This window comes from Eleutherodactylus coqui, chromosome 1 (assembly GCF_035609145.1).
Source record: "Eleutherodactylus coqui strain aEleCoq1 chromosome 1, aEleCoq1.hap1, whole genome shotgun sequence".
NCBI classification, from domain to species: Eukaryota; Metazoa; Chordata; class Amphibia; order Anura; family Eleutherodactylidae; genus Eleutherodactylus; species Eleutherodactylus coqui.
Genome location: NC_089837.1, coordinates 486,148,793 through 486,220,881, shown reverse-complemented (window position 1 = coordinate 486,220,881; position 72,089 = coordinate 486,148,793). Strand labels below are relative to the sequence as shown.

The window sequence follows — 72,089 nt, the reverse complement described above, 5'->3', positions numbered from 1 at the left end:
CCCCCTACAACTACTGGGTGTCAAAGCTGGACACGTGGCCTGAACTAGCGCTGTATGCCCTGGAGGTGCTTGCTTGTCCTGCGGCTAGCGTCTTGTCGGAGAGGGTGTTTAGTGCGGCTGGGGGAATCATCACAGATAAGTGTAGCCGCTTGTCAACCGACAGTGCCGACAGGCTAACACTCATCAAGATGAACAAAGGCTAGATTTCCCCAGACTTCTGTTCTCCACCAGCGGACAGCAGCGATACGTAAGCAATACGTAGGCTGCACCCGCGGATGGAAGCTACGTTCTCTCTCACCATCCAAAACGGGGACATTTCTGCTTCATCAATCTGTGTCTAATATTCCTCCTCCTCCTGCTCCTCCTCCTGAAACCTCACGTAATCACGCTGAACGGGCAATTTTTCTTAGGGCCACAAGGCTCACTCAAATAATTTTTCTGAACAATTTTTATAAGTTTCAATGCGCTTAAAAGCATTGGAACTTTAACTTGAACCAATTTTTCGTTACACTGGGCTGCCTCCAGGCCTAGTTACCACTTAAGCCACATTAACCAAAGCGATTAATGGGTTTCACCTGCCCTCTTGGCTGGCCATGGCCAATTTTTGGGATGTACATTAGTACTGTTGATACAGCAATTTTTGTGGGCCCTCGCCTACAGTGTAATCAAATTAATTTTTAGCCCACCTGCATTCCAGCTGACATTACCTCAGCTGTGTTGGGCAATGCAATGGGATATTTTTGTGTACCGCCGGTGGGTTCCAGGGAGCCACCCATGCTGTAGGTGCACACAGAGTTTTTAACACATCTGTACACTTGTAAAGAACCCCAGTCTGACTGGGGCATGCAGTGTGGGCCGAAGCCCACCTGTATTACGCACGACATTACTACCTCAGCTGTGTTGGGCAATGCAATGGGATATTTCTATGTACCGCCGGTGGCTTCCTGGCACCCACCCAGGCAGTGGGTCCACAGGGAGTTTAACCTACATGTGTCCACTTCTAAAGAACCCCAGTCTGACTGGGGCATGCAGTGTGGGCCGAAGCCCACCTGCATTAAGCACGACATTACTACCTCAGCTGTGTTGGGCAATGCAATGGGATATTTCTGTGTATCGCCGGTGGGTTCCAGGGAGCCACCCATGCTGTCGGTCCACAGGGACTTCACAATAGGGAGTTGTACCTGCCTGTGTCTATGAATTAAAAAGCCCGGTCTAACTGGGGCATGCAGACACCTTGACAGAATGAATAGTGTGTGGCACATAGGTTCCCCATTGCTATGCCTACGTGTGCAGCTCCTGATGGCGGTGGCACAGGATTCTATTTCTCATTGCTTCTGTACAGCATTGTGGGCTATCGACCCGCCACTTTTAAAGAGGGTCGCTGCCTAGCCGTGCCAACCCTCTGCAGTGTGTGCTTGCGGTTCCTCCTCATGGCAGACGCACTTATAAATAGACATGAGCGTGGTGTGGCATGAGGGCAGCTGAAGGCTGCGCAGGGACACTTTGGTGTGCGCTGTGGGGGGGAGGGGGGGCGGTTGGTCAGCATGTAACCCAGGAGAAGTGGCAGCGGAGTGTCATCCAGGCAGTGATTGTGCTTTGTTGTAGCTAGTGTGGTGCTTAGCAAAGGTATGCCATGCTAATGAGGGCTTTTCAGAAGTAAAAGTTGTTGGGAGGGGGGGGGCCCACTCTTGCCGGTATTGTGGCTTAATAGTGGGACCTGTGAACTTGAGATGCAGCCCAACATGTAGCCCCTCGCCTGCCCTATCCGTTTCTGTGTCATTCCCAACACTTTCTTGAATTGCCCAGATTTTCACACATGAAAACCTTAGCGAGCATCGGCGAAATACAAAAATGCTCTGGTCGCCCATTGACTTCAATGGGGTTCGTTGTTCGAAACGAACCCTCGAGCATCGCGGGAAGTTCGTTCCGAATAACGAGCACCCGAACATTTTGGTGTTCGCTCATCTCTAGACATCAACCAAAGACAAATTCAAAAGGTTTTCCCAAATATCGCGCGGAATTACAGAAATCATCAGTGGCTCAGTGCACGTGCTATATTAGCAGCTACCAACGATGATGTCAATGCCAGCAATTTCAGCATTCAAAACGGAATACCAGGCGAAGAGACAACATATAAGTCTATCCATACTGTGATGAATCAAGACGAAGCTGTCAATTACCCAACGGAATTCTTGAATTCACTCGATTTTCCAGGTATGCCACCGCACATTTTAATATTGAAATATGGCGTGCCTATCATTCTTCTCCGCAATATCAATCCACCACGACTTTGCAACGGTACAAGATTTTCAGTGAAAAAGATGAACAAGGTCATCAAAGCTACAATTTAGGATGGGAAATTCAAAAGGGAAGAAATACTGTTGCCACGTATTCCAATGATCCCAACAGATATGCTATTTGAATTCAAACGTTTACAGTTTCCGATGCGACTCGCTTTTGCAATTGACCATCAACAAAGCACAAGGACAATCGCTGCAAGTGTGTGGCTAGATTTAGAGAACCCATGCTTCTCACATGGACATCTGTATGTGGCCAGCTCACGCCTCGGAAAACCTGATTTATTCCTGTATGCACCAGACGGAAAAACAGAAAATACTGTGAATCCACAAGCACTCGAATACATAAATAGAATTAAGGCACTTTGAAATGTTTTCCATATGAAAATGAGTAAGTTTCAATAAAAATGACACAATGTAAATTCAATGTTATCAGAACGAGTTTCCTTGAATTTCCTTTCTTCTGAGATCGCAGCAACGCGCGACGCATAAGCTAGTCATTTTATAAAATTCATAACGGCAAGGTAGACACAGCCTTTTGTGTTATGGCATAGAAAAAGTTAGGAAAAATAGAAGTCTGTGGAGATGCATAACATTTAGGAGAGAAGCATTTTGGATTTTCCAACTGAATACCAGATACAGTATCCATATGGTTTAGATTACAATTCAGATCCGTTTTACATTAGTAATATATTCAATAATTATAAATATTAAATTATAACAATGTATTTTTTCACTTTTTGCATTTATACTTTAATTTTTTCTTGCATTTTTACATTTACATATTTATTCTGTTGCATTCTATACTCTGGTCATATGTATTTTTTTTACATCATTAAAAATATGTCATGTAGGTTTTGCATTGTTTTGATGTCTTTCTTCATAAGGCGGCTGTGTCTGTACAAATTTCTAACCCTTGCACAACAGGTGATTTGATCATCACTTGATTACACTCACTTGTGTGAAGTCCATTCATTCTTTCTCGGTAAGCAACAGAACATGAGTACTTCTCTGATGTTAATCAATTTAACAATGTGTTTGTTATATATGTTGTGCACATGTACCACCTTTCAGCTGTTGACAAAGGCCAGTTGACCGAAAAGCGTTCTGCGTTCATGTGTACCATGTCTGTGAGCTTTATGCTCTTAACTAATAAAAACAACTTAGTGGTAGAAGCTTTCCACCCACTGTTTCTTCTCACTTTGGTGGTAATATGACCTTCCAATTTCTAGCAATTAAATTAGACGCTACTGCAGCAGCCAAGCAGGGCCGGCCAATGTGGGGAAGACCCTGAGGGAGAACACAACATGGATGTCACGGGTTGCTCTGTGATCTCACTTAACGATGGCGGCAGAGTATCTGGCTTAGCCATGTGCGCAGTGGCGATAAGGGTTATAACAGGCAACAATTACTAACCGTGTTGGTTACATGACACCAGGACCTCTTCTCAGGAATTTCAAGGATTAAAGGGGTTGTTCCGCGCCGAAACGGGTTTTTTTTTTTTTTCAACCCCCCCCCGGGTCGGCGCGAGACAACCCCGATGCAGGGAGGTAAAGAAAGCTTACCGGAGCGCTTACCTTAATCCCCGCGCTCCGGTGACTTCAATACTTACCGCTGAAGATGGCCGCCGGGATCCTCTGTCTCCGTGGACCGCAGCTCTTCTGTGCGGTCCATTGCCGATTCCAGCCTCCTGATTGGCTGGAATCGGCACGTGACGGGGCGGAGCTACACGGAGCCGGCATCCTGCACGAAAGGCTCCATAGAAGAAAGCAGAAGACCCGGACTGCGCAAGCGCGGCTAATTTGGCCATCGGAGGGCGAAAATTAGTCGGCACCATGGAGACGAGGACGCCAGCAACGGAGCAGGTAAGTAAAAAACTTTTTATAACTTCTGTATGGCTCATAATTAATGCACAATGTATATTACAAAGTGCATTATTATGGCCATACAGAAGTGTATAGACCCACTTGCTGCCGCGGGACAACCCCTTTAATAGCAAAATAATTGACACGAGCCCTGGCAGCCTTGATCAGTAAACTGAAAGTGCACAGTTCACTCAGCTTTAGTAATATTTCAGGAGCACAGTAATACACAGTCTTACAGTAATGGCAGAGATATCACTTTGTATAACAATGTTACTCCACAGTTCAATTTCAGTTTTACACAAGTTATTTCAATGCTCTCTCTCTCGTGATTTGTATTAGGAAGGTTACTCGGAGGAATTCCCATAGTCGAAGTTATCTGTTGGGGCTAATCTCCAGAAAGGTATTTTGTAGTATAAGAAGCAAATTTCCAAAATGGACCTTTGTCTACTTGTCCTTTTCTGTATTTTTTTTTTTTTTATTACTGTAGTTTTATTTGAGATTTTTAAATTTTACAGCAGTGTAATAAACATTTAACTGAAAGGCATTACAGTCACATTAATATGTAACAAGCGCAATTTGTAGAGATATGGATTGGGGGGGAGAGAAGAGAAAACACATCTGGTAAGCAACTTTTGAATTAGTCCTCTTATTATATTCTGGCCCAATCTTGAAACTGGACTGTTAATTAAAAGTAACAGAATACGAACGGCCTGGTCAAGGCCTAACCTGGCTTTAGGGGGAAATAGGGAGGAATTAGGAAAGATAGGTGAGGGGGGAGAGGGGTGATTTCTGAGACAGGTGGAGTTTTTCACATGGGGTGGATGCTGCCGGTGACAGTCTTGGACTATAGAATAAGGTAGTCATTTATCATTATTCTCCTCTTTTACAGGGAGATTAGGAATCTTATTTTGTGAGGGGTAGGAGTAATCTAGCAATGGGGACCATATTTTTAAGAATTTCTCATGCTTATCTGCTTTTCATTTATTTGCCAGTCCATCCTGCATTTGACCTCAGTGAAGTCCAGGGAAGCTTTGCGCCACGAATGGGCGATAACTTGCTTCGTGGCCAGAAAAAAAGAGACTATCTTCCTAGAGTCAGGGGGGATATTATTTAGGTCCTTTTCCCAGCGCATTACGTACGGTAATTGTGTACGAAAGGCGGAATGTATCAGGACTAAGTAAATCTGCGAAATGAGGCCTCTTGCGTGCGGGTTTTTATAACAGTGTCCCTCAAATGGAGTTAAGGTCAGTGGAGAGCTCGTGTTCTTAAGGAGAGAGGATGTAAAATGTTTTAGCTGCAGGTATCGGAAGATTCCTGAGGGTGGCAAGTTAAATCTTTCCCGTAGGACAGGAAAGGGAGTGGGTCCGCCTATTGAGAGTAAATGGTATAGTTTAACGAGGCCTGATTTCGTCTAATTCACAAACAACTTGGGCAATTCCATTCCTGGCAGAAACATAGGGTTACGCAAAAATGGCGTAAGAGGTAAGTGAGAAGATAGCAGCTTCCCTGAGTACTTTATAGAGTCCCAGATATGGAGGGAGTGGTTAACGATGGGATTACTGATTGGAGGCCTATGTTTGGGTGGTATCCATAAAATGGAGTCGGTCATAAAAGGGTGTATTATAGTTGCTTCCAAAAACACCCAAAGAGGGGTGTTAGAGGAGGAGTGCAAGAGAGCTAGCTGAGCCACCTGGGTCACCTGGTAATATTTTAAATAATTAGAAACTCCTAGACCTCCCCTTCGTCTGTTTATGTAAGGTGCGAAATTGTTGGGACTGATCCATTCCACACAAATCGGAGGGACATCTGCTGAAGAGTCTTCAGCAAATATCCGGGTACCCGGATGGGGAGTGCCCCTTTTCTGTATTTCTAGTGGGGTTTGTGCAACTCACTGTTAAGTAGATGAGGCCCTGATTTATCTCCGGCCCACTGCTTGTGATCGGGGAGCTAGTAAATGCTTGCTTACCGCAAAGAGCAACATTGAATCCTGACCAGACTGAAGAGTGTCTCCTCACACCTCCTACTCTGACACCAACAACTCCTAGTCATCTCCTCACACGCACCAACTCCTCCCTCATCCTGTCTCACGCAGCTCACTTTTTCTAGGTTTTTTGCTCCCCTCTACTAATCAGGAATATGAAGTGGCAGCAGACAATCAGAACACACGCTGCGGGGCAGAAAAGCCTGTCTGTAAGGAAAAGGAAGAGAGGGGTCTTTCTGATGTACAATACCTTCTATGTCTCCTAGGAGCACACAGCAAGGTGCTACAAAACAAATGAATGTGTGGCTACCCTTGAGGACCTTAAGGCCACTACACTACCATTAAGATATGACCCAACAGTTTCTTAAGGCCAACCTGATCACCCTCCAGATTTAGTAGTAAAGCAGTTTCAGGTCTTTTGGCAACCTGGGTGTTCGCTGAAGTGTTTATTGTATTAAATACTTCTTCCCAGAAAGGTTTCCCAAAAATTGTGGAGTAACATTCCTAGGTGGCAACACTCCCTCCAGCAGTGATCGTCATCACGTAAACCTCTTTTTCAGAATTGCTGGAGTGGGGTACCAGCGTGTAACAATTTGTGTACGTTTCCAGAATTGCGGCTCCTTTTATTGCACACGTTGCTAATTTGAGGGTAAATGCCTAATTTTCTATGGGAAATATTTTTTCCAATTCAGTAAGTGGATTCTTTTGCTAACCTCATAGCTCCCTGTCAAACAGTTGTACACATTTCTAGTTATTGAAATATGTGGTGTATTGCCTTTCTGCAAAACTTGTAGGACTGTTTTAAAGAATTTTACTTTACACATATTAGCCAACTTCAGGAAAGAGCAAACCTGAAAATAGTGAAGTCTCTCACCCTCCTGGAGTCTGAATTGTGCCTGTAAGATTTGAAAATATTTAAGTTTACCACCAAGAAGTCATTTGTGTAATTAATCCCGCTGTTTTCCCAAGGACTTGTGGATAGGCCATTAAAAAAAGGCTCCAATATCTCCAAAAGGTAGATTTGGTTTGCACCATTGGGATGAGGCCGATTGACTCATAAGGAATGTACACCAGGCTTTCAGAGAGGTGCGTATAGTCGGGGGTAAATTTAAGTTTGTAATTTTTAACGTCTGACTATCCTGGTACTGGATCAGAAAAGTGGCCCACAACAACACTCCCAAAAGGTCTTGGGCATAGTTTTGCTCTTTCAATACCTTTCCAGCCTGATGTGGTCTCTAACCATATTTTAGCTTGATTGATAATTGCTTTATAGTATGCTTCAAGTTTGGGGATTCCTGGCCCTCCTTTGCCCTTCTTAATGCCAAAATATTCACTGTTCTGGGTTTTTTGTCCAGCCAATACAAATTTGGCTTTGGAATTTGTTTAAGACCCTTTTGGGAAGAATTACTTGTAGTAAACACATAGGATCCTAGGTAGTATCATTTTGTACGCCTCTATCCCACTTAGGCAGGATAAACCCTTGTCATATGAGAGTTAATATATTGCTGAATGGTTTCCAAGAGGGGGTTAAAATTCTTTTCGATCAATAGTTTTAAAGATCAGTTATTCCTAGATATGGGATACAATCTTTTTGCCATTCAAAATGGAATTCTTTTTGTATTGCTGTGAAGTCTGAGGGAATCTTGGCACCCAAAATTTGGGATTTATTTGTAATTTATAGTAGGATACTGCTCCATAGTCTTTAATAGCTTGGTGGGCCTTATAAAGAGATACTAAGGGTTTTGTTATGGCGAGTATATCATCTTCGGCAAATAGTCTTAATGTGTGATTACGTAGACCTACGTTAATCCCCTTCACCTCTGGGTCACTAAGTAAAGCTTTAGCCAGTGGCTCTATACTCTTATGAATATCAGCGGTGCCTTACTCCATTGGTTATTTCCAAAGGTCTTGGCAGGTTCCCATCTACTAGTATCCTTGCGGACGGGTTGGAGTAATGGAGTATAAATTTTAATCAAGTTAATAGAGTTTTCACCTAGGCCAAAATTTCTCTGTCGCAAAAGTGTATCCCTGGTGGACACTGCCAAAGGCGTTCTCAGCATCCGTTAGTAAAGTAGTTGGGGTCTGGGAATGCTTCACACAGTGTAGAAAATCGATAATCCTTTGGGTACCATCTGAGGCCTGTCTACCTTTGATGAAACCTACCTGGTCTGAGTGAATTATGTTGGGTAACTTATCTAAAAGACACTTAGCTAATATTTTTGCAAAAATTTTTGCATCTGCATTGAGCAAAAAAATTGGGCATAAGTTTTCTGGCACATGGAGTTCTTTACCTGGCCTTGGCAAAAGTGATTATTGTGGCTTGGAGGAATTCCTTTGGAAAGTAGCCTGTACAGGAAGCTGAATTATATGCCTTTATTAAATGTGGGTAGATTTGGGTAACAATTTAAAATAGTCATTGACGAATCCATCTGGTTCATGAGCTTTGAAACATTTCCGTTTGGTAATTGCTTCAGCTACTTCTGACAAGGTTATTGGGGCCCCTAATTTGTTGTCATCCTCTTTAGATATTTTTGGAAGGGAGATTTTTTGGAGGAAGTCTGAAATGTTTTTATTATCGGGTTGGAAAACGTTTGGGTCTCCATTCAAGTTGTATAATTTGTCGTAGTAAAGTCTGAAGGGATTTTTGTTCTAGCCTTTTTTTTCTTTACTTGGTTTGCTAGGCATTTAGATGGCTTGCCTATTGAGGTATACATAGTGGCCCTAAGGTTTGTGAGCTCTCTATCAGTCATGTAGTAGGGAGTTTCGCAATTCTTCTCCAAATTTAAAGAGTTGATTGTGGTTTGCATCTGAAGGGGGTGTCCTCAATTTCAGTTCTGCTTCTTTGCTACCTTTTATAAGGTAGTCTATGTTAGTGCAAAAATCAATATTTGCTATACAATATGTTTTTTGGGGTCTAACTTAAGCTGAGCTCAGGAGATTAACTCTCACCACAACAATTAGCGTGATCAAAGTAATTATTCATTGATTGACAGAGCTTTTATTGTGGCACATGCTTTGATTACAATAATTGAAATCTATAATTTATTACCATTGGTAGATGAGACAAACAATATTAATATACAAAACTAGCTGATATACCCGGCTTCGCCTGAGTTATTTTTGGTACTGGTGTTTATCTGGTGTTCACACGGAAAATCTTATGAAGTCGTGGTTACTTTAGAGATACCGAGGAAAAAAAATATGTTCACCATTTTGCACGGTTCTTTGCGTTACCCAGGAAACACCACGTGGAGGTAACCATGCAACGTTTTTTTTTTATATAAAATGACATCAGGAAGTGAGAGAATTAGATTACGTACATAAAATTTGGACGCGAATTCTTTTGCGCTTAGAATTGAATAATCAAGTTGGGACCCATTAGCTTTTACTATTTATGACAGAATCGATGCTCGTGCCAAATTTCAAGTTTCTATGACACCGGGAAGTGAGAGAATTAGATTACGTATGTAAACTTTGGACGCTAATTCTTTTGCGCTTAGAATTGAATAATCGAGTTGGCATCCCTAAGCTTTTCCTATTTATGATATAATCAATGCCTGTGCCAAATTTAAAGTTTCTATGACATCAGGAAGTGAATTAGATTCCGTACATAAAATTTGGATGTTAATTCTTTTGCGCTTTGAATTGAATAATCGAGTTAGGACCCATTAACTTTTTCTATATATGACAATCAATGCTTGTGCCAAATTTCAAATTTCTATGACATTGGGAAGTGAGAGAATTAGATTCCATACATAAAATTTGGACGCTAATTCTTTTGCGCTTAGAATTGAATAATCAAGTTGGGACCCATTAACTTTTCCTATTTATGACATAATCAATGCTCGTGCCAAATTTCAAGTTTCCATGACATTGGGAAGTTGGAGAATTAGTGGCGAGTCAGTCAGTGAGGGCTTTCGTCTTTTTTTTATATATATTTATATATTATATATAATATAGATAGAGGAATTTAACATCAAATTGCTGAAGGAAAAAACGCAGATGTAGTAGAATCCTACATGATTAACTTCTCTGAACACAAGTTGTTTAGAGAGAGACAGGAGAACAAGGCGCAATGACCCGAGACATTCAATCTAGGGCCTTGGAATGTTTGAATCAAGGTCCCTTCTTATTATTCAATACATTTTAGCAAATTTTGTTCAAGGAAAAATACAAAGCAGACACAGACTACATCATACAAAATGGAAGGAGCATACTTTAAGATATACAAGGGAAGAAAGCGTCACATTCATTTCACCTAACATCTATTTCTAATGCTTTTCCTTTTTTGTACCGTGAGCCTAGCATAATTAAAATCCCTTATATACACTTTATGTGATAACAAAATAGTGATTGGATAAGTTTCCCTTCCGTATTCTCCTTATATACACTTTATGTGATAACAAAATAGTGATTGGACTAGTCCCTTCCGTATTCTTCCACTTGATGTAATCTTCTAGCTCCCCCATAATTATTTTGTTATACTTGAGGATTTTTAATAAAAATGTATTCATTTTCCAATTACAAGAGGGTGATGCAGCCATGCCTTGCACTAAATATGCAGTGCAAAATGCATGGTCATACCATGTTGCACTACCAATTCTGTAGGCGTACACATTGCGAAGCAATGACCTGCTTACATACTCAAATGCATTAATTGCATAAATCCATTCTCGTAAAGGTTTTGTGACATGCTCAGTAAAAGGCAAATTCCTTACATCTAAATGTATTAACATTTAATCGTGTGTGAAAAATGCACACTGCAGTGATGCAATGCGAGAGGTTTTTCAACTAAAACGCCTCACACGCACCAGAAAATATTGGAGTGTTATCACGCTCGCTCATGTGTATGTAGCCTGAGTTTATTTTAAATGCATCATATTATTCTTTAACTGGATGAAATAACCTTTGACCTTGTTTTAGTACTTCAGAGAAACCGAGGATTAAAATACGATTACACAGAGGAGCGTTAGATTCTCCTCAGGCTGCATGAACCGATCCATGTCCCTCTGCAGAATGTGCCATCCCTCGCATTTTTCTCCCTTTACCCTTAGACATAACACCCCCTTTCATTCAAATTTACTCCCAGACTGGAAGTTGCAGCCCCTTCTTAGCCTTAAAGGCATTCTCCACCCCTGCAGTTCATGGCCGCTTCCTTATGTACTTTACAGTCTTTCAGTATATACACACAGAGGTCAGTTAGATTCTCCTCAGTATACAGAAAGGAGGTGAGGTAGATTCTTCTCAGTATATACAGATAGGAGGTGAGGTAGATTCTCCTTAGTATATACACAAAGAGGGTGAGGTAGATTCTCATTAGTATACAAATAATTTCCCTAGGCTTTACGGCTTCTGAGAAAAGAACGGTCATATCGCAGATTTTCCGTTTTTCACACTACGAATTGAATATTGAAGTTGCAATCCCTTTATTAGGAGGTAAAGAATGAAAATGGCAAATGTCATGTTTGTGCGGTTCAGATGTGTTATTAGTTACATTACATAGGGGGTCACTTATTTTCACACTTAGAATTGAATAATCAAGTTGCTTATTACCTTTTACTTTTCCTATGTAAGACCTAAAGAATGCTTGTGTCAAATTTTACGCTTGCATGACACCGGGAAGTTACATACAAAAGGGGGGGTTCACTTTTGCACTTAAAATTGAATTAACGAGTTGTCACCCCTTTACTTTTCCTATTTAGGACATTAAAAAAATGGTTGTGCCAAGTTTTAAGTTTGTACGAAAACGGGAAGTTAGAGAATTAGAATAGGTACATTACATAGGGGTGGCACTTACTTTTGCCCTTAGCATTCATTAAATTATCGAGTTGTGACTCCTTTTTTTTAATTTTTTTTATTTAGGACCTAAAGAATGGTTGTGCGACACCAGGAAATCAGAATTAGTGGCAACTCAGTGTTTTTACCATTTAAATATATAGATCCCTAACCTGACAAAGCATTTGGTACAAATACAAAATGCGTTGCATGGTTACAACAAAGAAAGCTGCTTCTTCAAACTTTGTTAGCTGGAGAAAACCTTATTATATATTTGACCCAAACCACCTGCTGAATCACACATCCGTCAAATAAAAAGATTGACCAATAGCATACATATATTACACTAGTTTTTTCAACGTTCCTACACATGAAAAGCTTACATTCTTTATTACAAATAACCTAAATTATCAGACGATATTGAATATGTAAATGCTTCCATAACCCAAGGACAAAGAAGCAGAAGGCCCTATTTTGCACTTTAAAAACAGGCAATCTCCCAGGTCAAGAACTGGATACACTGGGGAATTCTTTTAAACCCTTAAACATTTGAGGGATTATGGCACCTTTCACGCATTTATTCAGTAACTGGGGTGTTAGGCCCCTTCCAGACAGATTTTAATCTACCAGTCTCACAACTTTTTACATGTGTTTTAAACATGCTCTCGAATTACAGAGGGGTCACAACTGACTTTTCTATCGGGAATTCCCTGTACCAGATTATATTACTTAATATCTGAAATAGGGAGCTTGCCCATACTTCGTCTCCAATGAGGATAGAGTTTTCACCTCCTTTAAAGGAGGTGTCCTCAAACTGCAAAGACTTATATACAGAGCCTATTATTCTAAACTAGGCTCAATAGATTTCACTATAATCACTTATGCCCCCAAGTGTCACTTGGCACAAAGTATCTTCTTCTCTCTTCTATGGTCCTACCTAATGATGCAAAGTTTCTTGTAACCGTGTATTAAATTCCTAAAAGAAGAAATGAGCTCCCCAGTTGGCCTGTGCTTTAAGGCTTTTCTCTTTCGCCCTGATCTGGGAATTTGTGTCTCTCAATATCCCCATACATCTCTAGTGGAGTTTTACTATGCCAGAAAAGTGATTGCCTGCCATAAGATAGGCTTCCACTCCATCTACCCCTTTGTTCTCAGAATGTTAACGTCTTGTGAATAATATGCTGATGCACAAGAAAGTGATATCAGCATAGAAACTGACCTCTGAAATTTACTAGAATCTTAGATCAGCCAATTTATCCCCAATCATGTTGATTGATGCTGAAAATGTACTTTAATAAGGTGAGTTGGGATAACTAGGTAGAATGATGGACCAGATTCGCTCTAGCAAATCCTTGAAAAAACTTATTTGACCGTGCTTACAGCTCTGAACACCTATATTTTTTCACTGCTCTTTGCCTTGCAAAAACAAACATCCAGAGTATAGAGGCAGGATAGAGGGGCAGAAGTAACGTTCTCTATTTGTTTTATAATGTTCCTATTTTTCTTGCCCAGCTATTCTGGAATTAACCCTTTATTTTGCTTAAATATATTTAATTTGGTTTTTAACATGAAAATAGTGTACAATAAAAAAACAAAACCTTTATCTCTTCTCTCCTCCTCTTACCCCAACGTCCCTTAAAATTCTTCACGAAGTGGAAGCCCCTATTGAATTGTTATAACAATCATCGTCTTGTATTCAAAAAGGGGTCAAAAAGTGAGCCTTGAAATTACAGGCCAGTAATTCTCACTTCTATTGTGGGTAAAATGTTTGAAGGGTTTCTAAGAGATGCTGTTCTAGAATACCTCTAGGAAAATAGCTGTATAACTCCGTATCAGCACAGGTTTATGAGAGATCGCTCCTGGCAAACCAATCTGATCAGCTTCTACGATGAGGTAAAGTTCCAGACTGGACCGTGTAGAGAGTCATCGATCTTGTGTATCTGGGCTTTTCCAAAGCGTTTAAAATACTGTGCTGCATAAAAGGTTGGCATATGAAATGAGAATGCTTGGTCTGGGTGAGAATGTGTGTAAGTGGGTAAGTAACTGGTCAGTGATAGGAAGCAGAGGGTGGTTATAAATGGTACACTCTCTCATTGGGTCACCATTACTGGTGGGGTACCACAGGGGTCGGTTTGGGGCCCTATTCTTTATAATATTTTTATTAATAACCTGGTAGAAGGATTGTGCCGTAAAATATCAATATTTGCAGATGATGCAAAATTATGTACAAACAGTTGCAAAAGGATCTGAACAAGTTGGGGATTTGGGCAGAAAAGTGGCAAATGAGGTTTAGCACTGATAATGTAAGGTTCTGCACATTGTCAGGGGAAATACATGTCCCAATTACACACTAAATGAGCAAGCACAGGGTATCACTGACATGGAAAAGGACTTGGCGGTTTTAGTTAACTGTACGCTTAACTGGAGCAACCAGTGTCAGGCAGCTGCTGCGAAGGCAAGTAAGATCATGTGCTGCATCAAAAGAGATCTAGGGGCTCATAACGAGAACATTGTTCTTCCTCTTTACACGTCCACTGGTCAGACAACACATAGAATATTGTGGACAGTTTTGGGCAGGACATATCAGAGCTCGAGCGGGTACAAAGGCGGGCAACTAAGGTAATAAATGGAATGGGCGGACTACAATACCCAGAGAGGTTATCAAAATTGTGATTTAGTTTAGAAAAAAAGGAGGCCGAGGGGCGACATAATAACTATGTATAAATATATCAGGGGACAGTACAGGGATCTCTCCCATGATCTTTATACCCAAGACTTTGACTAACAAGGGGGCGCCCTCTACGTTTAGAGGAAAGACGGTTTCTACACGGACATAGAAGGGGGTTATTTACTGTAAGAGCAGTAAGACTATGGAGCTCCCTTGCCTAAGGAGGTGGTGATGGCAAATTTTATAAAAGTTCAAGAGGGGCATGGACAGCTTTCTTGAGCGATACAATATAATGTTATAATCACTAACAGCTTTATAAGGGTCCGTGTTCCGAGGATCATTCGGATTCCCAGATTGGAGTCAGAAAAAAAATTTTTTCCCCTAAACGAGGAAAATTGGCTTCTGCATCATTGTTTTTTGTTTTGTTTAATTCTGGATCAACATTGGGAGGTAATAGGCTGAACTGGATTGACATGTCTTTTCTCAGCCTTACATACTGCCATATGTTACTAGGTCTTTTAACCTTTTTTTTTTTTTTTTTAAATGCTTGCAGTCCTTTGGTCAGCACTAATTTTAAAGTAAATATCACTATGTGAGCTTTCACATTTATCTACAAACCCAAAATTGAGCAATTAAAGGTAATCTTGATACCATCAGTGTTGCATCCCCAAACTCCTGGCATCATGGCACCAAAGATATGAGTGCTGATGGCTACTCCGCGATTGGACACAGCAGGCACGTGCTTCCGTCCAGCCACCTACCCAGAAGTCAAGGCAGTGTGAGCTCTGCTTCGGGGGTCAGAGTAGAGGCGATTATCACCTATTTTTATAAGGGGCCCAGTTGCTGGGAAAGTTTTTATGGTCATGAGAAAACCCCTTTAAAAGGCGCAAACAGCCTATGGTTCTAAGGGGTTAAAAAAAAAACTATCTGGAAGTAAAAAATAGTGTAAAGAAATAACTATAGCACTTTCATAATAAATGAGCAAACTACGACGCACACAAGGCTAAAAGCTCTCTTCATACTAGCCTTACTCTTTTCCAGCCAGGAATTCTACTATTTTTGAAGGATGTGAACCCTGAAAGACTTCAATAATAGGACAATTGTCTCACTCAAAATAAAAATCCACACAATTGATTGGTCATAGATGGTTAACATTTTTGAGCAAGGCCCTCAGTCCTACTGTTCACACCGCTTATCAGTTACTGTATGCCATTTTATTTGTGTAGTTGTACCCTCTGATTTTCCAAGCACTGTAGAATATGACTGATATCAGTCCCAGCTCTAGGAATGGAAATCAGACTTGTGCAAACAGCCTTATTACAGAAACCGTCGACATTTCCAGACACCATTTCTGACCCCTAAATTCAATGGATCTTGGAGTTTACTATGTCTTCATCTACCTATTGTCACTGCATTACTTCAGAACAGTTGTAGATTCAAGAAGTCACTCGACTGTTAAGATTTTCAATCGTGAAAGATTTTTCTTCCCTCAAGACGAGAAAGATTGGCTTCTACCTCATGAACTTTTTTTTTTGCCTTCCTCTGGCTCAACATTGCAGGATAATAGGCTGAACTGGATGGATGTGTTTATCAGCCTTCCCATACTATGCTACTGTATCTATAGAACTTTAATTCAACTTTGGTACAATTGTAGCAGCATGCCCCTTTTACATCAAATCACATCCTCTGCATCCTGTGCTAGTGACCTCTAGTGATAGTGACCCCCCCCCCCCAATAGTAATAGCGACCCCCATAGTCGCCACAGTATTAATAGCGACCCCAATAGTGGCCACAGTATTAATAGCGACCCCAATAGTGGCCACAGTAGTTATAGAGATCCTACCATTGTGACTGCAATAGTGACTTCCCCATAGTGGCTGAAGCAGCAATAGTGACTCCCCCATAGTAATAATAATGCCCCCAGTCTTAACTGCAACTCCAGTAATAGTTGAGCTGGCAGTGATGCCCACAGTGGCATTTGCAGTTTATAACAACCCCCCCTTAGTAGACCCAGCCTAATAATGTCCACCCGACCAGCATTTTACTTGCCAAGGGGGCAGCAGCACTAGTGCAGTAATCAATGCTACAAGTGATTGAAATGCTTGTGGGGAGGCAGGATATGGCAGCTGCCCCCTGGCACGGTTGGGCCACATGCTGTTTTGCCTATTGCATGTATTGAACTTCAGGTAATCTTGCAGGTTTGCATTTCAGCATTTTCTGACGCTGCCCCGAGGCATAAATAGTGTGAAGCCCTATAGTTGTGGTTACAATGGCGGCCTGTGTGCTTTTAGGCACTGCACACTTCTACTGAAGTACTCCATTGTGTTACTAGTCTTGTTCAGTGAAGGCTTGTTGTGGCGCTTCACCCTATAGGCGCTTCCCTAATTCACTGAGCCCTGAATTCTGACGAAGTTCTGCAGTACTAAGCCTCTTTAGGCCTGAACGCCATTATTTCACCTCAGAACCCTGGCGCTCACTAACAACCCACCACCCTCTGTAACCAAAAGCCCGCGAACGCCGCGTGACTGACATATTTATAGATCACTATCCCCGCCCCAAAACCCCTCCTGACCAATGGCGCGACGAGTTATCGTGATTGACAGCGCTAAGCTTTCCGTGTTGACGTAGCAGGAAGTCACGTGCCCAATCTACGTCGCAGCTTCTGGAGATCTCGCGGGACGTGACGTCAGCAGTGGGAAGATCTCGCGGGATCCTGCGGGAGGACAAGTTCAGGGAACATGGCGACGTCTCATCTGTTAAAGGTAAGCAGCCCTCCCCCTCGGCTCCGCTTTACCGCTTCCTCGTGAATGCGGTGTGGACGTGGCTGTGGAAGCTGTGGTGCTAGGCTGCGGCGCTAGGCTGCGGCGGGGTAAAGCTGCCCCTCGTCTCTGCGCTGTCATGTCCATCTCCGGTGCTGTCACTGACAGGGACACCGGCCTGAGCCGTGCACACAAGTCCCTGGAGCTGTACCGGGGTCTGGCCGTTGCTGACATGTCAGTGATCAGTGGAAGGAGGCCGGGTCCGGCTTGTCACTGGTCATAGCAATGGCTGCCGGCTTATAGGTGACCATAGAGACGCACAGGGGGGGTTACAGAGGATCGGATCCCCCATACCTCACATTTAATGACACTTGGATGGAGAAATGTGGTAACCATGGCAACAGAAACTCAAAAACATCAAAAATGTTTCCCCATCAGAGGGGATGAGTGCCATAGCAACCAATCACAGCGCAGCTTTCACTGCTGGGACATGGAAGCTTTGCTGTGATTGGTTGCTAGGGGCAACAAGGATGTCTTATGGTAGGTAGTTTTTGCCAAATGAAAACTTTTGAGTTTCTGTTTCCATTACTATCAAATTTCTGTATCTGCGGGTCGTGAGTTACGGGGGATCACAGCGGGGAGATGGTCTGTAATAACCCGCTACGTGGGCCCTGTATGTTTAGGGGGAATGTTTAGGTGACATTTAAAGGGCTAGTCCATAGTTTCGCTAACAGGAAATCGGTTGAACGCATAAAAAATAAATAAAATTACAATTTATTTATTTATTTATTTTTTTTTTTTCTGTAGTTCTTCTCTACCCGTCCCGTGATATACGGCCGCAGTCATGTTCCCATAGCGATGTGATATCTCATAGCAACCAACCCTTAGACAATATGGTCACATGACCTCTGCTATATGGATATCGCTGCAGCGTACAGCGGTTGGATGATGCGGTCTGACGTCACATGTTCTTTTAGCTTAAGGCCACTTGCACACATGCGGGAGCCCATAGTGGAATCCGACCCTGTGCCTGGCCTGAGGCCGCGCGTTTATGTGTTTTGTCTTCATAATCTGTACGGTGGATGGTCCGCACGACTCGCCGTCGGACATGCGCAGTACAGATCTTTTTTTAAACTCCTGCTTTTTCCACATCATCTCTAGGAAGGGCCGTGGGTCGGACGGCTTCCGTTGACTTCAATGGAAGCGGTGTGTGCGGAATCCGTGAAAAAGTAGAGCATGCTGACATGCGGATGCTCTATTGGTTTAAATATGTGCGGAATGCAGTGTATCGGCCACGAGGGAGGCGATCACGGATTCCGCGATTCGAACTCGCTGGTGTGCAGGCGGCCTAAAGGAGTATTTCAGTTACAAGACATTATCCCCTATCCACTAGCTGATCAGTGGGGAATCTGGCCAGGGATCCCCCCGAACCAGAGAGTGGGGGTGTCCTGTTTGCCCCACTTCCAGTGACTGCTGCATCAGATAGGGCACAACTTGCACTCTTGGCGCAGCGGGGCGACTGTTGGGCACAGTAATGCCTGACAGCCGTCTCGGTGACTATGACTAAGTCGTGAGTGGAGATGGAGCGACCGGGGATCGTTCTGGCCGCCCGCCTCCATTCACAGTAAGCAGGCAGTCGCTTGAAGATTGAGCGTCTTGTATAGACAGCCGGACGGGCACTTGGTTTTTAGCTATGTTGGCGGGCGCTTGTACGCGGGACGACTATTGCCTGAGTTTGCGGTTTCCTGCGACTGTTTAAGAGATAATCGCCCCGACAGTCTGTAAATATGCGAGATTTATTCCGGTGGCTCCTCTGAATGGTAAATCTGTTGAACTTTAAGATTATCTCGTTTTATTCTATATCGCCTTTTAGTTGGCTTAGTTTGCAACAGAATTGTGCCGCTTTGGGTGCAATTTTTGACTCACTGTGTCGTATTTAGGCCATGGCAAAGAAAGTCTCCAACAAGTATCTAAAATATGTATGTGGCTCATGCAGTTCATACCAAAACAGTTACATTTTCAAAAGTAAATATGCCCAATTTTTCCAGAAATCCGGGGTTCCAGATGGTGCCAAAGAATTTGCAAATGGCAAAAAGAATGTACAGTTTTGTCGCCATTTGCAACAAGCCCCAATGTTATGCTACGCTATAACTGTAAGGGGGGGGGATCACTATGCAGACATTCTGGACGTTAGTCCCTCCCGTCGGCTATGGAAGTCTTGTGAGTTCTTCAGTCTGCCTCCGGCTTGCTACAGTGCAGAGTCCACCTGTCAGCAGACAAGATCTCTGCTGGCTTCTTCTCCTTCATTCAGTGTCCTCCAGCAGCTGCTGACAGGCTGTGCTGAGTGATTCACTGCATGCCGTCTTATAGGCAAGTAATCAGATATCTAATGAAGACTGCTTGGTATTTCGTGTACAAGAGAGGAGAGGTCCTTGTGCTGTGGAGTCCCAGCTTTAAGGCCCATATACACGGGACGAATGTCGGGCAAACAATGCCCTACACTCGCCCCCGTGTGTCCTCGCTCCCGTGCTGTTGCATAGGAGCGAGTATCGTGGGCTCGCAGCGGGGCAGCAGAAGGAGATTTCACTCCTCGCCCTGACCCGCCCCTCTCCATTCACATAACACAGCAGCCGTTAATACTGAACGCTCATCGTTCAGCTCATCATCCATCGTTTATACAGCCTGGACGATGAGCTGAATGATGATTGTTCCATGTAAACAGCAGCCATTCAGTAGTGAACAGCCGCTGTGTTAAGTGAATGGAGAGGGGCGGGGAAGAGCGAGGATTGAAATCTCCTGCATTGCCCCGCCCCCTGCTGGCTGCTCTGTCAGAGAGCCAGCAATACTCGCTCCTGTGCAGCAGCACGAGAGCGAGTATGTGCGGGGACGAGTGTAAATGAGCCTTTACACACAGTTCTTATTAATTAATAGAGATGAGCGAACGTACTCGTAATGAGTACTTACGCACCCGAGTACCGCCATTTTCGAGTACTTCAGTACTCGGGCGTAAAGATTCGGGGGGCGCGGAGAGGCGCGGCGGTGCGGGGGGGAGCAGCGGGGAACAGGGGGGAGCCCTCTCTCTCTCCCTCTCCCCCCCACTTCCCACTGCTACCCCCCGTGCCGCCACGGCGCCCCCCGAATCTTTACGCGCGAGTACCGCTGTACTCGAAAATGGCGGTGCTCGGGTGCGTAAGTACTCGTAACGAGTACGTTCGCTCATCTCTATTAATTAACCATTTCATGGTATGCTCTAAAGCCCCTTTTACACGGCATGATAATTGTATAAATCACTCGTTAGATCGAACGGTTTGCACGATAATTGTGCAGTGTGAATGCGTGCGGCGGAAAACCGATCAGCAATAAATCGCTGATCGGATCGCTCATGCGGACCCAAAAATCATTGTTGGTCTGCCGCTGCATCACTCTGTGCAAACAGGCAGTTGCTCATCTATGAATGACTGCCTGCTTACTGTGAATGGAGGCACCCGCTAGATGGATCATTGGCCCACTTCACTGATCCTCTTGTGTAAAAGCACAGGAGCAATCGCCGCTGGGACGGCTGTCAAGCAATATAGCAGCCGACAGTCCCGTGCAAAAGGGGCTTAAATCTGCTGAGGATCCATCCTGTCTAGTGAGACTATCAGCAGGGAATCCCTGTGGGCTGCAGGTCACTATAAGGCAGGGTTCACACAGGGCGGATTCCCGTCAGAAATCTCGCGGTTTGGCTGCAGCAAAAACCGCGAGATTTCCGCCGGGAGAACCGCCGCGGTTTAAGCCGCGGCGGCTTTGAAGCGGCTCAGCCGCATGCTTTTCCGTTGCGGCCGGCGCTCCCATAGAGGAGAGCGGGGCCGTAACATAAATAAACAAAAAAGGAAAGGTAAACAGACATGCTCAATCTTTGGAAACCGCGGCTGCGGCCGCCGCAGCCGCGTTTTCAACCGGATTTACCGCAGCGGATTAGCTGTCCCGTGTGGACGAGATTTCTGAGAAACCTCGTCCACAGGGCTGGCTAATCCCGAGATTAGCGGCCGCGGGCGGATCTGCTGCGGCAAAACCGCCCTGTGTGAACCCAGGCTAAATGTTCCTGGGTCGCAGGGGGTTGTAGTGAGGTCCACTCCATAGTGTTTGATTAGTGCTCAGATCTAAGCCATAAGCGCCCCTCAGTTGGACGGTACGGACTGCGGGTGGATTCACATAGAGCCAAAATGCTGCAAAATCCACAGCATTTCTGCAAAAATCATTAATGTGGACTTTGACTCGGCAGCGGATCACATCCCAGCAACCACTACTCAGCGCTATCGCGTTTGTGATGTCACTTCCGCTTCACATGACCACTGGCGGCAATCGATAGCAGTTGTTGGTGTGTGCTGCGCTCTAGGTACAGCAGTGCGGACTACCGGAAGATGAGAGGAGCCCCATTGATATCAGTGGAGGCGCTGTAAAAAAACGTCTGTGAGAGTGGCTTTAGGACACTCTTCACCACGATTAGCAAGGCGCCCCAGGCACCACGCTAATAGCGGTACAATGCTTCCATTGATTTCAACGGGGCCTCGCAGACCTGCACTGGAACGCAGCATTTCTAACACAACGATTTTTGAGCGCTGTCTGTTCTATTTCTGTGTTTTCGTGTTTTTTAACACGCCTCATCACCCATCACAATGATGGAGGGAGTTAAAAAAAAAAGGTGTCAAACGCTGTACCACTCATTCAAAATCACCGCTCGAAATTGCGGTAAAGTAAAGCGGTTTCAAGGGGCGTTTAACTGAACATGTGTGAGAGCGGCCGACGGTTTTGTCCACATGTTGCAGAAATTCCGCTGTGGATTTTGGTGCAGATCCTGTTCTAAATCCTTAAGTGGCCGATTTCGCTGCGGATTCGCCCTGGGGTTTGACTCAGCACTTGAAGTTCTGAAATCTACCCCATAAATTGACATGTTACGGATTCAAGTCACGCGCCATTTATGCTGTGGAGGCTTTTCACAGCATTGAGAAGGTTTCTGAAATCTGAACCGCACGGCTTGTAGTAGAAAATTCTCTGGTTTGGAAACCACAAATGATCTTGTTCGAATCCACAAGATGTATTTTTTTATACTCTCTCGCTCCCCCCGGCGCAGTCTGTGCGTGATCTGAAAATCTGGCTTCTCAGAGCGCCATGTGCGGACCTATGGGGGAGACGGGGAGCATTAAAACAGTACATCCCTCTCCCTGAAGACCACCATAACTTTGTCTGCGGCGCTGTTCTCTGGCGTCAGGTCCCCTTTTCAAATACTTCCTAAATATACACTGACCATCGGCTGTAAAAACCAGGCAAGGAGGAATCGGGAGGAGATGCGGGCGCTGCGCACCGTAGTTCAGGCCAGCTTTATGGGGGGCGAAGGTTATGGAAACTCCTATGAAGTTTTATTAGTTCCTGTTCACTCAATCCAGACGAGTAGCAAAGAATGTGTAGGCCAACGCGTTTATGGAGCAGGCGGGGATAAATAATGCGATGCGTAAATAGTCCGGGTTTTTATGGACAGGGTGATCTCAATTCATGTTTCTTTTATTATTTTGAATTTTTGTTGATAAAATGTGGGAAAAAAAATGTTTGGTTAATATTTGATATTTTATTTTTAATCTTTAAAAACATTATTCAATGTTTAACTATTTTTTTATTTCCTTCTTTTTTTTAGTCCCACTATTTGCAACTTGATCAGCTCTATGATATACTGCAGTACTTCTGTATTGCAGCATATTGTAGTATTAACCCCTTCCCACTCCAGGACATACATTTACGTCCCGGAGCGTCGGGGTATGTATGAAGAGAGGTCGCGGGGCGACCTCTCCTTATACAGCGCGGGTGTCCGCTGTAATCGGCCGCGCCCATTAACCCTTTAAATGCCACTGCCAATTCTGACAGCGGCATTTAAATCCCCTGAACGATGTTCTGGGCGGTCCCATACAGCCCCCCTGCGTGAGAACGTAGGGAGCTGTGCAGGTCTCATGGCAGCCGGGGGCCTTCTGAAAGGCTTTTAAAAAAAAAAAAAGTAAAAATAAGAGCTATAAAGTTGTTTTTTTCTTTTTTTTTACAATTAATAAAAAAGTTAAATAAAATCGCTCCCCTTTTGCCATATCTATAATAAAAAAAAAAAATCTAAATCCATAAAAGAAAAATACATATTTGGTATTGCTGCGTCCGTAAAAGTCCGATCTATCAAAGTAGCGAATTATTTACCCCACTTGGTGAATGTTGCCCAAAAAAATAAATAAACGCCAGAAATGCACTTTTCAGTCACCCTGTCTCCCAGAAAAAAATGCAATAAAAAGCGATCAAAAAGTCGTATGTATTCCGAATTGGTACTAACGTAAACTACAGGACATCCCGCAAAAAATGAGCCCTCGCTCAACTATGTCAACGGAAAAATAAAAAAAGTTATTGTGCGCAGAAGATGCAGCAGAAAATAATTTTAAAAAATTAAACGTCTTTGGAAAAAAAAAAACACTATACAAGTTTAGTATCGTAGCAATCATACTGACCCAGCGACGTCGATGGATAAACAATTTTTTTAAAGGGGGGAGGAAAAAAACGAAAATGGGGGAAAAAAGGGGGGGGCGCATCATTATGGGGTTAAATATCACAGGCAGGGCTTAATAGGATTGAATACATGGTGGCACTTGGAGTCTTTCGCTATGTCCAGTGCTTCACCCTGTGGGGGTGCCGTTTGTTGCCTAGACAGCTCTGGGGATCTCTTGCTGATGGTATATACGTTGCGGTAAGCAGTAGCCGTGATTGGAGCTGGTTACTATCGTGTCCATTTGCTGCTAGTGTTAGGCCGGCTGCATGCGGACGGATTTGCACTGTGGAATCCGCGTTGGCGTCCGCACCACGGATCCGCAGCGAATACCGTTCAGTACATGCTATCTCAAATCACTTTTTACTACAAACTCGCAGGATCGAATTGCAATTTCTGCGAGCAAAGGAAAAATCGCAGCGTGTTGAGGGCCGGATTGTGCTGCAGACTGCCGCATGCGGAGTCCGAGCCGTCTATGTGCAACCGGACTTGGTCTAAGTCATGATGAGTGAACAGAACCTTCCGTCGCTGTACGGAGTGAAGAACCCTCCCGCTGAGCGCTCCTTCCCAAGGGCGTACTGATATTCCTCACGCCGCCTCGTATCCTCCAGATTTCTTTTCGTTGGTTCCCCCCTCAGTTCTGCCTACAAGGTGAAGATGGCAGATCCTGCACCGCAGATAAAGCAAGTGTTGGATGGGTCACACAAGTGACTTCATACCATCTGGAAGCGAGCGGCCGGGGGGACTTATTTATAGACGGACGCGGCGCATTACTCAGCTGTTTGCATCGCTGGCTGGTTTCTGTTCCAGACATCTGATGTCCAATCTGATATCATACAAAGAATATGTATGTGTGTGAGAGAGAGATGTATGAAGTCAATGAACATGAGTGCTCAGCCGCCCATACGCCATTAACATTACGGTTGTATGAAACGCACAAGTTCATAGGAGAACGGGTAGAAAATGCCAGGAGAGTGTATATGCGTGTGTGAATAAATATATATATATATTATAATTTTCACCATCAATCCCTGCACGGTTTTCCAGTGTCACACTCCGCTTGTGAGTTTTCCTCCTTGCGGGTGACAGCTGTGCTTACTCCATCCATGTGGAAAGTCGCATGCATCCGCGACTATTTGCAATTACTTTCCTCGATGGATTGCAGGTCTTCCGCTGTGGCTATCCACACCAGGAATTCGACCTGTTCGTGTAAGGTCGGCCTAAAGGTCTTGTCATACTATAATTGCAGTGAAGCGCAATGCTAAACATGGGCAGAATCTGGAAAAGTAGGGGTATCGGCATAGCATCCCAACATAAGATAGTACAAACCATCATACTCCCCATAGCCATGTATGGATGTGACGCTGATAGAAGGAGGATTGATACGTTTGAGCTGTGGTGCTGGCGAAAGCTGCTGCGTGTGTTCTGGATGGCGAGCGGAACAAACAAAGTGCTGAATGGTATAAGACCCGATATATCACTGGAGGGGAAGATGGCCGGACTCAGGCTCACGTATTTTGGCCATTTAATGCGAGCAGAGTCACTAGAAAAATCCATAATGCTTGGACAGATCAGTGGCAAAAGAAGACCGGACTGCCAAAGAACATGATGGCTGATACTGGCATGGATATTACACAACTGAAAGAAGCAGAGCCAAACCGAACAACATGCAGGGAGCCTATAGGGTCGCTAAGGGTCAGGAACAACTAAACGGCTAACAACAATTGCAGCGCATGCCATCGGACCCATGCCATTATATAATGGCATGCATCGCGCGACATGCGCTACAACTGCAGTATGACTGGACTTAACCTATGCTTTAGCAAATTATATATAATATGAACGGATCTGATTTGTATATAAGGGGAGATTTATTAGAGCTTTTGTCCTAAAATGCTCATTTTTTTTTTCTGTGCCTATTTTCTAATCCGTCAGGTCAGGCCATTCTCATTTTAGTCTTCACTTCTGGACATGCTTTGGGTGGTGCCGTGGTTTAGGCCTGACTTATAATGTGTCCTACGAGAAGTCTCCCCGCTGCTCCAGGCCTCTGGGGGCGCTCTGCTTTCACCACTCACTTTCACACAGCGAGAGGCCGCCGGTATTCTTGCCTAATGTAATATGCCGTGTGCGACATTTTGAAGAATCGGTCACATCTTGGGCATAAGCGTTGCCAAAGAGTCGCAGCAGAAGTGCTAACTCCCCAATATTGTGTTTATTTTTCAGAATAAAGGTTCCCTTCAGTTTGAGGACAAATGGGATTTTATGAGACCGATCGTTCTGAAGCTTCTACGCCAGGAATCCGTCACAAAGCAGCAGTGGTTCGACCTGTTCTCGTAAGTCTCCTGCTTCTTTGTCCTGCCTATAGTCTTACTTTGGCATTAAATCATATCGGACATGTAATATCTTCCTGGAAAGCTTCACATCTGCATTTTGTTCTTTTTCTGTTTCGTTCTATGAGGGGAAAAAACGCTGCAGCCTCCCATCACTGCTGTGACGTTGCAGTCCTCCGGCGCGTTAAAGGACTGGCAAGTGATTCCCTTTGCTTTTAATGGGACTCCTTGCATGCACGTCATCCGGCGTGTGATGTATTTTACTGCCCCATTGAAATTAATAGCAGAGGCTGTTTTTTGCGAGGCCTGTTTGACGTTTAACCAAGTTGCAATGCCGAGGAGGAAAGAAGCTGATGGTGCTCATGCGCATCATGACGGTGCTTAGGTGCAGGTATCTGTGAACGCTACTGCAAATACCGTATTTTCCGGCATATAAGACGACCCCTGACTTTTCGTCTTATATGCCGGGAATACAGTGTGAAAAAAAAAAAATCAATACTCGCCTCCTGCGGCACTGCTGCAAGCTGTCGCTTCCTCGTGCACGTCGGCAGAGCATTGCTTTCTGCAAGCGGGGCTTGAATGCCTCGCCTCCAGAAAGCTAATGCTCTGATTGGTTAACTGAGTCTGGCGTTAGCCAATCACAGCCATTCAATGACGTCATGAATGGCTGTGATTGGCTAACGCCAGACTAAGTTAGCAAATCAGAGCATTAGCTTTCTGGAGGCGGGGCATGTACCATGTAGCAGCATTGATAATTCTTTGATTATAAAAGAAACTAAGATTTTTGCGCCCTCTTTCTCTATTTTAACAACCTGTATACTTCTAAGTAAAGTGCGGATTGTGCAGATCGTTATGAATATTTGGCCCGGATGCAATCTTATCATCAGAGAGTGATGTTAAAGGCTCCTTTGACATTGAATGAGTTATGGTCGTTCTCACACAGTTGTTTTTGGCGTGGGTTAAACTGCTTTATTCAATGCCGTGGGCAAGAGAGAGGATAAATGGTTGTGTTTCAGGACAGAAAGCCCATTTAGACACAATGATTATTGATTAAAATTTGCTCAAAAGCCATCTTTTGAGCGATAATCGTTGTGTGTTACTGCACTGACATCGTGCAGTTTTCGTTAAGCCGTCGCTCATCGTTGTCTTTCAGTGTGCTAAAAGACAACGATGAGCCTTATCAGGGATTACAGCGGAATACAGCTGATACTATTGTTTCAGCTGTATCCCGCTCCCTGATGACAGCTGTGTATGAAGGACAGAGCGGTCCAGCTCTTTTCTCCATACCCTGCATGGAGTGCTTGGCTGTATAACAGCCGGGTGCCCTGTGCAGAAAACAACTGAATGCAGAAGACAAGCGGGGACATCCCACTTGTCTTCTGCATCCTCCGCTCGCAGCGCAAGGTGACCGCTGGTTGTGGTCCCCTTGGGGACTAAAAGAAAGTGTAAATTAAAAACAATAAAGTTTTACTAATTAAAAAAAAAAAAAATTAGAAAAGTTAAAAAAAAACCTTTTACCATATTTGCAATAAAAGAATGTAATAATAAAGAAAAAATACGTATTTGGTATTGCTGCGTCCGTAAAAGTCAGATCTATCAAAGTAATGCATTATTTACCCTGCACGGTAAACATCACCTGAAAAAAAAAATTAAAGAACTCCAGAAATGTGATTTTCTGTTTTTTGGTCACCCTATCTCCAAGAAAAAATGTAATATAAAGCAATCAAAAAGCCGTTTGTATTCAAAAATGGTACCAATGGAAACAACAGGACGTACCGCACAAAATGAGCCCTCGGACAACTTAAGTCGACAGAAAAATGAAAAAGTTATTCTGCGCAGAAAATGGAGACAGATAATAATTTAAAAAAAATACAAGTAGCGCAGCAAAAAAAAAACTAAATGAGTTTGGTATCGTAGTAATCGCACTGACCCATAGAATAAAGTTATCAGGTCATTTTTGTTCCAGTTTATGTGGCGTAGAAACAGGACGCACAGAAGTATGGCGGAATGTCTTTTTTTTTTTTTTGTTTCTCTTCACTCCAAAAAATCGTAACTCCTTTATTTATCCATTGACGTCGCTGTCTGAGGGCTTGTTGTTTTTTGTGGGGCGAGTTGTATTTTTCAATGGTGCTATTTAATGTTCCATATAATGTACTGAAAAACTTTTTACAAATTTCAAGTGCAGTAAAATGAAAAAAAAAAACACATTCCGCCATCTTTCATTGCGTCTTGTTTCTACGGCGCACAAACTGCAACAAAACGACATAACTTTATTCTATGGGTCAGAACGATTACTAAGATACCAAACTTGTAAAGTTTTTTTTTTTTTTACTGTACTACTTTTTTTTTTTTTTTTTTTCAAAGACATTACATTTTTTTCAATTATTTTCTGCCGCCATCTTCTGCGCGCAATAGCTTTTTTATTATTCCGTCGACGTAGTTTACCGAGGCGTCATTTTTTGCGGGATGTCCTGTAATTTCCTTTAGTACTAATTCGGAATACATACGACTTTTTGATTGCTTTTTATTGCATTTTTTCTGGGAGACAGGGTGACTGAAAAGTGCATTTCTGGGGTTCTTTATTTTTTTTTTCGGAGGACATTCACCATGCAGGGTAAATAATGTGCTGCTTTGATAGATCGGACTTTTGCGGACGCGGTGATACCAAATATGTATTTTTATTTTATTATTTAGACTTTTTAATTATAGATATGGCAAAAGGGGGGTGATTTAAACTTCATTACTTTTTTTTTTTCTTTTACAATTAAAAAAAACTTTATTGCACTTTTTTTTACTTTACTTTTAAGTCCCCCTGGGAGACTACAATATGCGATGCTTTGATCGCTCCTGCAGTATGACGTAATGCTGTAGCATTACGTCATACTGCATTGTGATAGGCAGCCTATCAAGCCACCACACGGGGATGGCTTGATAGGCAGTCTCTCAAGGCAGCCCTGGGGCCTTTCAGAAGGCCCCTGGCAGCCATGACACCTGCACGGCTTCCCCGATATCACTGCAGGGGGGCCGTTCGGGGGATTTAAATGCCGCTGTCAGAATTGACCGCGGCATTTAAAGGGTTAATAGCCGCGAACGGCCGAATACAGCTATTGTGGAATGGGGTATTAGAGGTACCGTATATACTTGAGTATAAGCTGTGTTATTCAGCACAAAAAAATGTGCTGAAAAAGCCCCCCTCGGCTTATACTCGAGTGAGGTAAAAAAAAAAAAACCTCAATACTAACTGATCAGCCGGCAACTGTGTCCCTGGCGGTGTGGCAAGCTGCTGCAGTCTTCTCCCTGGCTTGCTTTTCAAATCCCCGCTGTCGGCACTGTGATTGGATCGAGCGCTGGCTGTGATTGGAGTGATGTCATTCTGAATGGCTGTGATTGGTTTATCGAGGGCCGGCTGTGATTGGCTGGCGCTCGATCTAATCAGAGCGCTGGCGGCGGGGATCTCAAAAGCAAGCCAGGGAGAAGACTGCAGCAGCTGGCCGCACCGCCGGGGAGAGCATCGCGCCGGGGACACAGACGCCGGCTGATAGGTGAGTATTCCTTTTTTTTACCTACTATATACTGGAGTATAGCTCGGCTTATACTCAGATCAATAAGTTTTACCAATTTTTTTGTGGTAAAACTTATCGACTCGGCTTATACTCGGGTCGGCGAATACTTGAGTATATACGGTAATTAAAAATCTATATCTTGTCGATATTGGTCTCAATCCCAGAATTTGTATATTGAATATTGTGAATGTACATAAACTTTTGGGAATTCAGAAAGCATTGACTCTCCGGCAGTAGGAGCTTTTGTCGCAAAGATAAGAGGTTGTATTTTTGGAAAGGGGAATATATGAAAAAAGAGGGGCTGTATGACTAAGACCGCCTGCACACGGGTAGATTTCTGCTGCGGAATCCGCAGTGGGCGTGCGCACCGCGGATCCACAGCAAAAACCGTCCATATAATGCTACGGGAAATCGATTACTCCTGCATACGAGTAGAAATCAGTTGTCGTTTCCGGTCGCGAAGGAAAAATCGCGGCATGCTCCATTTTCCTGCGGTGTCCGCACGAACGGCTTCCATTGAAGTCAATGAAAATCGCCCAACCCGCGGCCCATCCACAATTGACACTGCAGACGGGCCACGGATTCCACAGGAAAAGCAGGAGTTAAAATAAAAATCTGTATTGTGCGTGCCGGTGGCTCGCCGCGACCATCCGCAGTACAGAACAGAAGAGGGAAGACAGGTACACAGGGTCGCCAGCCACAGTCAGAATCTGCTGCGGGAAGCCGCATCTGACATTTCTGTGGGTTTTATTTTGTTTCCTTCTGTTCCATGTGGTTTCTGTTTGTTTTTGTATTTTTTAAACGGGAAAGAAATTAATTACTTGCAGGTCTGTTTTTTTCGTCATAACAATCTCTTCTGTGTGTGGGGTTTTTTTTTATTTCTTTTTTGTTTGTTCCCTTTTTTGATGAACTCTGTTAGCATGGGCACAAATGTAAACTATTCTGTACAGCCCCCCGCCTGCAACTGTGAGGATCAGCACTCATGCTGATTACGGTTGTTACCCCTTTAATCTCTTAACGCCACAGAGCGTACACTTATACCCTGTGGATAGCAAAAGATCCCGCGGAACAGTGGAGGTGCATCGGGACAGCGACCGCCACTGCTAACCCCTTGCACGCCGCAATCTAAAAAAAGGGGTTTTTTTAAAAACCTTTTTATACTAATGGGGGAAAAAATGTAACAAATTGAACACCCTTTTTATCCTGTATGACAAAAAGTGTAAAAAAAAAGAAAGAAACTAAAAAAGCTGAGGCAAAATACTTTTTTTTTTTCTCTCATTTTGCCTCCCAAAAAACGCAATAAAAGTGATCAAAAAAGCCGTATGTACCCCAAAATAGTACTCGTAAAAGCTAATGATCATCACGTAAAAAACAAGCCCTCACAGAGCTCCGTCCATGGAAAAATAAAACCTTTATTGGACTTTGATTACAGTGATTTAGAAGAAAAAAGTACCGTATATTCCGGCATTTAAGACGACCTTTTAACCCCGAAAAATCTGCTCTGCAGTCGGGGGTCGTCTTATACGCCGGCTGCTGCAGGCTGTCGCTCCCTCCTCGTCCCAGACAGAGCATTGCTTTCTGGATTGCTTTTTTTACACCGTATTCCAGGCGTATAAGGCGACAGTTGGGGGATCGTCTTATACGCCCCGTTGCCTTATACGCCGAAATATACAGTAATTTCCAAAAAAGGGGTTTTATTGTGGAAAAACCTAAAAAGAAAAAAAAATTGGTATCATTGCAATCGTACCAACCTGCAGAAAAAATGCGTCGTCATTTATGCTGCATGATAAACACTAAAAAATGGCAGAACTGATGCGTTTTCTCTCCCTGCTATGATAAAAAAATAAGTTTTACAATACAGTGTAAGTAAGTACCCAAAAATGGCACCAATAAAAACTACAAGCCCTCATACGGCCATTGCAACAGAGAAATAAAAAAAGGTATGGCTTTTGAGAAGTGGAGATGAAAATCCCCCAAAAATCGTTCCATCCTTGACGACCTCCTTTAAGCTCGAATGTCTCCCTTTCTGCAGCCTTTCACTATAGCTCTTATATCATGTAGAGAATGTCCGCACGTTATTAGGTACGAGGAAGCCGATCTCTAAACACTTTAACCAACCGCCATGAAGATCGTATTAATAGACTGTATACTCGTTTGTATTGGTCTAAATGGGAACATGATTGCAGGTAGTCCGACGTGTCTAGGTTGGCACAGACCACAGATAATCTAGCCGTTATACTCCCATCTGGCCGCCATGCTTTGCTAACAGGACATAGGAAACAAAAATATCAGTGCACAAGTTGTAGATGACAAAAAGTTTGATGCAGTTTTTTTTTGTCTTTTCTTTCTTTTATTAATTTTACATTGGCACAATAAAAATCTGTTGAAAAACGTTACATACTCTTTAAAGGGGTTTTCTAGCTCCCAAAATGTAATGACCTATCCACAAGATAAGTTCTCATTAGTTGATTGTTGCAGATCTGCCACCCAGTACCCCTCGCTGATCAAGTGTTCACAGGCTTCTGCTGCCGATGAGCAGGAAGCAGATAGCGCTGTAGATTGTGCAGTGGACCAGCTTGGTATTGCAGGAACATCTCATCAGCCCTATAAACAGCTGATTAGTCGAGGGACCCGGGTAGTGGATCTGTGGATATGTCATAAGTGTTTAACAGCTTGGAAACCCCTTTGAGGTTGATCACTCTTCAGAACAGACTTACAGTGTTCTCCGCTGGCATCACATTCCCTCTTTTTTCTTTTTGCATTTAATCTGTCTTTGAGAACTCTCACTACCGTTTGTGTTGCAGGGACGTGCATGCAGTGTGTCTATGGGATGATAAAGGTCCAGCCAAAATCCATCAGGCTTTAAAGGAAGATATTCTAGATTTTATCAAGCAGGCACAAGCTGTGAGTACTTCATTGTTTTTCTCTTCTTTTTTTCCAGTTATAGAAGTCCTTGTGATGGGACTCCCTTTTAAAGACGCTCTGGGAAAATAGAGCACATATAGAAATAAAAAACCTAATAAATTTAAATTTTTGCTAGACAAACCTTTTATGTACATATGCCTAAGGCCTCATGCCCACGGCCGTGTCAGATTCCGCCAGCAGAATATCGCAGCGGAGTCCGACACACTGCCACCCAAGGACCCCATACTCCTCCGGATCTGCCATGAGAGCCCCGTCTGAACTGGCACGCATGATGCGTCGGCAGTGGGCGATGACACGGTGGGCCATATCGAATGACGTACAGCTTCCATTGACTACAACAGAAGCCGGCTGCACGTTTTCCTGTGGCAATTAAAGCATGCTGCGCTTCCTTTCACACTGAGGAATTCCGCAGCGTAAGCACTGAGCTATTAGGTTCAACGGAACCTAATAGCTGCGGGATAACACCGCGTGAGACGCAGCAGACATCAGTCCATGGGCATTAGCCCTTATCTATACAGGTGTTCCAATGGACGGGGTTCGCGGCATTCAGCCAATAAACGCTGCAGTTGTAAATGTTAATAGAATATGGTCGTGTAGATAATAGCTTCACAATATTTTATTTCTCCCTTCTGAGGCCTTGCAACCAAAACATTAGAAAAATGAAACCCAAGGTACTGGAGTATTCGCGTAATATGTAGCGTTTCATTGATTCCTAAGGGCTTTTACCCACTAGCGTTTTGGGTTTTTTTTGTTTGTTTTTTAACGCTGCATTTTTTTCAATGGGACTTTTTAATGTTAAAATCACATCGCACAAAATCGCAACAGCACAAATTTGCGATTTTTACCATTAGAAAGTCCCATCGAAAAAAAACAGGGATATCGCAGCATTAAAAAAACGCTAGTGGGTAAAAGCTGCAGTTAGACAAGAATGATATCTGTCCAAGAACCTTGGACCCACACTGCACTCGCAAACATGCAATTTTTCTGCATGTGTGATGCATTTAGCAAGAAAAGTAAAGTGCATCGCATCACTCTGCACAAAACCTCACACGATACTCCAGTAATTACAATGGTAAAAATCACACACGGTATTCATGGGCAAAGCAGTTTTTGCCTCCGATAGGAAATAATGGGCGATATTGCCCAAAAATAGAACACGCTGCAGTTTTCCAATCTCGCAGCAAGAGAAAAATTGCACGCTGAAATAAACCGACTGCATGTAACGGCTTCTATTTCCACACCTCGCAACACACTAAACTTGCAGAATAAAATCGCCGCAGGTGGCGTTCAATGGGGACAGCTCCTTCAATGCCAACGCAGGGTGGATGGAGCTGTCAGCTTCTGGCTCAGTACACTGACACAGCAGCCTAGGCAAAAGAGGTAATTGATGGGGGTCTCAGGCAGCAGAATCCCACCTATCTTCAATAGTTCAAAGCTGAACAACCCCTTTAACTCACCTGTTAGGAAGGTTCCTAAACTGTAATTCGCCTTTTATTTATTTACACTATATGGAGTTTTATTTTCATTAATTTCAGTTGTTTTATTACTTAAAAGTAGACATGAGCGAGTATACTCGCTAAGGCAAATTACTCGAGCGAGTAGTGCCTTATGCGAGTACCTGCCCGCTCATCTCTAAAGATTCGGGGGCCGGCAGGGGAGAGCAGTGAGTTGCGGAAGTGAGCATAGTTGAGCGAGGGGGGGGGGGGGAGTGAAAGAGAGATCTCCCCTCCGTTCCTCCCCGCGGCTCCACGCCCCCTGCCGGAACCCGAATTTTTTGAGATGAGCAGGCAGGTACTCACTCAAGTAATTTGCCTTTGCGAGTACGCTCGCTCATCTCTACTTAAAAGCATTGCCCTGTGAAGACCACCCTTGTAATCAGCAGTGATCAAGATGGGTTGGCTGAAGGGCCATTTACATGTAACGATTGCTGCGCAAAATTCATTCAAACGGATTAAAATACTCAATAATCGTTCCATCTAAATGCAGAGCCATTGTGTGTGATTTGTTTACTTGTTTGTTGCTCACTTTCAACCAGCATAAAAATATCATTGCTGGTCGCTCACTTCTCGCTGCGTCTAAACACTCCCTGCTTAGTGCTTCACATAAAATATGAAGCACTGAGCCAGAAGTGAGCAATTCTCAGCGATGATCTGCCGGTCTAAACGCTCTGCACCAGCGCAAACAACTGGCGATGATGTCACCCGCTTGTGCGCTCGTTCAGAAGAGTTACACCCAGCATTCTCTGTTATCAATGGAAAGCCATATCCAGCGATTCGTGTTTCCTGCGTTGGCGTGTAAGAAATTGTAGCATCACATGAATGGCTAATCATGTCATACATGGACTAGAGACAAGCAGGAACCTCGGATAGCAGTTTCCTTTATGAGGTTGTTGTCCAATTTCTAACTGCAAAAGTTCTAAACTAAATTTAAAACTTAAAAAAAAAAAAAAAAATCCTAGTCACAACTTCAATCCTCCCACCAGTGAAGCAGTGATGCTGTAGTAGCCACCCAGCGGTCTCTGTATACAGGCCGCATGGCAGCTTGTAGACCGAGACCACTAGCCGACATTGGAGCATCTGCACAGGTTTAGAGCAATGAATGCAATTTTTTTTTTATTCTGTTTTTTTTTATTTTAGTACATTTGTTACTATTTTTCTGCTTTATTTATTAGATTTTTTTTTTCTACATTTTACTGACTTTTGTAAATAAACAGAGTTTCTACTTTGTCTTTTCCAGAGAGTATTGAGTCATCAGGATGACACCGCTTTACTCAAAGCTTATATTGTAGAATGGCGCAAGTTCTTCACGCAGTGTGACATCTTACCCAAGCCCTTCTGTCAACTAGAAATTACTTTAATGGGTAAACAGGGGAGCAACAAGAAATCCAATGTGGAAGACAGTATTGTTAGAAAGGTAGGCCTTGCTCCGTATTACATTGCTGCTCTGCAGCGGCTGAGAGGCTCCCGAGTGACGGAGTTTGTCTTCTGCTTCAGCGTGGTCTGTTTGTTGTAGGTTGCCTTATAATCTGCTTGTTCGTTGTCTTCCTTTGCAGCTGATGTTGGATACCTGGAATGAATCTATATTTTCAAATATTAAAAATCGTCTTCAGGACAGCGCGATGAAGCTGGTCCATGCTGAGCGGTTAGGGGAAGCATTCGACTCCCAACTAGTCATCGGCGTTAGAGAATCCTACGGTAAGTTTCACACTTTTACCCACTCCTGATTCAATTAAAGTTTTGCTCAGGCTCTGCTCACATCTGCAGATTACATCACTCTAAACAGGGAACAATAGCGCTGCTTGCAGCACGGTTTCTTCACTCAAAGCCGTGGACACCTTTACGGAGTTCAACAGACCTCATTATAAGCCAGTGGGGTCCATCGGGCACCACTGGTATACATCAAGCAACAGATCCATTGCAGTTTTGTAACTACTCTAAGGCCTCCCTCACACGCAGCCAAGGATGCTGAAAAGAAAAAAAAAAAGCAATACTCACCTAGCCGCTGCAGTCCGGGTCGTGGCCTCTGGTCTCTGCCGCTGATCCGGGCTTCCCCTGGACTCCCAAGTCTATTGCCGTAGGCCAGGTTTGAGAACCCTGCCTCCAGCAATAGAGTACTGTGATTGGTTGTCGGCGCTGGCTCGATGCCCAATCACAGCCCTTCGTTGACTGTCTCAGCCAATCAGAGCTTGCCGGACCACAGCGGCTAGGTGAGTATTACTTTCTTTTTTCTCTACCTAGCTGGGACTGATTTTTGGGGTAGGGCTTCTATTGCAAGCCCTCACCCCGAAAATCGGCGAGCGGTTAACACTGCCAAAAACGCGGCCCCAAGTGTTGCCTCGTTTTCAACAGTGCTGAAACCGCTGCCCATTCATTTCAATGGGCGACGCAGGACTGAAAACGCCCCAAAATAGAACTTGCATCGCTGTCAAAGCGCAACGTTGGGAGGCGCTGCGTTTTCAGCCTTGTGTGAGCAACCCCATTAAAATGAATGGCAGTGTTGTACAGTGTTTAGCGCTGGGCTGAAAAGGCAGCACTAAACGCTGTATAAAACGCCCTGTGTGAGGGAGGCCTAAGGGCTCTCTCACAAGAACGTATTGTTATAGCTTATTCCACGCATGGAATACGCTGCATCAGTCTGTCATAGGCGGCCATGTTGCTGCTCACATGAAATGCACGGCAAAATAAATTACACATATTACACTTGTACGTGGCGTATGTCGCAAAAACATTGCTTACTAATAAGTGCCGTGCGTGTTTCCCATGGTCGGCACGCTGCCAACTATGGCCGTCCAAGCCTGGCCCTAGGTGTAGAAGCATTTGTGAGCCGTCTTGCTGACTAGTAACGATGTCTTACGGAAGCTGCAGCGGTGATATTCTTACACCCGCAGTCATTGTACGAGCTTTTGTGGCTGATGTTTTCTTTTTTTCTTACATTTATTTTTTATTTTTTAACCATTTTTTTATTTCTCCAAGCTCATACGAAGTAAGATTACCACATAATACACATGGAATACACGGTAATTCACATGCAATCAAATGCATTACCTTACGCAGTTTTGCACACATTTGGTGTAGGAATTGTGTAATTCACAAGTGCAAAAAAGAACAGCATGCTCTATTTTGCAGCGTATTACGCCCGAGAGAGCATATTGTTCTCTGTGGGCGCGTAATCCATTGTGAATGGGCAGCGTGTGTATGCGACAGTGCGGGGAATAGAAATACTGTCATGCGCACTACAATTTCGCCACCATAAGCGGCAATACGCTGGATCACAGGTGTAAAAATGCTGCATAACCCCCTCAGCGATTTATGCTTATAGCCGTGTGAGCCCGGCCTTTCACCCAGTATTGTCTTTAGTAACTTGCAAATATATTTTATAGGCATTTCAAGAGAAACTAAAATATTAATGACTTCTTTCCACGGTAGGTCATAAATCTCAGATTGGTGGGGGACCGACTCCCGGTACCCCTGCCGATCAATGGTTTAATGAGGTCATATTGTTCGGGTGAGCGCTGTGGCCTCTGCACGTGACACAATGTCCCCTAATGAAAACAATGAAAGAAACTCCAGGATTCTCCAACACGGCTGCTGCGACGGAGGATTCCTTCTTCCCCAAAGTGATGTGAGGCGGTTTTGTCATAAAACCGCCTCACACACATGGGGGATTCACGTGGTGAGCGCAATATCGTGCCATGATTCACAGCCTGATATCGCGCTCACCCATGTGAAGCTAGCCTAAAGGTGATTGAGTACTTCTCTGAATGCCACGGCCCCTTGAATGTTTTAGCCGGCGCAGCAGCTCGGGTCATTTAGTAAGTGTTTTATGGACACGGTGGTGAATACCGTTGGGTGACTTTCTTGCATGCTCCTTTTCTTCAAAGTTTGTAAATGATTGTCTTTGTAGCAATGTTTTGTGTATTCGGTTTGCAGTTAACCTCTGCTCCAATCCAGAAGACAAACTCCAGATCTATAGAGATAATTTTGAAAAAGCTTACTTAGATTCAACAGAGAGGTTTTACCGAACCCAAGCCCCGTCCTACCTGCAGCAGAATGGTGTACAGAACTACATGAAATATGTAAGACAACAATAATGAAACCTCCGTTTGTGTAGGATCTGTCCTCTACGGATTCTAATGGTCATTTCACCCTGAACAGGCAGATGCTAAACTAAAGGAAGAAGAGAAAAGAGCAGTGCGGTACCTGGAGACCAGGCGGGAGTGTAACTCTGTGCAGGCGGTGAGTACGCACGCAGATTTCTAATTTAACATGCATTTTCTTTAAAGCGACACTCCGGTTTTGGAACAAATTCTGTCCCGGGACTGGAGGGTAGAAAGGAATGAACTGTAGTTGATTTTGTCAGCCATCATTCGAGCGACTTATTTGCCAGCGGACAAGATAGCCACCACCATTTTCTGGCTATACTATGCACTACTCTGTGATTAGCCAGGTCCAATCACGTGAGCAGTGCTGGCCAATCACAGAGCAGGTATTGTGTATTGGTCCCAACACTGCCAATGCCCTATAGGGGATTACATTGTCTAAAGATGGCAGTAGCCATCTTGGTCACTCAAAACAGGATCCCAAACCATCAAAATCAAATGACAGCTAACAAAATCACCTTTAGGTAATATGCCCCCTCCACCATTAAGGTCCAGGACAGAATTTTGCCCAGAAAACGGAGGGCTTCTTTAAAGTAAGCTATGCCCTGACCATTGGCAGCGAGGGTCTTCTATATATTGCAGCTGAAACTCTGCCGCAATAACTGAGTTCAAAGATAACTCAGATCCCAGCCATTTAACCCCTTAGATGCTGTGGTCAATTAGGAATTGGTCTTGGGGGGAGGAGAATAATGGGCACAGGAAGACGAAGAAAAAAACAAATGCACATCACATCCTAGAGGGGTCTGATTACTGAAGATCTAGCCATTTGGACCCCTAACAAGCCTTAGAACAGCTCACCCCAAATGCCCAATGTGAATACAGCGGCAGTGCACATGCATGACCTCCACTCTGCTAGCTTTATAGGACGGAAGGAGATCAATATGGTTGGCTGTCTTCTTTTATCCAGTAGAAGTAAATGTGGTCATGCATCGCACTGCTCCTCCATGTATGTGGGGTGTGCCGTGCTAACGATTAGTTGGGGGTCTAATTGGTGGAACCCCTAGCAATCCTTTATCGTCTATCCTGTGGATAGATGATTAATGTCTTTCCTGGGAAACAACTTTGAAGGGAATCGGTCACCATCTTTTTGTAGCCCTCACTAAGAGCACCGTAAGGTAATGCCTGATTGCAGGGATATGTCTGCTGTGTATCTGTGCGGTAGTTTTGGAGAACCTTGCATTTTATTAGTAGCAGCCAGACACAAAACTAGTCCTACATATTCATGAGCTGCAAGCCCGACACACCCACCCCGCCTTCCAGCTAATGATTGGCAGATCTTTGCACAGTAATAGGCAGAAAGCAGTCAATCATTGGCTGGAGGACTGGGTGCTTACTTTTATGTAATCCTCTATGAATGTGCTGCCACTGATAAAGTGTAAGTTTCCCCCAAACTACTGCACAGATCCACACAGCAGACATATTGCTGTAATTAGCGTGACAGTCACTACCTTATACCGCCCTCAGAGAAGGGTGCAAAACAATGGTGACAGTGTCTATCTTTAAGGATTATGGAAAACTTTCAAAACTTGGTGTAACCAGTACCAACATTTTATTTTGCTTTTTGCTATTTTAATTTTATTTGCCTGTAGTGCAAAATTTTGTAAAAATTTAATCTGCCCTTTTATACTTCAATTTTACAGCTGATGGAGTGTTGTGTGAACGCCCTTGTAACGTCCTTCAAAGAGACCATTTTAGCCGAGTGCCAAGGAATGATCAAGCGCAACGAAACAGAAAGTAGGTAGACTTACAAAAATGAAGTAGCGCTTCACGCGTGTCTAATATCATAGCAACCTTTTTGCACCTGATGATCAATATCTGCCACTGTGCAGACTTCTGGTATCCTCGACGCCTGGGACCTTCTGGCTTACAAGCCTAACGTCATTGGGTTGATTGCTAAGCTGTATGTGATTGGGACTGCATCTAGATATGTGCGGACAGTAGATCATAGTGGAAAGAGTGGCATCCCTGCAAAGGCAGGCTGTTTTTGGCATGACTTTCCAGACGGATGAAGTAGTTCGTACACCCAGTGAAGCGTCTTGTTACATGTGTCAGGGAACAGATTGTCTTCTACAGGTTTGAGCATCCTGGTCAAATGACACGTTTTGTGGATATTTTCATGAAAAGTAAGTGAACAAACTTCATTGCAGTCCTGGATGCATCGGCCCACCGCTCCTCGTTACAAGACATCTCCCATGACTGTAGTGAAACGAGCTATTGTAGCGATCTGTCGCTTATCAGTCCATTCAACAGTTTTACATTTTGTGTGCAGCTGTTGCTCATTAGTATTCTTATATTCATGCCCATTTCCCTATCCTACAGCCACTTATTGAGAGGTCTGTCCTGACGTATCGTTGTACGGAAAGACCTGTCAATTTGCAGTGGTTGAAATGTGACTGGTTTTCCTGTTACCGGACATTTCCCCTCAAACACCAACTGTGCTAAAATAACACAACTGTACTTTACTGTCGTCTGCCGCTGCCATCCAGTGCTGTAGCTCCGCTATCCTCCCAATGTTTGTTGGTGAAGAGGATATTACAGGACATCACGTGACCACTGCAGCCAATCAGAGGCCACAGTGTCACTACGTGTTCTTTTGGCATTTAGTGCTCACATCAGAATGGTGGCGCTGTTGCCTCCGATTGTCTGCAATGGTTGTATGATATCCAATGACCTCTTCAGCAACAAACACCGGGAGGACGGCGGGGCTACAACGCTGGATCGCAGCGGCAGAGGATGGGAAAGTACAGTTGATTTTGTTGTTTTAGCATAGTTGATGGGATAGGAAAAAAGTTTTCGTATATCACTGAGTGCGAAATCTGAGAAGGAACTGATCGAGCCCAGAGATCATTATGTTGTAGTGCTTGAGATAATGGGTCGTGTCATTTGTATCCAACATCTGTAGAGCCAATATATGAGGAGTATTCTCTCGTTTATTCTTAGAACTACATTTAATGTTTTCGCTGATGGATAAAGTTCCTAATGGGATCGAGCCAATGTTAAAAGACTTGGAAGAACACATAGTGAGTGCTGGATTAGCTGATATGGTGGCAGCTGCAGAGACCATTACTACTGTAAGTAGGCTTCACTTGCATCCTACTAATTCCCACAATGTCAAGGGGAGAATAAATGGGGTTCTGGAATAAGCTGCAGTTCTGCGTCTGTAACTTGATAATGTTAGGCCAGTTGCTGAATCCTGTAAATTAATGACCGCTGCATTATGTGCTTCACATCTAAGGCCGGGTTCACATACATTAGTCATGTCTGGCCAGAACTCAACACAACTGATGCCATTCTGGTTTTCTCTGTTACAGTCCGGCTTCCATTGCTAGGCAGAAAAACACTAAGTTTTACTGTCCGGCACGGAAAGACATTGGCACGAAGGCTGCAAAGTGCTGCAAAATATGTTGGTGCGATATAAATAAAGATTATGAACCCCTTAAGGACCAGGCTGTTTTGTGGTGGTTTTACTGCCCTATTTTATTTTTTTTTCTTCAGCTCCCAAAATTTTTTTTTTTTCCTGTGATACATAGGGCTATTTTTTAGTATCTTTTCACTGCCTTTTTTTACGTGGGGGTAAAAAACTAAAAAAAGTTTTTTGTTTTTTTTTATTTATAGTTTATTTTAGCATAAATATACTAATTTAAAAAAATACAAGTATGGGAATGGGTTCCTCATTTTGTTTTGGACATTTTGGTATATAATATGTTTAGTTTTGGATTACAGGGCGCATACGGTGACTGTTTTGGTTGGGTTCAGCAGTGAGGTATTTTCTTTTTTTATGTCTATAACAGATTTAAGAGTATCCCTTCAGGTGGGAAAAAAAAACATCAGCATAATAGGGCACCCTACAGGTGCCTGGGAATCCTTGTTGACCCATCACTTAATAATTAACTAACTTCCTCCCTGAGTAATCCCAAGTCAGATGCGAACGCCAAATTGCATAGAAAATTGTAGACAAATTATAAATAAATTGGGAGAACATATATATGTTTTAAATTCACAGGGGGAGGGGGAAGATCCACTTACCACCTGTAGTGCGTATCAGGTCGACACTGTTACATCACAGCATCAATCTCCCTAGTGAAAAGAAGGAAGAAGAAGAGAGGAGAAAAAAGGAGAGCGGATAAGAAAAGGAGAAGGGGAGAAAGATTGGGGAGTGGGAGAGAGGGGGGAGGGTTTATATGCCCAGCGGCGGCCATCCAGGTCAGGACATCCTCAAAGATAGTGTCCCATACCAGTTATATTTAGGATGGTACCACGCCATTGGCTAACTGTAAATTAAATTTAGCAGAGGAGCGAAAGTCTATCCAAATCGCCTACCATGGCGTAGTGAATAGAGAATTTAGAGTCATCTCTAGCCCTTAGTTCTTCTATGTACATGATGTCATCCATAGCTTTTACCCACATTAAGCGTGGTAGGAGTCACCGTGGTGTTCCACTGCCGTGGTAACACCTGTCTCGCAGCTAGGAGGAAAAATCTGAGGTTACCTTACTTAATCGAGGCTATAGGGCCTGGTAGGATGGAGAGAAGAGCGATCTCTGGGGTCCACTTTTACTCTTTAGTACATAGCACTCATTGAGCGCTATGTAGCCAGGAAAGGAGAAGGCAGAAGCAGGTAATAACTGCTTCTCTCTTCTCCTCAGGGTTCTCTGCTGTGTTTGACAGCTAAGGACCCAACCTGCTCCTACTTGATTGCAGGAACAGAGGCTTAAATCCCGTGCCGAACACCTATCAGCCGGGATTAAAGCTGAGGACCAAGTGCCGTATATTTACCAAGCTTGGTCCATGAGGAATGAACTGTCGCATAATAAAATTTCGCACTGAAATGTTGGAGGGGAAATAAGCTGAACTGCGTGATATGAGAACCTGACACAGAAACGGTTTAGATCTTCATTGTTTTTCTCTTTTTGTCTTTTCAGGATTCAGAGAAATATGTAGAGCAATTACTGACCTTGTTTAATAGATTTAGCAAATTAGTTAAAGAAGCTTTCCAAGATGATCCAAGGTTTCTTACTGCCCGGGACAAGGCAAGTTGCTTCATTTTGTTGTTGTTTTTTCTTTGCTTATTTTTTTATTTGCTTCTGTTTTAGTTTTTATAGATTTTATACATAAATTGGAACTCTGGGTTCATTTTAATTAGTTAAGTGTGTCTATTAGAGTTGTGCAGATGGGGGGATGCAACAATACCTCTACAGCCCCCCCCATTAGAAGGCAGCATTCCTGCATGTCGTTCGTTGTTTGATGAGGGCTGCAGAAACATGGTGACGGATTCCCTTCAAAGCGACCCTTTAGTTAAGGGACAAAATTTTATACTGGAAGCAAATGGAGAGGGAAGGGAGGGTATATTACCTGCAGTAGTTCTTCTGTGCTGTCCCTCCGATCTGCCTGTTCCTGTTTTCAGTCATCCAAGTATTTAGTGTTTTCTATTTAATTCTGTGCCGCACCGTATGAGATAACGGCTGGTGATTTCAGAGCTATAGATGAATGTTCTTCGAGTGTATGTGGAGGATGTGTGAGCTCATCAATATGTTGGAAGGGGTGTTGTTTCTCCCCAAGGAGAGCACCCAGAGGGGATGTGGAAACGCCTAGGAGGTGAGTGAGGAGACTTTCAAGGCCATGCATGTTCCTCTGGGTAATATATGCAGCTAAGGAAGATGTAACAATACCTCCGCAGCGCAACCTATTGGATGGCAGCATTCCTTCAAATCAATATATGACTCTTTAAAACAATGATTGGGAATAGGAAGCGAAAAAAGCACATATTACCCAGCGGAGTATGCATGGCCTTATAAATCCCCTTACTCACGTCCTAGGTGTCTCCACACCCCTTATAGTTGCTCTCCTTGGGGAGAGACTATGCCCCACCCAATCACCTACTAGGTGCCTCCACACACCTTCTAGGTGCCCTCCCAAGGAGTGTTGATATCCCCTCTCACTAGCTAAGACAGAAACCTACTGCACACTGATGAAAGGCAAACACCCCGAAACAGCTGTCTGTGTATGGAATCTGACTTTTGGTTTTCAATTCCTGGTCGGTTATAAAGACTTGTTTAACCCCTCATGACACGGCCTTTTTATTTTTTCCATTTTCGTTTCTCCCCCCACCCATTCCCCCCTTTAAAAAATTCATAACTCCTTTATTTATCCATCGACGTCGCTGTATGAGGGCTTGTTTTTTGCGGGACGAGTTGTATTTTTCAATGGTGCTATTTAAGTGGAGTAAAATGAAAAAAAATGACATTCCGCCATCTTTCAGTGCGTCTTGCTTCTACGGCGCACAAACTGCAACAAAAGGGACATGATAACTTTATTCTATGGGTCAGTATGATTACCACGATACCAAACTTGTATAGTTTTTTTTTTTTCCAAAGACATTAAATTTTTTTCAACTATTTTCTGCGGTCATCTTGTGCGCGCAATAGCTTTTTTATTTTCCGTCGACGTAGTTCAGCGAGGGCTTATTTTTTGTGAGATGTCGTGTAGTTTCTCTTAGCACTAATTCGGAATACATACGACTTTTTGATTGATTTTTATTGCATTTTTTCTGGGAGACAGGGTGACTGAAAGTGCATTTCTGGCGTTCTTTTTTTTTTGTTTTTTTTGGACGACGTTCTTCATGCGGGGTAAATAATGTGCTACTTTGATAGATCGGACTTTTACAGACGCGGCAATACCAAATATGTATTTTTATTTTATTATTTAGACTTTGTAATTATAGATATGGCAAAAGGGGGGTGATCTAAACTTTTATTTTTTTTTTTATTTTTTTTTTACAATTAAAAAAACTTTATTGCTCTTTTTTTAACTTTTCTTTTAAGTCCCCCCTGGGGGGCTACAATATGCGATACTTTGATTGCTCCTTCAGTATGACATAATGCTATAGCATTACATCATAGTGCATTCTGACAGGCAGCCTATCAAGCCACCCCACGGTGATGGCTTGATAGGCGGTCTCTTAAGGCAGCCCTCGGGCGTTTCTGAAGGCCCCAGCAGCCATGACACCTGCACGGCTTCCCCGATCTCACCGCGGGGGGGCGTACAGGACCACATATTAGCGTTTGGGGGCTTTAAATGCCGCTGTCAAAATTGATAGCGGCATTTAAAGGGTTAATAGCCGTGATCGGCCGAACAGCCGATCGCGGATATTGCCCGGGATTGTCAGACGTAGTAAACAGCTGACGCCCGCGCTGTATGCAGAGAGGTCGCCCTCCGACGCTCCGGGACATAAATGTATGTCCTGGAGTGGGAAGGGGTTAAAGACTTTGCCATTGATTTGCAGGAATGCTGCCTTCCAATAGATGGCGCTGCAGAGTTATTGTTCTATCTTCATTATTTGCCTACTTTATCCATATGGCTGGGCATCCTTGCCCCTTTTCTCTTCATTTTGATAGTTTGTTAGTAATTTGTTGGCCTATGTTCCAGTTTTCGTTTTTACATTTGGGCACAATGCTATATCTGTTTTTACAACTTGGGACACATAAGACACATCACAGTTGGTTCTCTTCACAAAGGACTTTATTGGGACTATATTCTTGTGCAGTATTACTTAGCATCATTTACAAATCTGCGTTACACACTGTGACTTCTGTACATCGTCCCCGTCTGTAAGTTGGCTTCGGTCAATAAACATTGATTGTGCAAAAAGTAAGAGCACTTACATTTTTTTCCAAAGTCTACAGAATAGGTGATTATAAGCAATTCTGCAATATGTTTAATCAGCCAATTTTGTCCATATTTCATAAAACCGTCTCTATCGCTAGAAGACGTATAGCTGAAGAGCGAGCCCCTGTCTGCACTGTGCCTGCACTGCCCTCTCTAGAGCAGGCACAGCAGCTTATACAGAACAGTATAATAACATGTCCTAGTTTTATTACATTTATATATCGGTTTCCCCATAGTGGCCTCTTCCGACATCATTTTATTTATTTTTTTTAATGCACCCCACCTTCCCCTGCTGCTGAGAAAGAAGTCATCCAGTGTTATCGGCAGAGCTAAAGAGAAGTGTTCTACTAAATATGTACATAATAGGCTGGTAAAACATACTACAAAAGTGCTTATAATCGCCTATCCTGTACATTTTAGAGAAAAAATTAAAGTGTGGTTACTCTTTTTAATAATAAAAAAAATCTAGCTGCATCCCCCGGAGTTCCTGCCCTCGCTGTACGCCCCCGGGGCCTTCTGTACATTAGATTCGGAATGGCTTTTAACAATTGCAATTTTACCCCAGTAATTTGATGTGTTACATTGATTTCTGAAGCGTAACTCCTTAGAAGCCATAAGGTGCAACTCAGATTTCCTTCTATAATACACATGAATCTGATAAAACACGGAACATGAAATACACAAATGTTATAACCAAATGAACCTGTTAGCATCTCTCGTTTCATCATTTTACTTCATCTCTTCCAGGCGTATAAGGCCGTTGTAAATGATGCGACAATATTTAAGCTTGAGCTGCCACTAAAGCAAAAAGGGTAAGATGTTATACTTAATATTTTCAGAACTTTTTTCTTACTAAAAAGTGAATCTCTGCAAAGTATGTTTTTTTTCAGAAATTTAGTACTTTGTTAACTTTTTATTTTTTCTATTTTTGGTTTCTCCTCCCCACTTTTCGTCTAATGTAGCTGGCTGGGCTTGTTTTTGGTGGCCGAGTTGTATTTTTCAATTATATTATTTAATGTACCATATAACAAACTAAACAAGTTGAAAAAATTTCTAGGTGGAGTGAAATGGGGAAAAAAAATCAATTTTTTCCATCTATGGAGGGGGTCTTGTTTTACAGCGCTCTCACTGTGGCAAAAATGACAACTTTTAGGCCTCATGTCCACTGAAAAAAATTCAATCCACGCAGATTTCTGCAGCAGATTCCGCGCGCATTTGCTTTAAATGGTATTTTTTTTTCATGCGGATATCATGACCTATTGATAGCAATGTGGACGGTCCGCGCGGAATCTGCACTAAAATGGAGCATGCTGCTTTTTTTTTTTCCGCGCATAAAAAGCGCGAATCAACTAAAATGACATCCGCAGGTGCAAAATTCAATTTCATTGACTGCTGATGGGCCAATGATTTCCTATGTGCAAAATTGAATGCGCACAATCCGCAATTCAGTTTTGCTAGTGGACATGAGGCCTTAATGTGGGTCAGTACGATTATGACCATTCCAAATTTATTTATGTATTTTTATTTTTTTGTTTAATAGTTAAAAAGAAAATATCTTGAAAAAATTATAAAATGTTGATACTTTTACTGACCGCCACAACTTTTTTTATCGATGGGGTTGTGGACTTTTTTTTTTTCTTTCTTTCTTTCCTTTCTAGACTACCAGTGGTTACTGTTTTCAAGTACATAAAACTTTTTGATTGTGCTTTATTACATTTTTTTCTTGGAGGAAGGGGTTGGGGGGTGGGGAAGCGTGGTTCTGACATTGTAAATTATTTTTTGGATGACTTTCACCATGCAGGATAAATAATGCATTATCTTGATAGGTCAGACATTTATAGACATAACGATGCCAAATCTGTTTTATGGTTTCAATTATTTTTACTTTTACATCTTTTATTTTTCTTTGTACTTGTTAACCAGGCCCATCTTAATAAGCAGAAATACATGACTGCACTGGGAGACTTTCAGTAGCCTTCCCCTTCCTTCCCGCCCAGTTGTCATGATACCCGGGCAGCACCTAACAATCTCATTTCATAAGGGCTGTGTTGGGACTCCTGAATGCCAATCAGAGCATTTATAAGCAGTTATAAAAACTGAGCGTGAACGCTCATCGCGCCTGCTGCAGCCAGGTATCAGCTGTCATTAACAGTGTATGGAGCAGTGTATTGTGCCTATATACATCCTGGGGCACTAAAAGGGCTAATGATCTTGTAGTAGAGAGAAAAGTTTCACAATTACAGATGACAAACCTGAAATAGTTATTGTAAAGGGAGATATTTTTTCTAAATCATCACTTTTATATTTTCCAATAAACTTTAATATTTAGGCCGTAATACCAGAACAAAAGGTAGGTTATTAATATTAAAGTCCCCTTTAAGAATGTTAGTCGTTACTAAGAGGACCTTAATAGGATCTACACTTTCATGACGCGTCTGCTTTTTCGGGAATGAGAGTTCTAGAAACCTGCAGCTTTGTTATTTATTACCCTTTGTGTAGACAGTAAAATAAAGTTGTTGTTTTTTTTCTTTTTCTTTTTTTTTTAACTAGTGTTGGATTGAAAACCCAGCCTGAATCAAAGTGTCCGGAATTACTTGCTAATTACTGTGATATGTTGTTACGAAAAACACCTCTCAGTAAAAAACTGACTTCGGAAGAAATTGAGGCAAAGCTCAAGGAAGTGGTAAGAATCAACTAAGTACTTGTAGGGTTAAGACAAATTTATACAGTTTTTGTTTTTTCTTTTTGTCAGAAAAGACAAAACATTATTTTTTGCAGTTACATCTCTCAGGTAAGATGTTAAGGGTCTATTTAGACCTGCCGATGTGTTGTTTGAACGAGCGAGCGATGTCGGCGTTGGTGCAGGCAGATACACCGTTGGCTCGTTCAAATGAGAAATCGTTCACATTCACTGTATAAGTGACTGAGACGGACTGAATGAGTGCTATTTAAACTGAATGATAAGCGAATGAACCAACAATGATTTTTAAGCCTGCATAAAATGAACGATGAATGAAAAGCAAACGATTTATCGTTCGATCGTTGGCTGCGTTTACACTGATCATCGCTCATTTTTGCTCATTTGAACAATTTTTTTTAACGATAATGTGTAAAAAAGACTTAACAACCACACAGCACATTAATCCAAAAAAGCTGAGTGTGCTGAACGCATTGATAATCTCACTCACCTCGGATTACTTTATTGGATCCTTTTTTAGGAAGGACACAGATGGTAACCATGTCAGAGGGGTCCCTGTGAGTTTGTGGCGGAAGTTAGGCAGAGGGTTTAGGATAACCCTTTGCAATTCAATTTTGGATTCAGGGTTTCCTAGGGGGATTTCTCTTTCTGCCATTATACAATGGCGCCATCAGCTGGCTAGAGACAGTACTGCAGTATATGACATGCCGAAAAGGGCCCCCAACAACAGGGCGCCCAGCAATATACAGTAAGAATACCCTGCCGGACATCTTCCGACATCAGAGCTGCACAGGCTTCAATCAGAATGTTGGAAGACATCAGACAGTGGATTAAAAAAGGTTAAAAGGGGGCCGTTGAGTTAGTCCATGGTGATTGGAGACACATTAAAATAAAAATCTTTTTCTTGTTAAACTTTTCAGAGGACTTTTAATAGCAAACTTGTTTTGTGAGGAACTCGCATGCATTACAATGTACTCTGTTTCAGAATCTGTACAGAAAATCTGCTAAAATATTCCGTGTGTGAACAAGTGTAGAGTAATGTATTGGTTGGTTATTCAGATAACATTGTGAATGGTACTTTTTGCTTTTCGCAGCTGCTGGTGCTGAAATATGTTCAGAACAAAGATGTTTTCATGAGATACCACAAAGCTCACCTTACCCGACGTCTCATCCTGGACATATCTGCTGACAGTGAAATTGAAGAGAACATGGTTGAATGGCTCAGGGTAAGATGAAATATAACTTGCACTCTAGTGTAAAGCTTCATATACCTGCTTTCGGAAAAGTTGGGACTTTTTTTCTAAAGTTTCATTAAAGTATGCCATGTCTGTGGCTTCTGTAGAACCCTTTTGCACTCACAAATAAAAAGCAGCACATGAGCCGTAGTCTACCATGAAGGCAGTTCTAGTGTTAACTTGGTCATACAGTCTGATGGCTGCATATCTTGGGGGGAAAAAAAACACAGACAAAATTAGCCAACTTGGCTGAGGTCAAAAAGTCTCAGCATGTGGTCGAAATTGTTCAGTTTTGCCATGTGTTGCATATTGGAGTGTAAACAAGTGGTGCCCTATGGGTAAATTTTATAAGAGGAATGTTTCAGGCTCTGTTCACATTATAATTAAAACTACCAGAACCGTATCATTAGAGTATTCCCAGATCTATACTTCTAAACAAAGGCTTTTACTTGTGCCACTGTATTGACATACAGTGGCATATATCACACACAAGCCACTTTTGTGTTACAGTATATACTCGAGTATAAGCCGAGTTTTTCAGCACATTTTTTTGTGCTGAAGAAGCCTCCTCGGCTTATACTCGAGTCAGGGAAGGGTTAAAAAAAATAACTCCTTACTCCTCCCATGATTGGATTGAGCGCCGGCTGTGATCATTCACAGCCTATCATAGCGCTGACGGCGGGGAATGACAGAGCAGAGAGGACAGCGGGGAGGATTCTAGCAGCTTGCCGCACCGCTGCTGGGGACACACACGGTGACTGGAATGCGAGTATCGAGGATTTAATTTTTTTTTTACCCAGCATATACTCGAGTATAGCTCGGCTTATACTCAAGTCAATAGGTTTTACCAGTTTTACGTGGTAAAACCTATTGACTCGGCTTATACTCTAGTATATTCGGGTAATAAAAATGTATAGAAGTGTTTATTTATTTATTTTGGCCTGATATCTGTATATAGATGTAGATAAGAGGGCAGTTTGCCCTGGTGGTTCCCTTTTTGTTTTCTCTGGCAATTGTTTGTTTGCCCTATAGATTATCCTATTATAACTGGGATAAATGACATACCATGCTGTGTTTGTGTTTCCTGCTGTGCTGGAGATATGTTACTTTCAACTGCATATTAATGCAAAAATCAATATTTGCTATACGATATGCTTTTTGGGGTCCAAATTCTTAGTTAGAGGTAAGCTGAGCTCACCACAACAACACTTGGCTTGATCAAAATAATCTGTTTATTGATTGACAGACTGTAGCCTTTATAGAGGCACATGATAAAATTACAATAATTCAAATCTATTAGAATTAATTTATTACCATTGGTCAAAGAAACATAAACATGCAAGATAAGGAATTTAACATCTAAATTGCTGAAGGATATAACTCGCAGAAAAAAAGGCCATATACAAGATCTATACTACAGGAAATGCTCAATCGCTAATTGACCTGAAGGCATGCAGTAAGCCAGATTGCAATATAGAGGAGTATATCTAAATTTCTGAAGGGAAAGCATCACAGGCGCAGTATTCTAGTACAATCTTTACTACATCTGTGCTCTCTGTACATGATATTTTGCATTGTTTTCATGCTATTGTTGTACAGTGTACACTTGCATGTATCTCATGTATGTTCACCTACCATCATATAATAATAATGCTGGTCTGAAAGCAACAAAAAACATATAAAAGTATATTGTGAAACATCCCCTTCACAGAGACACCAATTTACAGCTGCTGCCCATAGAAGTCTTTGGAGGACAGGGAGCAGGAGTGAGAGGCATGGACACACAAACCTTGCTGCTTATAGAAGTGTTTTATTATCTCGCCCCAGTGCTGGATTCACATTTCTACTGCTCAGTACTGCTGTATAATGTCCCCCATGATGCTTCTGGTTATAAGGGTGTGCTACAGAGAGATGGGGGAGCAGGATCTCCTCCTCTCTATGTGCAGTGTATGCGAGCCACTATAGCTGCTAGCCTTCAGTCACCATTCTTTATTTAATATCACTTCTGTATTGTAAAAGTCGCATTCATTGATTTTTTTCTCTTTTTCTTGTTTCCTTTGCAGGAAGTGGGAATGCCTGCAGATTACGTCAATAAACTGGCTCGGATGTTCCAAGACATTAAAGTTTCTGAAGATTTAAATCAGGCATTTAAAGAAATGCATAAAAACAATAAATTAGCACTTCCAGGTAAGAAATGTGTGGGAGATGCCGGGCCTGTGATTGTTGGCATTGGCCCATGTAGCCATGATTTGTTGGTTTGTCCTACAGATAATTGGTAGTGTCCAGTGGGGGATTTTGGTGACCACTCTGTGTGTATAAGACCTATTACACGAGATGTCAATGCCACTATCCAGTGCTACACCCGTGTGACCTGATCCTTATTTACTTTCAACATAGACCAGTTTATAAGATTACTACAAAGAAAGGGGTTATTTTACTCTCTCTAAGGGTCCGTTTAGACAAGACGATTTCTCATTTGAACGAGCGAACTATGTCAGAGTTCATTCAGGCAGCCTGTTTATGCAGCAAATACATCGTTGGCTCGTTCAGACAAGAAATTGTTTAGTCGTTCTCATTCTGTATTGGTCAATGAAAACGATTGCCCAGGGATCACGAGCAGCAACTATTGATGACTTATCCTGAGAATAGGACATCAATAGTAAAAGTACCCGAGAACGCCTTTCAAATGATCAGCTAGCATCTTTTTGTTTTTGCCTTCCAGCATTTTAGCACCTTGGCAACTATTTTTTTTCATAGCCATATACGGTCTTGCTTCACGTGCGGTATTTTTTACCGCATTATTTGTGAGCCCACATATAAATGACTGAGATTTTATAGATTTATGTATAATATATAGAGATGAGCGAGCGTACTCGGAAAAGCACTACTCCCTCAAGTAATGTGCTTTATCCGAGTATCGCTGTGCTCGGGTCTGAAGATTCGGGTGCCGCTGCGGCTGACAGGTGAGTCGCAGCGGGGAGCAGGGGAGAGCGGGCGGGAGAGAGGGAGAGAAAGATCTCCCCTCCGTTCCTCCCTGCTCTCCCCTGCAGCTCCCCGCTCCGTGCCGGCACCCGAATCTTCAGGGACGAGCACAGCGATACTCGGATAAAGCAAATTACTCGAGCGAGTAGTGCTTATCCGAGTACGCTCGCTCATCTCTAATAATATATATATAATGTATAATTTTTTTTATTCTTTGCTACGTAAATATGAAATAAAGAGAACCACCTTCAGCAACATACTTTCTCTTTTCTTATACTGCTCAGAATTTACACTAAATAACCTGATAAATGTAATTCTGCAAGTTCTTACAGTCTTAAACAATGTGTTTGACACTATAAAATACTCTGCTAGGACACACTACATGTAGCCTAACCGCAGGCTAAGTGAACAGTCAACCCTAGGGTCCTGGGTAGGTCCATAGAACTGATTTTACAGAGGTCCTTGACCATATCGGTATTCGTGGCAAGGAGTCCTTATCAATCATGCTGTTACCACTTGACCATCGCAATCAAAGAGTTAAATGACTGGGATTAGTAATTCTGCCAATCCTGATTACTCATGGTGGCATGGGACACCTGCGCATGACTTATTCTGCCAAAACACACCATAAAAAAGCATAGCGGTGGTCGCTAAGGGAGCTAAATATACCTATTACTGTTTTCCTATCCTGGTTAATGTAATTCCTTCTTGTTATTGCAGCTGATTCTGTGAATATTAAAATTTTAAATGCCGGTGCTTGGTCAAGAAGCTCTGAAAAGGTATTTGTATCCCTGCCCACCGAACTGGAAGACCTGATTCCAGAAGTGGAGGAATTCTACAAGAAAAACCACAGTGGCAGAAAACTGCACTGGCACCATTTGATGTCTAATGGCATTGTAAGTATGTAGTGGTAAAACATCCATAGGTGTGCATGGAAGTGCAGGATGTCTTTCCTTAAGGAGTTCTCCACAAATCGTACGTTCACTAGATTTGCAGAAACCTGTCAGAAGTATAAAAAACAAAAATTGATAAAAACCTTTCTACTAAAATAATAGCTTCCCGGTATGGTGATCATATCCTGAATATTACAAAGTATCCCTTCATTATGTTCTGTTATGCAGTGTATAATGGGTTAGTAATTGTACCAGTTTTGTGTGTTTGAACCGTATTACACTCAGGTTTGTTACTGAGGAATAGATTTTGATATGTTCTTATATTCTCAATAAAAGGAGTTAAAAAAAAGGTTTCCCCTGAACACCACAAGGCACATGTATAGATGAGGCCTGAGCAAAGCTGTATTCATAGAGCAATGTCATGTGGCCACGGCTTTCAATCTCTGCCACGGGATGCAATGTCACCAAGGAAAACTCTGTGCATCGGTTTGACAGAGTGACCGCAAGGAACAGGTGCGGTTGTTCTGACTACCATCTTAATAGTATATTAGAGGTTAGAATATATTAGAAGTTTTAGGCTCTGAATATTAAACAGGGTTGTCGGCGAAGAAAACGGTTTGTATTCAAACTCCCTTTCTATACTTGTGTACTTTGTCAGTTATAAGTAATAAAAGACCTTTTTTGATGCCGCTAAATACTATAAAATGCAGCTCTCTCGAGACAAAATAGCTGTGTCCCTCAACTAGCCCTCCTCTCCACTATCCCAGGGTCCTCTGCCCACAAAAAAAGAGGATGGCTTCATCATTTTCTGACGGCAGCAAAAACAATGGTTCCCCATCACGGACGGAGCCCGCACCCTCTAACCGTGCTGGAGTTTATTCAAGAACTAAACTTTTCTAATGGGGATGGAGGACTTGCCCAACTTAAATTTGGACCCCTGGGCTATATTGGCCTCCTTCCAGGAATCTACAGACTTCCAGGGCTTATTGGGGTGGGTGAATGAGATGAAGTACTGAGCAACCCCTACATGCACCATCCCCCCTCCCCTTCCTTCCCAGCAACACATAATGTTTTTTTACTTATTTTCCCATTTTTTTGGTTGGTTTACATACATATCCTATTTATCACTTAGCAACTTTTTTTTTTCTCTATACACCTCTACTTTCTTAAAGGTTAACTTTCTTAGTTTTGCTTTTTACTGCTATCTTTACTTACTCTTAACTTAACCATGTTATGTTTGTTGCTCCTGGTGTTCCACCAGGCATTGGGTGTAAAGGTTCACATGATGAGCTTCCTGTATATGGGTTGTCATTTTAGTTTAAGGGTTCGTTCAGACACTTTACTAGAAGACTCAACAGAGGCCATAAATCCACTTATATAAATGCGTCCATTTTCTGGAAGGTCCCATGTGAATGTACTCTCCTGGACTTGGAAAGTCTTTACTGTTATCTCATTTGGCATAAATTTGCTTAATTCCTAATTTACAGTGGAGTGCACTCTAATGTAAGGCTGCCTGCCACGACCGAGGCGGAATATCGCTAGCGGGGGAGCAGGAGGGAGAACTGATAGATGGGCTCACCTTGGAAAATCGCAGCATGACGCAATTTGAAGCCCGCGAGCGGAGAATCGCTATGATTCTCCGCTCATGGATGTAAGGCTGAGCTATCCATAGTTTTCCTATGGTAAGCGTTCACTGCATTACCCGTGGCCGGATTATCGCTGCGGATAACGTAATGACAACTCGCCCGTGGATAGGCAGCCTTATACTCAATAAAGGCCCATTTACACCAGCCGATGATCGCTAAAAAATCGCTAATCGGCGATCGTTTCAGTGATCATCGTGAGCTTTTCAGGCACTGCTAGCTTATCGCTAAATTCAGCTTCAATCGTCCTTCACTCATATCAGCAGTTCTCCACGGGGAGTGCTGATAGCATTGCGAACAAAGGATCTGAGCGCAGATAAGAGCCCTTCGGCTATTAACTGCTTTCAGCTAAGACTTCATTTGCACCCTTAATTGCTCTTAAGTAGCTGTACAGCTCCGATGTCAGAAGACGTCTAGCAGGGTATTCTTACTGTATATTACTAGCCTCTCTATTGTCGGGGGCCTCTCTAGCATGTCCCATACTGCACTACTGGCTCTAGCCAGCAGATGGCGCCATTGTATAATGGCAGAAAGAGAGAGCCCCCTAGGAAACCCTGAAACTAAAATTGGATTGCAAAGGGTTAATAGTTTATGCAAAATGATCACTCAAAGCTGTCACTCAAACTGTCACTTGAGCGATCTTTGAGCGATCATTGGCTGGTGTAAATGGGCCTTAAGTATGCCAATATATGTTTCTAACTGTACGTTTTTTTATTTGAAAAAGAATGAATAAACCGATTAAACATAAATACTGTTAAACTTTGCAGATAACCTTTAAGAACGAGGTGGGTCAGTACGACCTGGAGGTGACCACATTTCAGCTTGCGGTTTTGTTCGCTTGGAATCAAAGACCTAAAGAAAAAATAAGTTTTGAAAATCTTAAATTAGCGACAGAATTACCTGATGCAGAACTGAGGAGAACTCTGTGGGTACGTTACGTTCTCGTTTCTTTCATTCCATCAGCAGACTTTCTTTCTTCAGCTATGTTGGTCACCTTTATGATTTATGCATTTCTTGGCAAAGTTAATGTATATTTTTCTCTCTATTTAGTCACTAGTTGCTTTTCCTAAATTGAAAAGGCAAGTCCTTTCCTATGAACCACAAGTTAACTCCCCCAAAGACTTCACAGAAGGTACCTTGTTTTCTGTGAACCAGGAGTTTAGCTTAATGTAAGTATTTCAATGAATTTTTGGTAATTGTCTTTTATTTTGTGTCCTGTTCTCGTTTTATAACTAACATCGCATATTACTTTATACCGTGTTTCCCCAAAAATAGGTCCTACCCCGATAGTAAGACCTATTGGGTTTTCGGGGTAGGCTTGAAATATAAGGCCTCCCCCGAAAATAGGACCCATCTTGGGTGCCCCACTTAAAAAAAAAAAAAACTTACAAGGTCGGCGGTGTCGGCATCAGCGTCGGCGACCCGCCAGCGTCTTACAGCTGCCTTCTGCTGGCGACGGGGCTTTGAATAGCCTGTCTCCAGCAAAGCCAGTGCTGTGATTTGCAAATCGAGCGTCGGCAGCCAATCACAGACAGCGCCCGATGAGCCAATCACAGCCGTTCAGTGAATGACATCACTGAATGGCTGTGATTGGCTTATCGAGTGGCGGCTGTGATTGGCTGCCAGCGCTCGATTAGCCAATCACAGCGCTCGCTCTTCTGGAGGCGGGGTATTCAAAGCCCCGTCGCCAGTAAAAGGCATCTGTAAGACCAGGAGAACGCCACGCCACCGCCGGACACCATCGGGAGGAATCGGGACACCGCAGACCAGGTAAGTAAAAGGCCTCCCCTGAAGATAAGACACTGTGCCATTTTTGGGGCAAAAAAATTATAAGACAGTGCCTTATTTTCAGAGAAACACTGTATTATTCCAAATCTTTGAGGAGAAGAACAAACAACTTTATCTGAAGTAACTTTGTAGCATAAACGCTACACATGCGGATTTGTGATGTGTTTTTCCACCAGATGTGGACCTGGCCTAAGGTATCAAGAAGCTGCGCAGTTTTTTTTTGTTTGTTTGTTTTTTATTTTTTTGCTTCTTTGGGTTATTGGGGGGGTGTACTGCTGCAAGGAGCAAGACAGTTCAGATTACGCTTTATAGTGAGTAAGACACCCTGGAAGGTTTAACAATAAGAATTTATTAAAACCAAATGATAATCAAGCATTGTAATTAATAATTGTCCTACGTTTGTAAGCTATTGGATCTATATACAAAGGATACTACCTATATACAAATGATATCTATGTATATACAAAGCATGAAGGTTGCAGACTTTACATCACAAAGTATAAAGATAGCAAGTTACATTATTAACTAAAAGGTTACAGATCCCATATTACCACAAAGGGTTCAACAGATGACCTCCTCTTTCTGTCTCTGAAGTGTCCATACTACTCTGAGCTTATCATCCTTCCATCAGAGATTCCAAGACTACCCCTCCCTTAACTTGGGAAGATGAGACCTTTTATCCTCTAATATAGCTGACCAAGGCCTCATTCCAACAGATTACCACATGGCTGCATACCAAAGCCTTCTAAACAAAAAGGTACCAGCACAGTCCTGTGTGAAGTGGACATTGAACAGTTGCATATGGTCATAAATGTTGACTCCTCTTTGTTTGTACACAAATTTAATTACACCTCTTCCTTGACCAAGATCTAATCTTAAATATCCATCATGTTGACTTTCCCCTTTGTGTCCAAGTAAATGGAATTTGCACATCGAAGGAGGGGACATCTCTTCTGATTTGCACATAGAACTGGTTTAGCCACCTTCTCAATACATTCTGGTTAAAGGCTCAAAATAGTAATTAAAATGGCTTAATGAAATCTAAATAATCATGCATTTAGTATTTTCCTAACAGGGTGGAATCGTAAGTGCTGGATTGCTGAGAGCACATGGTGATGGTCACACTGTGCAGCACTCTTTAACACTAGAAAGGCCGAGATTGTTTTATACCTTAAAATGCCAAAACGGTCACTTTGATCTTTAATGTTCATCAGGTTTTTTTAGGGTACAATCACTGAGAAAAAAATCGGTCAAGTTATTATCTTTATTTTGAAAATTTAAACAAATCACATTTTATATCAAATGTTGTAACACATTAAGTTAATGTAGAATTAAATTACAATTAAGCAAAGTGAAGTATAAAATGCCCCGCAACATGGAAATGTTGACATAAAATCCAGATTGCATTTTACTTTGGAATTAAAATTGTTTCGTAAATACAATACATGTAGGTGAAGTAAAAAGAAAGATCATTACAAAGTTTGATGCAAGAAGTAGCACAACAAAAGCTTACACAGGTAAACTTGTGTAATATGCTAGCGCATAATGTTAACATGCAACTAATAAACCAACATCGTAGCTAGTAGGTGAAATGTGAGTGTTTATTCTTCACTATATTTGATGCCTGTTAGATATATAATCTGTACTGAAGATGCTTCAGTACATGAAAAATGCCTAATTGTATTGCTGCCCCTCCCCCTTTGCGTAAGAATTGGTTGCCCCTGGATCCGACCCGTCAGGTTTGCAGTACCTGGGTCGGGCCTGCACTGTACCTGTGAAGTTTGTGCCCTCTGACTTTCCTGGCTCAGAAATAGCTGAGCTCCATCTCCATTTGCTCCTTTCATTTCCATAGGGCAGACAGAGTAGCTCGGCTGTTTCTGTCTACTAACTCAAATCGATGAGACAGATATAGCAGAGCCAACACAGCGCTCAGATACCTGCCTGCACCATTTGAGAGGGATGGAGCCGCTGCTGTGCAGCAGCAGCTCTATTACCCACTACACTACAGAAATGTAGAGGTCAAAATGACCGTTTTGGCCTTTTTTAAGTAAAAAGCGAATTATCTCGGAAAGGGGGGGGGGTCACCCCCCCCTATTTTTTTTTTTTTAACACAACACTTCCCTTTATTAGTCAGGAAAAGTCACCAAGTGCCATGGCTCTACGGGCAAAACAGTAGAAGTAACCAGCAAAATGAAAAACTGAAAGGTCAAAATGACCACTTTGGCCTTTTTGGTGTTAAAGCAGATCTGTTCTCACAATATCTTATCCTAGTAAAGGGCCGCATGTTCTACTCTCGTGCCGTTAAATTATTAGCATCTCAAAGAAAAGGAACAAAAAAGTCAAGAAGAAAACCTTTTTATTGAGGAAGCATTTCTTAAGGAATTGAGTCGTTGCCTATTTGAACTGTGGATGAATACATTTCATCTTCACTGCATTCGTGGATGTTTTGCTTCCTCTAGTGTTTTGTTTTGATTACTGAACCTTTTAGTCGGGAGCATTGCCCCATCTGTGGTCTTTATACAGTGCTGCTTCGCCTCCTTTTCTGGCAGGAACATCAGTTAATGTGAGCATGGCATGAACCCTCTACTCATGGAAACAGTGGACTCATAAATTAGGTTGCTGAATTTTTGCTCTGCACCATTTTTTCTATATTGTTTGATCTAATAGCCCACTAGGCCTCTCGCTATAACATGCTGTCCCTCAATAGGTCAGCATATACTGGTTACCAATTTGTATTAAAGACGTCACAGAGAATTTAAGTGTAGGCTTAAATGTATTAAAATAACAGAAACATGGGTACTTGCCTATCCTGTGCCTCGGCGATTCAGTGCTATAGCCCTGCTGATCTCCTGGTTTTGGTTGTGGAATGAATACCAGAATACCATCTTAATGCTGCTGCCAATCAAAACGCTCAAGATTCGGACTTGAAAATACCTGTCAGTGGCTGGATTGAAGAAACTGCGTCTTTCTGTTTGATGAGCTCAAAATTGAGCATTTTATATGAAAAGCTGGGTTCACAAAGGTGGTGGAAATTCCATCTGCAATCTAAAGCCTGAGACAAGGCCGCAAAGTGGATGAGATTTTCAAAAATTTTCGGCCACTCCCTGCAGACAGTCCGCTGTGGCCAAGCTGCGCTGAAACTGACATGCCGTGCGGAATTCCAAGCCAAGGCATGTCAATTGTATTGTAGTTTCCGCTGCGGGCTCTCTGCTCTCTATGGGGGAGAGATGGCCACAGCGGAATAAGCCGCTTCCAAAACCCACGAGACTTCAACTGTGGAAATCTCATTGCATTTCCGTGCGGTCCCGCTGCGGACATTCCGCTGGTAACCCAGCTTTAAAAGATAATGCTGTTCAACATCGTACATCACTGAAAACATACCATCCAAAGTGTAGTGCGGTGTTGGTGGCAGAAGTATGTTATAGGCATACATTTCGTAAAACAGGGATTTCCTGGTGGAAACCTGCTGCTGTCTGCAAGAGAACTGCCATCTGGGAAAATTTTTTTTTTTTTTCTACAAGACCAGAACCCATCGCTGCTAAACCTACAGTGGATTTAAAACTATGATGTATTTTTTTCTACTAAATGCTAATCTGCACTGGGTCAATAGCAATTCATTTATATTGCATTTAATAACTGTATTGAATTTCGACATGTGGGCCAAAAGACCTGAGGAAGATGAGACCAGTACAGGGAAATCCTAAAAACTTCTATATTACTTTTCTGTTTGAATCCAAGAACAAATAAAACTCCTCTATATGATCATTTTCTACTTAAACTTTTTTTTTTTTTTTTTTTTTTTTTTTTACAATTTTTGCCTTGGTTTTCTTGTAGAAAAAATGGAAAAGTTCAGAAACGAGGAAAGATCAACTTGATTGGCCGCTTACAGCTGACCACAGAAAGGATGAGGGAGGAAGAGAATGAAGGCATTGTGCAGCTGCGAATACTGAGGACACAGGTATGTCTTTGTTCCTGAACAATGTACGTGAAGTGTTAAGGCTGGATTCACATGGTCGAGCGCGATAACTGGCCGAGAAACTCACTCAGAGGATCGTGTTTCCCATTGACTTCAATGGGAAACATCACATCGCACAGCATGCAAGTGCCTTGTGATGTTGTTTTGCCAACTGGCAAACAACAAGTTTGGATACGGCTTTAAAGAAGGGCAAGGGGGCTGATACAACAAAATGTATGAATACAAATGAATAAATGATAAAAATAAAACAAATTTACATAAAAGTAGGTGATATGGCGTAAATGTTTACAATCGACAGGTAAAATACATACAGCAGGTGATAAGACATAAACACTTCACAATACAAAAGACTTACAGGGACTTACAACATACAAACTGCATCCATTAGGAGCTTTCCTTAACCCCTTAGTGACGACCCAATAGTGTTTTTACTTCCTGCCATTGCAGGACGTGTGTGGAGGGAGATAGCGCCGCTATCTCACTCCATGCAGCCCGCTGTTTATTACAGCTGACACCCGCAGGTGATAACTGCAATATGCGGTGAGATCGGGGGAGCCGTGTAGGGCTGCCTTAGGAGACTGCCTATCAAGCCATCCCCGTGGGGTGGCCTGATAGACTGCCTGTTAAAAAGCAGTATGACGTAATGCTATACTATATATATCTATATATATAATATTTGTGTGTGTGTGTGTGTGTGTGTGTGTATATATATATATATATATATTTATGTCATACTGCAGGAGCGATCAAAGCATTGCTGGTTATGGTCCCCCCTGGGGACTGAAAGAAAGTGTAAAAAAAAAAAAAAAGTTTTACTAGTTATTTAAAAAAAAACAAATAAAAGTGTAAAAAAAAACTTTTGCCATATTTGCAATAGAAGAAACTAAGTAATAAAGCAAAAATATGTATTTGGTATCGCTGCGTCCGTAAAAGTCCGATCTAGCAAAGTAATGCATTATTTACCCCGCACGGTGAACGTCGTCCAAAAAAAAAAAATGCCAGAAATGCCCTTTTTTGGTCACCCTGTCTACAAGAAAATAATAAAAAAGCGATCAAAAAGTCTTTTGTATACAAAAATGGTACCAATGGAAACGTCAGGACATGCCGCACTAAATTAGCCCTCACACAACTATGTCGCCAAAAAAATAAAAAAGCTATTGGGCACAGAAAATACAGACAGAAAATAATTTGTAAAAAAAATAAATATCTAAAAAAAATACAAGTCGTGAAGCAAAAAAAAAAACCATACACGTTTGGTATTGTAGTAATCGTACTGACCCATAGAATAAAGTTATCAGGTCATTTTTTAATGCAGTTTGTGCCCCGTAGAAATAGGATGCACCGAAAGATGGCGGAATGTCATTTTTTTTTTCAAATTCTCTCCACTTAGATTTTTTTAAAAGTTTTTCAGTACATTATATGGTACATTAAATAGTGCCATTCAAAAACACAACTCGTCCCGCAAAAAACAATCCCTCATACAGCGACGTCGATGTATAAATAAAGGCATTACGATTTTTTAAAAGGGGGGAGGAAAAAACGAAAATGGGGAAAAAAGCAAAAAAGCTCCGTCACTAAGGGGTTAAACACTTCTGCCTGGAGTTCATCTTTTCACTGGAGAAGCCACAGTGAAAAGCAGTCAGGTTTCATGGACCAACACTGTAAGAGATCATCTTCTCCCTACAGGTACAAGATGCTTCTGATCTATTATAATTTGTGTCCTATTTCATACACTATAACTTGTTGAGTCATAGGCCATATGCGCCAAGCTTTACAACCAAGACCCCCCCCCCCCACCACCATCTAAAGTAGCCAGCTGATGGAAGAATCAACAAAACTCAATTCCCTAGACAATGCTGATGGTATCCCAGGATTAACAAGACTCAGCAGATTCGTGGCCATACAATGTATATGGACAGAGTTCAAACAAACCTATGCAAACGGAATTGTCGGTAATGCAATTAGCGTTGTGTAGAACTAAAACCAATATACATATATTAGACCTCTATCTTATACAAAGAATTAGCAAGTCACATACACATTTCACAGTTACATCAAAGCTTCCTTCACCAAACAGGTTTGGTCCACAGGAATGTTCATAGCTATTCATATGTAAAATACAAAATGGAGAATAAAGGAAAATACAAAAAGGAGGATGAAGGAACATAAATTGCCATTTATATAGGCCTGCATTACAATAGGATACAAATAGCCAATTATATTTGCACCACAGATGTTTTTAAAAGTCCCTTTGAAAACAATGGGTGAGGCGCTCCAAAGACAGAACAGGCTGCCATTTTTAACCTTGCAAAACTGCTGTTCGCGAAAAATTCAGTCATGTGAATTGCTGTATTCAAAGTAATAGAGTTCATATTCACGCAAGTTTTTTCGTGTCGCAGTGCAGAAAACTCATGCGAGATTCTCATTCGTGTGAATGCAGATGATAACACGGGGACTCCTCTGGATTTTACACTTTAGAAGGCTTTTTGTTGCCATTCCTTGTATAGCTTCTAATTGGAGACAGTGCTGTGTCTTGGCCCCTGTGTTATAGGGAACACCGAACAGAGGAGGAGCACGTACCCTTGTGATAGGGGATCACTCAGCGTATTTCCCTGAAAATAAGACCCTGTCTTATGTTAATTTTTGCCCTAAAAGAGGCACTAGGTCTTATTTTCAGGGACTGTCTTGTTATACTTACCCAGCAGGCTGGGTCCAGGACCCTCATGCTGCTCTCCAGAGTTCTGACGCACTTCTTGCAGTCCTCGGCTGCCCAGAAAAGATCACTTCCTGGTTACGGGATTCATAAAGCCCGCCTCCAGGAAACCATGGCTCTGATTGGTTCATCGAGCGCTGCATTGATTGGTTCTTGAGCGCTGCTCAGCCAATCAGAGCCATCGCTTACTGGAGTTGTTCTTTATGAATCTAGTAACCAGAAAGTGATTTTCTGTGGGCGTATGAGGGCTGCAAGAAGCACGACGTATGTCTTATTTTCGGTAAAACAGGATAATTGGCAGCGAAGATGTTTGAAAAATATCTTATTTTGTGATTCCTAAAAGCCTGTGCCCTTTTTTTTTCTTTCTAGGAGGCAATTATTCAAATCATGAAGATGCGGAAGAAAATTACGAACGCCCAGCTCCAGACAGAACTTGTAGAAATTTTAAAAAATATGTTTTTGCCACAGAAAAAAATGATAAAAGAACAAATTGAATGGCTTATAGAACACAAATACATCCGAAGAGACGAGTCCGATATCAACACCTTCATCTACATGGCATAATCCACGGAGCCTGCCTAACATATCTGGATGACGTGAGTGCTGGAGCAGGCCAACTCGAATATTTATGCTAAAAGCAAACTCACTGCGGACTTTTGTATGGCATAAATATTACAGTCCCCCCTGCCTTACCTTCCTAAAGGACGGAAATATATTGCCAATGTCATTCTGCCAGCATGACAGCATCTTTCACATCGCTTTTACCAGCATGCTGTTTTAATGGAAAAATCGTTTTGGAAGAACTTGTGAGCTTGTAGAGTAACTTCTCTTTTTTTTTCCCCAAACCATAAAACTTTAGTGTTATCTTATTTTTCCCGTCTTCTTTTTCCCCGGCTAGGGGATGGAGTTCTCACATTTCATGCACTGATTAATTGCTGTTACTATTAGACTTTGTTTAAGAAAAGAAGAAAAGAATATAAAAAGAAAAACAATTCCCCACCCAAAAAATGGCACTTTGTAATCTAAATATTACATTAATTTAATTGCTGTCGTTCTCTCCTGCTCAGCGTTTGGGACTCTTATGCATATACTTAAAGGTTTGTATTAGTGCAAATGTTATAGGATGTGTCGGCTCTCCCCGCTTGCCTGTTTTGGTTAAAGGGAACCTGTTACCAGGTTTCCACTTTTTAAACAATTTTGTAGCACAATATCAATCGTGGAGAAATCCTAAATGTGGCTCTATTACTGCTTTACACCTGTGGTAAAACAGTTTTCATATGCCAATTACATCCAAATGCTAATTGGATTGTTCCAATGGCCTGGAGTCTTCTGTGTAACCCAGTTCCCCTTCCTTTGATTGATGTGAAGAACAACCTCTATGTCATCCACAGCCAAGTGTCCCAGAATTAGCGGGATTGCACATGTGCAGAGAAGTCCAAGTCTGTTGTAGACGGGCTCCTCTGCACATGCGCGACCCACTCTGACTCCAAAGATGTCATCCACAGACCAGTGGAAGTCAGAGCATGATCGGCACATATGCAGAGAAGCTTGACGTGCCGTCGATAGACTAACCAGACTTCTTCTGCACATGTGCCACACCGACATCGGTGTCTTCACTGGCCTCTCGATGACGTAGGAGACATCATCCACATCAATCAAAGGGAGAGGGGCTGGGATACACAGAATACTTTGGCCAACAGCTGCAGCGGTCCCTGTACGCCCGCCAGACTATTCAGATGTAACTGGCAAAAAGCATGGAAGTGTTAGAAAACTGCTTTTCTGCAGGAGGGAAGCAACAATGGGCAGAATTACACATTTAGAAGATTGATATCATGCTACAAATGGTTTTAGATTGCTGAAACCTGGTGAAAAGTTTTCTTTAAACTTCAACTCTGAAAGCGCTAAATTCTGGAACGTCTTTTCTTAGAACTCCTTAATATATTGTGTTCCTCTGTTATTCCTTCTAGAAATATATCTGTGCATTGATAACTGTGTGTTATTAATTCCACTTGTCAGTAGAGCATGTCCCTACACAATCTGGCAAAGAGATAGAGTGTAGGTAAAGACCAGCCAGTATAAACAATTTAGGTCTTCACCTACACTCTATCTCTTTGGTTTTTCCATTATAATCCCATATAACTGGACTACCCATGTGACGCTCTCCTGATTGGATGTCCTGAGGACCAATGGATACCATTTTTTCTCTACATGCCTACTTGGATTGTGGACACCCTGGGGCCCCCTTTCCTCCCACTAGGGGTGTTCCAAGTGTGTCAGGGTGAGTTCATGACATTAGATCTTCTCTGTTCATCATACGCTGCCTAACTGATACTATTGTTTACATAATCTAGCATTGATTGAAAAAATGGCCGACTGTATAGGGACACATCCCATTGACAAGGGAAACGGTAATGCCAAGTTGTTACTTTATTCATATATTTCTTGGAAGAATAACAGAGGAACAGCCCAACACAGAATTCTTAGTAAAGCTGCTCCCGAATTACCGTTTCATGGGGAACTCAAGTATTTACTAAAACAGGACTTGTCAGAAGAGATGACCTGTTCTTTTTAAAAAAAGTGTTTTTGATATGTGAATATAAAGGTTTGATCAATGCAGGGTTTACAGTGTAAGGCGTGATTCAGATGGCGTACTTCTGCCTGTCTATTTTACAGACAGCACACAGACCCATTTTAGCCTATGAGGCTATAAACATGGGTCAGTTTTCATACGGACCGATGGCCTGTGTGGGGAAAAAAAATGGCTGCATGTCCTATATTTGTCCATATCCACGGACAGGGATTGCAAATGCAATGTCCGTGGAGGTCAAACGACACACAGATGGTCATGGCAGTCCAGTGCCAGTTGCAACTCAACGTACGGCCATCTGAATGAGGCCTAAAGCCACTAGCCGGCTATTCTAAAGATCATCCTTCCGCTCATGCCAATGGTAGATTTAGCCTTTCCGATTAAGACTGAAAACATAAGACTTACATACTGACCAGCAGTTAAAAGGAAGAGCAAAAAATAAATATATTAGCAAAAAAACAAGTATTTCCCTCCTTTTTCTAGGATAATTTCCCTTTCTTATGCTGAAGGCCTCCTACAGCAGAGACTGCCATCAGAATACTGTATTGTATATGTGTGCATTTGTATATACATGTGTCTAGATATATTCTTATGTATCTAGATATATATTTTGTGTATTAATTTCCCCTCCCCCCATATACTCACACATATGTGTGTCTATATATGCATGTGCCTGTATATATACTGTACATATGTATGTGTGTGTATATATATATGTGTGTGTGCGTGTTTGTACATAATCATGATTTTCACAAAGCCAACACAATCAGCTCTAGGATGTATATCGAAATAAATTTAAATATTTGCACCTGATATTTTTATATAGTTTTAAATGTCTCTTCTGCATAGTTATTCCAAGAATTAAAGTCCTTTTTTATCCGTTAATGTCTATGGGGCCCTTTTAGCTTCACGTAAGCTGTATGTATATATTTTTATGTTTAATGGCATTCTCTTCCATGCAAAAAATGAAGGTGTTAACACGCAGAGTTGTGCACTGCGGCATTATATAGTTCTCAGTCTATAGGTGCTGGTTGTTCAAACGTGTAGATATCCATGTTGATCCGACTAAAGGGCCTTTTACACGACCCAGTGATGGAGCAAGGATGATCACAGGGCCGTAGAAAAGGGCCAGTAGCTGATGAGAAATGAAACCCTCGTAAAAGTGCTCGTGTATACAGCAAAATGTGTAGCCGACCAATGATAACTAGAGGATGAGCGATTTTGTAGCAACAATCATTCTTCTCCATAGTACATCTAATCTGTCCGTTGAGACAAAAGAAACGAGAGCTAACCAACATTTTTATTGTTGGTCATCAGTCATTAGAAGGTGCATACTATAACTGCCCATGTAAAGGCACTTTAAAGGGCCACTCCAGCAAAGACACATTTTTTTATCCCTGTCTCCCTCACCTGATTGTCACAATCTATAGGTGTCCCATATATATTGCACTCACTTCCATGCAGTGCAGCCTTCTGTCTTGTCTGATGCTTATCAGACACTGAGCATCTTGATGCTTAGTTTTCTCCGTGCTCACTTTCTCTATACTCTGCTAACACTCCCATAATGTATCATCACAGCCTCACGTGACCAGCTAGAGCCAGTACCATCTCTGCCTGTTGGGAGGACACTGCCATAACCTCTATATTCTGTATTCATCTAAATGAAGTACAGACCATAATTATACCATCAGGAGGATGAGCTGTAATATCCTTCATTTATAATTAGGACAGTAACGTCTAATAAGAAGTAGCTGCGATAAGAGTTTCTGCACCCCCGTTGAAGAGCTTGTGTGGTACAGTCCACGTAATATCACAGAGGAATTATGCTGACTGAAAAACGGACGACTTGATAGAACATAAAGCCAAGCAATTCTCTGGTGCTTAGAATGAGATCACATGACCCACCTAATGAAAAGGACTCCAGTTAGGAAGGAATAAGTAGCCAAGGTAATACTAGCCGACTTGTATATACTGGGGACAGGGTGGGGGGGTTGTCTAGTTACATAATGAATGGGGGGAAAAAATCATTTGAGTGGCCCTTTAAGTCTTTGTATACAGATCCATTGCCAATCCTGCTACATCTGTTTTTCAGAGGCAGGAGCAGACTATCATACAGGACACCTGTCCAATACATTATGGGCCTCTATGGTGAGCAGATATCTAACGCTCAGTGACTTCTAGAAGATGAACATTTTAATTTTCCTTCTTGGAAAACTAAAAGTTTCAGAAGTCTGCATTAAATGCACATGACGTGGACTCTCTGAGGTTGACTAGAACTGAAGGAGTCTCCCAGACCTGGTATGCATCTTAAAGGGGTTGTCCCACAATAAATATTCATTTACTCTGGTAGATCATGCGGAACGCCCATTTTTTGGAATGCTGGCGAGAAATCCCTTCTAGTGTACTGATTCTTATTGGCAGCCTGTACAATGGCAGTGACCACTCTACCGCCCGTATCAATGAGGTTCTGGGCAGTGGGACTGAGTTAGGGCCCTTTTACACGGGACACTGTCGGGTGCTTCTGTCCCAGTGATAATCATCCTTGTGCTTTTACACTGGAGCGATCATCGCTCAGTCAATGGAGACAGATCGGGCCGGGGATCATTTTGCCACACCCAACTCATTCACCGTAAACAAGCGGTGGTTTATAGATGAACGACTGCCTGATTACATGGGCCATTCGCCGTTTGATTTTTATGCCTGCACTTTATGAATTATCATTCGTCAATCAGATCGTGTAGGCATTTACACTGAACGATATAATTCAGATTCCCGCTATCCATAAAGAATCTGAACGATAATTAATCAGTATAAAAGGGCCCTTCCTCAGTGTGTGAGACCACCGGCATGGACACATTAGGTGTATCTTCTGAGCAGAAATTATAAGAACAGTAGGGGGCACTATAACAAGTATGTAACCGCAATATCGGGACATATGAGCATTTTTTAAGATGATTCCAAGTGAAAAGTTGTTCTATTTTGTGTGATCTAACAGAGCAGATTAGTATTTCTTTATATTACCTTGGAGTTAGGCCTCTGGCACACTAGCATATTTGGGGCCATGTGCTGTTTGTGTTGATTCATAGACAGGACACGGCCCCATTATAGCCTATGAGGCTGTGCAGATTGACGTTTTTCACGTGGACCTGATGGTCTGCATGAAAAAAACTCATTGAGGGTCCTATTCCTGTACATATCATAAGCAAAACATAGGACCTGCTAATGCATGTCTATGCACCCTGTCCATGCAAATCGGACAACACAAGGACAGGTGTCCGCATGCTGTCTTATGAAAGTAGCGCCTGAGCCTTTTCAGGCACAGATGGCGCACATGGTAAGTGTGCACCGGCTTTACTCGGTAGCACCATAATTGATGTTAAGGTCTACTTTCTGTGCTACTCTGATCTCCAAAGAGGACCATCCAGATGCAAGTGCTTCCTCCTTATAAAAGTTGTCGATCGCTATTCAAAACAAGAGGTTCGGCGGTGCCACATTCTGTGTGGTAGCAGTATCTTTAGTGCCAAGGATAGGATTAAATCCAGTCCTCTGAAATCAAGAAAGGCCTTTCTGAAGCTTAAGTTCTCATAGTAAGCCTCCTGAATGACCTTTCTGATTGACAAGGGTGGATTCATATCCTGTCCTTGGTTGGAAATGTTTGACCCTTGCACTGAGCTGTAATACAACCATATTGTCACTCCTATTATGTGGAAGTATAAAGGAAGCTGCGATATAACATGGGCTTTTTTTTGTTTTGCTTCTGTTTGCTATGCAGCACCAATCCTCCATGCCTGTAAAGATCTTTGTAGCTTTCTTTCCCACCACTATAGGGGTCCAATCCATATGTACTGATGTATATCTCAATTCTTCTTCTGGTCATTTGTTTCAGACTACAAAGAAATCTTTAGGTTTGAACAAAGTGTCTTGTCTACAGGATAGATGCAAAACGAAATGCATAATTGTTTGTTTTCTATTATCTTACTGGTGATCGGCACCTTTTTGGAGTAGTGCAGGCAGAAAAAAAAAACACCGTGTGGTTTAATTGGACATGGCACATGGCAATTCAGTCTATCAGTTCACCTAGAACTTAGGCTTCATGAACGGACTTTACCAATTCTCACCGAACGGTGCCCGCACACGTCAAAGATGTGAATGTACAATGCACTGAATCGAGGTAAACTTGTACAGAACACGATACAAGATTGAATGTGATCCTGTGTTTTAAAATTGCAAGATTATGTCCAGTCTTTTTCATGTTGACACTTGGTTTTCTTTACTTTTCAGCTGTACAATAAAAACCTTGAGGTGCATGAAAGTGTCTATAATCTTTGCATTCTTATCGGATCGTACCATAACCTGAGAGCTATGGGTGGTGAAAGAATGATTTCTGTATTTTAGAGGGGATGCGCATAGTTGTGATTGATAGGAGACGATTAGTTAGAGCTTTACACCTTTCTTGAGGGGATTTCACACACAGCAGAAGTAGATCCACCAGGAAGGAGAAGTCCTTCCTTTTATAGTTCCCAATCATTTTGAATATCTGACAGCTGTAGGGTTTTTCTAAAAAAAAAAAAAACTGTGTGAAACTTCCTTTAATTCTATGGAAACATTTGTGTATGAAAAATCAATACACACAAACCTTACCAAGTCCCTGCAGAAAAAAATATCCACTTATCTATTTTTGCATTGAGTTTTAGTTTTCATGCATTTAAAAAGCCTCATACTTGGTTCCCAGGCTCTCCTACATTCAGGTTTCTGGCTCCAGATCTTCCCAACACAGAAATAAGAATCAAAAACTTTCAGTGTAAACCAATTACAAAAAGTGTTCGTTACCCCAAACCAATAGATTTATAAAAGACTGCAAAGGTGTACATAGCCTTTAAAGTCATTCTTTTATGGCTAACTGCCCTATAAGAATCACACCACTTGTTTGCCAGAAGGGTGTTGTAGCTATAATTACATGGTGCCTTTCAGCTTATTAGGCTGAACAGTGCCAAAACTAACTTAATGTTTCTGAACAGCACCCCAAACTCATGTTTGGGGCTTTGTTCGGCCATTGCAATAGAATCCGCTGAATCTCATTAAAAAAGTAGAGTTTCTAGAAGGGAAAACACAACTAGAAGTAATTAGATTATCTCATTTCTCTGCTTACTTTTAACCATAAACAGGTTGAATGTAACATCAATAGTCTACATTTAGGATGGACCCTCAATATGTGATCTGTGGGGTCTGAATACTGGTACCCCTTATTGATCACTATGAAGGGCCAATAAGGTACCCAACACGTTTCTGTCATGTACAGGGTACTGTGGCAGCTACTTCAGCTTAGCACCCATTAAAATGGGTGTCCTATAGTAACACAGGTACGTTGACAAGAGTGATGTGCGGTTGCAGGTGGAGAATTGCCGTCTCTTGCGGGTCGGCAAGTAAACCCAAAGTCGCTTTAATGGCCATACATTGAATCTTGGTCATGCATTACTTTTATCATGGCCAACAGAGCTAGAGATCCCAAAACAGGTCATATCTCACCAAACTAAGTTGT

General features: G+C 42.4%; 1 protein-coding gene across 1 annotated transcript; it reads left to right on the top strand.

Moving 5' to 3' along the window:
* Nucleotides 1-17,277: 17,277 nt before the first annotated feature.
* CUL5 (cullin 5) lies at nucleotides 17,278-69,758 on the top strand. The gene is made up of 19 exons (XM_066586179.1): nucleotides 17,278-17,348; nucleotides 26,119-26,228; nucleotides 32,593-32,692; nucleotides 35,450-35,626; nucleotides 35,766-35,907; nucleotides 38,143-38,288; nucleotides 38,368-38,448; nucleotides 40,013-40,106; nucleotides 41,313-41,443; nucleotides 43,293-43,400; nucleotides 46,783-46,847; nucleotides 48,586-48,718; nucleotides 49,828-49,959; nucleotides 52,032-52,155; nucleotides 53,671-53,846; nucleotides 56,254-56,415; nucleotides 56,537-56,655; nucleotides 61,109-61,232; nucleotides 64,333-69,758. Exons 1-19 carry the CDS (start codon nucleotides 17,325-17,327, stop codon nucleotides 64,525-64,527), a joined length of 2,343 nt encoding a protein of 780 aa, XP_066442276.1. The 5' UTR covers nucleotides 17,278-17,324; the 3' UTR covers nucleotides 64,528-69,758.
* Nucleotides 69,759-72,089: the final 2,331 nt, after the last annotated feature.

Bases quoted from the DNA above. Each gene is read 5' to 3' on its own strand.
- CUL5 (XM_066586179.1), top strand. From the start codon at position 17,325: ATGGCGACGTCTCATCTGTTAAAG. The intron at 38,289-38,367 runs GTAAGACAACAA...CACCCTGAACAG, and splicing joins TACAGAACTACATGAAATAT to GCAGATGCTAAACTAAAGGA. The intron at 46,848-48,585 runs GTAAGATGTTAT...TTTTTTAACTAG, and splicing joins CTGCCACTAAAGCAAAAAGG to TGTTGGATTGAAAACCCAGC.